Here is a 72089-nt window from a genome sequence, read left to right as displayed (position 1 = left end):
GTGCAGGCCACACCCCCTCAGTGTGATGTCACAATGGGGCAGGGCTACAATCACCGGTGATTACAGCAATGCCCGGATCAACCAGAGGATGCTCCTGGGAGCTGTAAAGGCAGCAGTGTGGCCGTCTGAAGCATCCTAAGGACGCTTCAGGCAGCACTGTTGCATAGATTCTGGCTGCAGGGTGCCATTCTAGGCAACCTGCTAGCCAGATAAGCTGAACAGTAAAAAGCTCAGAGGGCCAGTCCAAATGATTCCACAGGCCTTATACAGCCCGCGGGCCTGAGGTTCCCCATTCCTGGCCTAAAATGCGTGTCCGCTATGAAATCCCATTTTAACACATACAATCAAATATTGTTCATGATATTTGCTTGACTATACTGACTTCTATATAAGTAATTGTAGGCCTAATTCTGAGTTGGGAGTAAAGTATAGCACGTAACTGCACCTTGGCATAACCATGTTGTACTGCAGGTGGTAGAGATATAAAATGTGCAGAGAGATTAAGATTTAGGAGGGACGAGTCAAAACTGAAAGCTACATTTCACTGTAAAAAAATAAAGCTGTCCAGGATTTGGGGGCTACATGCAGAAGCAGCCAGTATTTACCTTGCATGCAAAAACAGTACATGTATTTGAACCCCTTGCAATGCAACATGGTTTATCCAGGTTCACAGTTAATTGCTCTTTTATGCTTTACTGTTACCTCAGAATAAGGCCCCAGTATAATAGCAATTATAGTTCAACATTAAAGTAAGACTACGGGGTATATTTACTAAGGTGCGGGTTTTTAGAAGTGGTTTTGTTGCCCATAGCAACCAATCAGATTCTAGCTATTACCTTCTAGAAGGTGCTAGATAAATGTTAAGTAGAATCTGATTGGTTGCTATGGGCAACAAAACCACTTCTAAAAACCCGCACCTTAGTAAATATACCCCTACAAGTGAGTTTGTTCTCTTGACATACCTGAGAATCCTTTAGTGATGCAACCAGGCAATGGGGATGTGTACAGTACATACATGTATATATAGTGTATAAGGGAATATATGACATCAGGGTATTGATTCCAACTCAATTCTCAGTAGGTAGTGACTTAAAATAATTAATCATTTGTGACTAAGATAAAAATAAAATGATGATACCAATACTATTCCCACATCTACTATACATTGTATATTTAAGTTTTGATATATTTTTAACCATTTTGAGTGAGGCGATTAGTAACATTTAGATAAGATATAAAAATCAAGGTATAACTCTCCTTAATATTCTGATAATGGATCCAGATATTGCTTTATTATTCGGTTGTGTCTTTCTCTGTGTCTAGCTGTTATAAAAATACTCAAAAGCTTGTATAAGTTTGAGAGTATACTGTGTATGCAACCCTGTTTTTATGGTAGGAGTACTGCTTAGAGCTGGTTCTTTTGTTGATATTTAATGAATGGTCAGAGGAGTTGTCAATCAAAGTTGGTAGCCAATTAGATTTCCTGTGAGGGCAGGCTTTGTTATCTTTTATTTGTGCTGGAGTAGGAGTCAGCTTCCTCTTTCCAATTTGTGATCCCTGGATTGAATAAGTACCTCGGTGTCACACTGCAGCAGTTTGTTCTACTTCTGACTTTATTTTTCAATTTGTGTCACATATCTCCTTTTTCATTCCTTAGCTTTATCTCTTTAATCTTTTCATCTCTTTCCACTTTCCTCTACATTTTAATTTACTGTTTTTTCCCATGTTTTTCATCCCCACCATTTTCCTTGTTTCTGCCCTCATCATGCCCCTTCTCTGACGCAATGCACCCTCTCCCTACCACTTGGTAGAAGCAGCTAGGTCATTTGTAAGCTGCGACTGCTTCCCCCTCCACCCACTAGGCGCGGCTGGTGTTGGTGAGCTTAACCACCTGTTCCCTCCCTGCCACAGGTAGTGCTGGGCCTCCCACGCTAGCTCCTTCCCCTTCCAGCCTACAGGCATGGCTGGCCAGGGAATCTGAGGCCGCTGCCAGCTCCCCCCCACCTGGCTATTCACTCACACTTGAGCGGCAGTATTCTGCCTTTGTCTCCGGTGTTAGGATCCACTCCTGGAGTAGCGGCCACCATTTTGGATGCTGGCAAGGCTCACACTTCCCCTAATTCACCCCCATGACTTTAGGGGAGGCAGCCAGTGCACCCAGTGCATTAGTACAGACCATTCCTGGAGGTCTTGTAATTAGTAATTTAAGCCTGCAGTCCTGCCCTGCTGCATATAGTGCACCAGGATAGAGTTTCCCCTAGTGGTTGCATGCTGCCATGGCTGGTGTTATCTGGGATTACATCCCCCCAGCTGTGACAAGTGTGCATATTAGAATGCATGCTATGGATTTATTGCCTGTGAGTTCTCCCCCACAAGCAGTTGGTTGGTCACCCTAATTCAATAATGGCTTTAGCCAGCAGACATTTCAGGCCCCATTTTCCGGTTTACCTCAGCAATTATATAACTCTCCTTTAGTCCAGACATCTGGACAATTAATACAACAAGTTTTATATTGCCCTTATGACCAGCAATTTTCTGTCACCCCTGCATTATATAACCCTTTTTCGCAGTTTGTGCAGCACACTCTTAGATAGCTGGGGCACATAAAGTAACACAACCCCCTTTGCCACAAGCCCCCCTCCAGTGCAGCCACCCATTACCCCACTGGCCAGTCAGGCCCTACAATCCACACCCCCCTCCACCTCAAAGTCTCCTTTCCACTCTGGCTGTCTTCAGCACCTGGATACTCAGTTGCTAACATGGATGTTGCTAGTTCACAGGTTCCTGTATCTCAGCTGGTTATGTCTACATTGGCAAGTGTCATTGCATAGGACAAGGCGTCGTCGTTTAAAAGTGAGGTGGGTGCACCGCGCAATAAGAGACATGTCAGGAGCAGGTCGGAAAGTATTTGCAGCTCCCAGCAGTGCCCCTTTTTCACATTCTGATGATTCTTTGGATTCATTGAGCTCAGCAGATAAGCAGCACAAGATACAATAATGCATTATTTTGTGCAGCAATTAAAAGGGAAGTGTAAGAGCCCTAAAGGAACAGGTAGTGTAGCAGGCAGCTCGATTTCAGATGCAATGGGGGATGCAGTCCATGCTCCAACCAGGGCCGCAACTAGGGGGGGGCTAGAGGTGCACGTGCACCGGGTGCCAGATTGCCGGGGGTGAAAAAAGCTGACTTGCTTTGGCTTGGGGGCTGCAAGTTCAGAAAAGGGCCAACCAAAAATGGCCGCTGCCAAAGAGGAGAAAAGTGCTTGAGGTCCTTACTGGACCTATAGCGTCTGTCTCCTCCTTGGCGGTGGCCATTTTTGGATGGCCGTTTTCAGCAGATTCCATATGGACTAGCCGTCCGCATGGACTTTGCTGAAAACGGCCATCCAAAAATGTCCGCCGCCATGGAGGAGTCAGATGCTAGAGGTACTACTGGACCTCTAGTGTCTGTTAGGCCAGCGCAATGCACACAGCGATCCCGGAAGTGCGGGGAATGCAGGCGCTTCCCGGATAAAATGCTGAAAGCTTAATCTTCTCCCGTGAAATCCTCTGGCAATGAGCATAAATCCCCTGGCAACGTGCATAAACCCCCCTGGCAAGGAGCATGAAACCCTATGGCAAAGAGCATGAAACCCCATGGCAACGAGCATGAAACCCCCTGGCAACGAGCATGAAACCCCTGGCAACGAGCATAAACCCCATGGCAACGAGCATGTAATCCCTGGCAACGAGCAAAAACCCCATTGCAGCAAGCATGAAACCCCTGGCAACAAGCATGAAACCCCATGGCAACGAGCATAAACCCCTGGCAACAAGCATGAAACCCCTGGCAACAAGCATGAAACCCCTGGTAATGAGCATAAATCCCCTGGCAATGAGCATGAAACCCCTTGCAACAAGCATGAAACCCCTGGTAATGAGCATAAATCCCCTGGCAATGAGCATGAAACATCCTGGCAATGAGCATGTAACCCCTGGTAATGAGCATAAACTCCCTGGCAATGAGCATGAAACCCCCTGGCAACAAGCATGAAACCCCATGGCAACGAGCATGGAAATGGTAATGAGCATAAAACCCCTGACAACAAGCAGGTAATTTTAAAGTAATTAGAAGCCTTACTGTGGGGCATAAAAAGGTGTCGGGCAAATATGTAAGTGGCACTTTGGTAATAGGCATTACAGTGTGTGGCATAATGGGGGAGATGTACGAAGCCCAGAAACGGAACGTGCGCTGATACCGCTTCTCCCCAATGTATGATCGGGGGTCTGGGTGGTAAATAACAGGGGCGCTGTCCGCCCCTGTCATTATCGTCGCTGCTATCTATAAGATAGCAGCGCCGACGGCAGGGCCATGTACGAACGGTCATAACGCATGACCGTTCGGCCGGCTGTAGCTGTTGTTATCGACAGCTACAGCCTGGTGCTAGCCTATCCCCACAGCAGGGACAGCGCTGTCCCTGCTGTGGCGGCTGCCGGCTCCAGGGGTCCACATGGGGATCTCGCGATACTTGCGAGATCCCGCGCATGCTCAGTGGAGCCGGCCGGGAGAGAGACACAGCGCATCAGCACTAGGCTGATGCGCTGCTGTCTATAGCGGGTAGCGCCGGAGGGGGGTGTTAACGCTCCCCCTCTCCGGCCGATGAGATGTTCATACATCTCATCGGTAGTGATTCCTGCTTCCCCTCGGTAAAGAGGCGAAGCGGAAGCGTTATAGCGGCACGTTAAGTGCCGCTATAATACTTCTACCCCAATGTGTAATAGGCATTACAGTGTGTGGAATAATGTAAGTCACTATACCAGGAACGTCTGAGTAGTGCACTGCCTTATGGAGAAGCAAGGACAAACTCCAGGTACAGGAAGAGAGGGGGCGCAAAATTGCTGCCTTGCACCGGGTGACAGATATCCTAGTTTCGGCCATGCTCCAACACAGTATTTTAAGTAGGGATGAGCGGTTCGGATTCTGTGGAATCCGTAACGCTCCGAACATCAGTGATCTGAGTACAACCGGGCCGCATCTCGGGTGTTCCCGCCTGACTCGGAGGATCCCACTGCAGGGCTGAACGTCATCCTCCTGATTTCGGATTCTGGTAAGAGTTCGGCTCTTCATAAGGTGCAGAGACTGGGACTCGGTGCCATTTCTCTCCCAATGCTTGCAGGCATGGAACAAGGAGTTCTGTTCTGCATGCATGAAGAAACAGATGCATGGATGGATCTCCATCCATGCATCTGTGTCTAATAAAAATTAATAAACCCGTGTAAAAAAATTTTTTTCAAAATGGCGTGACCACCAAAAGAGCAACCAGAGCCTGGCTGAAGTGACCCTGTGCTGGTTGTGCAAATTACAGTTGACAAATGATGTAGGGATCCTCCATACTTAAGCACAACCAGCACTGGGCTAGTCAAAACCTGCCCTGGTTGCCAAATATGGAAAACAAATTACGTAGGGGTCCCCCGTACTTTGAGCAACCAGCTCTGGGCTCTGATCCAGTCCTGGTTCTGGAAATACAAGGTGAAAAAAATGCATAGTGTCCCCCTGTATTATCCAGAACCAGCACCATACTTTTTCTAGTAGGGGGCTAATGGCACAGCCAGGAGAGCCCTTTCACCTGGCCCCCCAGCCAAAGCATTAACCCTGACTGCTAGTCAGCCCAGGCCAGGGATCCCTGGGGAGCTAGGGACCCCCCAATAAACTGGTCCCCCTCTCCAGGGCACTTCTGGCGTAGGTTGATAGCCCGGGGATTTCCCCGCCACCCCTGGGCGGTGGGTGGTGGGTTGATAATGTAAGTGTAGTGTAAAAAAAGAAGAGTATAAACACTGTCTTTACAGTAGAATTGCAAGTCCCAGCAAGCCTCCCCCACATGCTGGTACTTGGAGAACCCTTCAAGCATCTGTCTGCTATCCTGCATGATCTAAAGATCGGCAAATCTTTAGATCATGCATGACAGATCTTGTGACACATCGTGTGGCTTTGCTGTAGATCAAGGGAAATTGCTCACAATATCACATCATGAGGATATCGCTTAGTGTGCAGGCAACTTCACAAGTGGCTGTGCTTGCAAGGTGACTATGTATAGGGGGCACACTGCTGCACTATACTCTGCTGATCAAAGTGTCGAGACTCACAAGTGGCTGTGTGTATAAAAAAAAGTTTAAGAAAGTAAAAAAAACTTTCAAGAAAGTAAAAGTTGAAAAAAAAAAAACGTATTATTTGGTGCTGTACCCCACTGTGTATACAAGCACCATGACTCAATTGAGCAATAGCCCTCTGTGTGTATAAGCACTGTGACTCCTTGGGGAATAGCCCTCTGTGTATATAAGCACCGTGGCTCCTTGGGCAATAGCCATTTGTGTATACAAGCACCGTGACTCCTTGAGCCGTAGCCCTCTGTGTATATAAGCACCGTGACTCCTTGAGCAATAGCCCTCTGTGTGTATAAGCACTGTGACTCAATTGAGCAATAGCCATCTGTGTGTATAAGCATCTTGACTCCTTGGGCCGTAGCCCTCTGCATATATAAGCACCGTGACTCCTTGAGCAATAGCCCTCTGTGTGTATAAGCACCATGACTCCTTGGGCAATAGCCCTCTGTGTATATAAGCACCGTGGCTCCTTGGGCAATAGCCATTTGTGTATACAAGCACCTTGACTCCTTGGGCCATAGCCCTCTGCGTATATGAGCACCGTGACTCCTTGAGCAATAGCCCTCTGTGTGTATAAGCACCGTGACTCCTTGGGCAATAGCCCTCTGTGTATATAAGCACCATGGCTCCTTGGGCAATAGCCATTTGTGTATACAAGCACCGTGACTCCTTGGGCCGTAGCCCTCTGTGTATATAAGCACCGTGACTCCTTGAGCAATAGCCCTCTGTGTGTATAAGCACTGTGACTCAATTGAGCAATAGCCATCTGTGTGTATAAGCACCATGACTCCTTGGGAAATAGCCATCTGTGTGTATAAGCACCGTGGCTCCTTGGGCAATAGCCATTTGTGTATACAAGCACCGTGACTCCTTGGGCCATAGCCCTCTGTGTATACAAGCACCATGACTCCTTGGGCCTTAGCCCTCTATGTGTCCATAACACAAGTACTGTGACTCAGTAGTGAGTGGCAGTGAGTGGCAATGTTTCATAGATGTGCTTTAAACTGCGATGTCTGTCGCTTAGTAATCAGCCAGCTCACTGCAGCCTTTGGCCAATAATGGTGAAAACAATATTGTGAGGTGTGAGGTGGTCTAAATTGACTGTAAATGACTGGAAATTAATGTTATTGGGGTTAATAATACTCTAGGAACAAAAAAAGCCCAAATTATGTGATTTTAGCTTTTTTTGTAAATTTAAAAAAAAAATCCGAATCCAGAACCAGTCACGGCAGGTTTGGCAAATACAAATCCAGACGATGAATCGGAACCAAATCCAAACCCAAATCCAGCAAAAATGGTCCGACGCACATCCATAATTTTAAAAGGGGTTATGTCTAAGGATAAGGAGCGGATTCAGAAAGGTCATTATGTTGACATGTTTTCAATCACACATGGGGCTAAGAAAGCTTGGATTTAAGTAAGTCTGGAGGGCCAGCCGTGGAAGAGAATCAATGTTTTTATTTAAATAGGCTTTTTGGAATGTATATATTTGCGGCTTGTTATGTAGAGATGTGGCCAGTTGAATTTTTGAATGCTCTAAAGTATTTGCCTCTAGTTCACAGTATGTACTTGTCTTCTAGGCCATAATGTTTGGCATCAGTATGAGCTGAGCAGCACACACAGCACCAGTCAGCAGCTGCTCTCAAGGCAAGGCAACGCCCAAACTGCCTGGCCTGGGCGGAGCTGCTGCTGCTTGCGCATCAACCAGTCAGCAGTCATCTCTCACACTCAGAGAGACTCTGTCTGACTGGTCTGAAGCCGGCAGATAAAGTAAAATTGGGACGGTGGTAAGTACTCATCACCGGGGGGGGGTTAGATCGGAATACAGTGCGCCAGCGGCCAGCTAATAATATAAAAATATCACAAATGTACCAACTGGCCACGGCTGCAGGGGAGTGGGTTGGCGGGCCCCTACAAGCTTTGGGCCCTTGGGAAACTGCCCAACAAGCCCAATGGAAGAGACGGCCCTGGTTCAGGTGCATATTTACCAATTTTGATATTCATCACATATCCACCAGTGCCACTCGTTTGGTGTTTCCATGCAGTTTTATTCACATCTATCACTTAGCCACCTACAGTTATTTTTAAATGGCTGCTTTAGTGTTTCCTTTTTAAATGTAACACCTCTTGAATCATTTGGAGTCTGATGGAGGCTTTTCCATAAACATAATTAAACTCCATCACAAGCTGTAATGTTTTCGGTTTATTGTTAATCGCTGCAGTATTTGAATTCTAATGTAGCACCAATGAGCAAAAACTACTCATTAGTTTTGAAGGTATTTGGTGACATCTAGTTTCTTGTTTTTCAGGCTGCCACCTGTTAGGGAGCAAAAGTGTGGGTTTAATTATTGTGTTAGGTTTAGCAATGTACCACTGGATATTTTTCCAAGCAATCAATCATCTCATAATCCTAATAATTTAACAAAAACCAAAATCTAATTTTGTTCTGTCTCTCACTAGCTCATGGGCACTACTTAATATGCACACTCTGGTATCCACAATGTTGGTTTCTGCACATCAAGAGCAAGCCATATTTCTGTCAACCCTTCTTGGTGACCCTTATCTTCAGAGGATGGGTGCAGGACTCAATCCTCTCATCAGCACAGAAACCCTGATGGAGCTTACTCCCTGAGTCTGGGAATTGGGGTTCCCAAATTGCTACTGTCTTTGTTTCACCAAAGGGCTTAAGGGTAATAGATAGAGATTAAAAATAATTGTGTCCCCAAGGTAACCCATTAGTAAATAATCCTTCTATTCTGAGCTCCAGTACTTCTGGGTTGCGGTGACCGACTGCTAAAGAACAATGGATGCAAATGACAATGTAAATGTGATTCTGCACACAGTAGATTTGTGTATATATGTTAATGCCTTGGCTGATGCCTTTTGCACTGAGATGTCCACCTCTGGTGACTCTCATCCACCGCTTACGTGTAAAAGCAAGAACATTGGAGGCATCAGTTGTACATTGAACTTCTGAGTAAGTCTATGTGGCCTCTACAGCTGCCAATAAATTCACAAAGGCTCATTAGAGCATGCTCAGAAAATGGTCCTACAAAATAGGCATATTAAAACCAGGCGCTGAGAGGGAGTATAATCGGCTCACCACTAAGAGCAGCTTTGTATTGGTACCAAGCCCACAGAGAAAACAACAAATCACAGCACTGATAGGTTGAAATTTAAAGGCTCAACCAATCCTTAACAAAATTGTACAGTTTTGACTGGTCTCATTGTTTGCGACCATGTCTAGTAACATACAGCCTGATGTGGTCACAAATGATGTGCAGGGCAAGTAGTTAATTCAGTATCAGGAGGGTTATTATAAAGGATTAAATGCAATTGCTCCAGAGGCAATATATACCAACAGCTGGCCCAAGAATGAGGACACATATTATTTCATGTGGATATGAATCTGGTTTGGTAGAAAAAGCAGCATGTGATGTACAGTAGATAATATAGATAGGAAGACAAGATACAGTACCACTGGCCAATAGGGCATTGAATAACTTTGAATGGGCCTTCATAACAGGATTCAATACACAATATAAATTATTAGAAAAATATGGATACTTAGAAAGAACCCTATTATAGGGAAAGCAATTCTGGATAAGCAAGTATGTCTTTATAGGATAATGCCCAATTTGAGCAACAGCATGGTTAGAAGTGCTCTTCCTAGGCCCATACCCATTACTCGTATCAAATAGGGGTTTTCATCAGTGTGGATCTTGCATTGGTTGCACAGAAATCAAAGGAGGAGGAAGCCCCAAAATAAGTGAGTAGTCCATTAATAAGAATCATGTCATAAAAGAATTTATTGCCGGCAGACGTGATGCCAGCTGTCGATATACTGCCACCTGAATACCGGCGCCCACATACTGCTGACGCTGATATCCAAAAGGAGATCAGGATACCACTGGAATACCGAAAATCTAGGAGAGGTAAGTATGTCTGTTTCCCCGGGGAAGGGGGGGTTAGGTTTAGGTACCCCTGGGGGGGAAATAGCGTTACACCCCCCTGGGAGGGTTAGGGTATAGGGCTAGCCACCCTTGGGGGGGAGGTTAGGGTTAGGCACCTCCCTGGGAGGGTTTGGTTTAGGGTGTGAGAAGGGGGGGTTAGGGATAGGCACCCCCAAGGAGGTTAGGGTCAGGCACCAATGGGGTAGGTTTAAGGGGGGGCAGGGGAGGAATAATATACTTACCAGCTTCAATTGAGATCTTCACTAGTCAGGTTTCTGGGGTCGGATTTGAACTGGCGGCTGTTCATACCAAACCCTTTATGAAATGCAACATAAAAAATGTGATATATATACTGTGTATATATATATATATATATATATAATATATATATTTATATACTTTTATATTGTCAAACTTTCAGACCATTAAAGGTTCACATAGGCAAGCACCTATATAACATTAAAAAGGGTCTGGACTCTCATGCCCTTTAGTCACTTCAAATAACAACCTCATTGTTCAATCTTGTACATCAAAAAAAAATTGTGGTGTGAAACTGGTTAAGTATATTTGGAGACAAAGTGGTCTAAATGGTCAGTGGATCGATGACTTTAGAAGCCTCAATCCTGGAGACTTAACCTCAACTTTGAGTTAAAATGGTTTTCATAACTTTTTTAAATGTTTTATGGCACATGTAGTGATACAAATATCTTTTTATTTACTTATGGCAATGCTGAAATTTATCACCAGTTCAGGATGCTAGACAATCCATCATGCTTACCTGGCAAAGAGTCTGTACACTGGATGCACCGTAATTCTATTCTAAAAGAAAAAATCTGGCTTTCATGGTTGCCAACAAACCAAACTTATAATTATATTAGGACACTACACATTCATTTGGACATTTTGTTTTTAATCTGTACAGGATAAGTGAGTACTCATATGTATGGTTAGAGCATGAGCATATATAGGGGTCTCCGATCAGGACATTATATCTAAATCACTGGACCAGAAGTACCTGATGGTGGAGTTAATTTCAATACAAGTGGACCATTTAGATTTATTGGTTTTGGCAAGTATTTTCACATTAGGATTTTATTTATTGGATTGGAGTTAGGATGTTAGTCAGTTGTTCGATGTATAGTCAGACATTTAGTAGATTCTAACCAGGATGGCCCTGATTGTCTGACCAATGTATAAATACTAGAACAAGTTGTATACACACCCATCTTCATTTGCCTTGAAAAAGACCCCTGAGCAGGTCAAAACACCACATTGGCTTGGTACAGTATATAAAGGATTCCAGCAGGAGTGAGCTCCAGTGATCCAGCAGAGAACTTTGGACCAGGGAGGCACCCAGGACCGGTCTGGTCATTTAAGATCTATCATATGCCTGAACTTCTCATGAGCCAGTAATTGTTGAGTCTTACCTTTGCTGGGGATACCATGTATTTACAACATTTGTAATTTTTTAGAGATAGTATGTGTTTGTTTTTTTGAAGTTTTTTCATTAAACAAAGCTATACTATGTATTCTCCATTTGTGATTACATTTATATGGCTGGTGAGCATTTTCTTCTGGTATAGCGATTCATGTGGATTGAAATAAAATAAAAAAGAGATCTTTCATTGAGGAGCCCTTATTATTATTATCTTTATAAGTTTAATACCATAAGGGTATGTGTTGGAGTTTATCACACAAGGGTGATATATTTCCTACACATTCATTTCCCATGATGGAAGCATAAGAGACTATCCCTTAAGCATTGTGTAAATTACTACATTGTATGTGCACTATTTCATTTGGGGTACATACTATGGAATGAATTGAAAAATCTAAGAAGAACATAATATGAGGACAACATACGATACATTTGACATATTATCCCGGAATGTGTATTTATTGCGGTTTTATCATGCTTTAGCCCCAGTTGGGAAGGGACCAACTATCTTTGTTCATGCATTTTTTTTTAAGTGCCCCCACCCTGCCAAACAATAAAGAAACAGCCAATGCAGTTGCAGTTGATAATTTTGGTGATCCTCCAGGTCGTCTCTTTCTGTAAGAACATGGTCCAGGCATTCCCCAGGGTTTTTTCACTGTGATGCTATATTTGTCTGCCAAACTGGCAGCATCCTAAGATGATTTAGGGTCATGATCCAGGACCCACTTTTTCATATCTGGTCATAGTGAGAAAAACTGCTCTTGAATAATTATATCTTTTAGTCTGTTATAGTTTGTAACTTTCAAACCCTCAAACCATAGCTGAAAAATTGTGGATAATTGTACTGCAAGTCCAGATTAGGCATCAGAAGCACTGTGTTTTAGCTCTCTGAATTTCTGCTTGTAAACTTCAGAGGTGATGTTAAATTGCTGCAGCAGAGCCATTTTGATTGCTGCATAATCTCCAAGTCAGGGGCAAGGCCTGCATATGCTTCCAAAGCTTTCTCTCTCAGTGCAGGGTTTAAATAGTTAACCCACTGACTTTAATCTAGTACATACTGTCTGTAGGTGTTTTAAAATCCCCTGAAAAACCTATCCAGATCTTTATCTTTTTCCAGAACAGTAAAGTGCTCTGACTGGGGTTGGCTGATATTTGAGTCTCTGGCTGCAGACAAGTTGTGGATTCTAACCAACTGTAGCGGGTACCTCTGTTCCATCTGTCATTCTGTGGCCTCACATTAAACTTGGCATTCTGCAGCCTCAAGTTCTTTAGTTGCTTGGCATTCTACAACTGCTTGAAACTGCTGTATCAGCTGTAGTAGTGCCACTTTGTCTGCATCCCCCATATATTTGAGGGCAGTTTATAAGTACATGTCAAAGACAGTATACTCACTGGAACAAGTAGAGTTGTCTGAACCCTGATGGGTATTGATATTAATGTCCAGTACCAGTGGATTCTCAGAAACAGAGCAGAAAAGAAAACAAGAGGAGGGGGAAAAACTATTAGCACTTATAAGTATTGAGTTTGTACTTTGGTGAATTAAGTTGATATTCCTTTCTCAGGAATGACACACCCATAATTTGCTTCAGTTCTTCTAAAAAAAATTATTATCCTACACATGCCTCCAGTTCATCAGGATTGCCGGTTTCCAGAATCATCAATATGAAACTACTGTCAGTTATTTTGGTCAAGTCAGCACTTAGTTGAGCCTTGTATGATGTAGGTATGATACAAAGTTAAACAAAGAAACCTCCTGGTCTGTTACAATGATTACACTTCACACAATATCTATCCCACTCATGATCAATATTTCATTATCTGCCACCACTATGAGTTGTTTCAAGATTTACTCACTCCACTAGAAGCCCTTCAGTTCTCCCTACAAATGACAGTTACAACCCAATTATTATTATTCAAACAATAATCTATAACACATATGTGACATGTACAGCTGATCCCAAGGCTATGAATCTGATAAGAATCAACAGAGACCAAGCTAATTAAAAGAAAGTTTAATTTGAGAAATTTACTCACAATGCTTAAACAGATATACAAAAAATGTGGAATACAAATGACATAATATTATGCAAAAATATTTTCTATCAAATAAAAGAAAGAAAAGGAGAAAAACAGATCATTTACATACACTATGAATAATAAATCTGCCCTGAGGAGTTCACAACAGTTGAGGTGAAACCTCCATGTGCCATGAACTCCTTAGATTGTACCAAGAATTGAGTCTCTTGCTGTATTTTATTCTGCAAATGGGCTATGAATGCCCCCTATGTCTAAATACCTGAATTTACATTTTAATGTAAATTACATCAGCCATCTCTTTACACACACATTCTTTTGTCCTAGAATCAGATTGCTACAGGCCAAGTGGTTAGGGGCTATCCAGTATTTCAAGGGACTGTTATAAATGTCCACATAACTCCCAGCACAGGAAGTTTGGCCATAGATATCATAGAAGCAGATAGTTTATTTTACCTACTGAGTTCAATAAGAACATCTGAACACATGGCCTTTAGTAGAATGAAATGAATCCCAAATAAAAACAATGCCTTTAAATGCTATGGCACATGTTTAATAATTATCAGGTCCAATAATTATAATTTTTATTTACTGCTATTGACAGCAATAAGATATTTAGTACTGCTGGCATGTACTTTTGTACACTTGAATGGATGATGCTGAAAGGAGCCCTTCCCTGTAATCTGTAAAAGTAAAGAGATAAATGTAAAAAATTACTTTTTCAGGGATCAAGTAATGGGTTAAAAATGTACAGCTGTTCCTTAACAACTTAAAAGATGCACTACCAGATGACTACTGAAGACTGGAAGGAGGTCTTATGGACTGATAAATCAAAATTGTAAATCTTTTGTTAAATTTGAAGAGTTTTTGTATGCGATTCAGTAGGAGAAAGGATGGCTTCTCAGTCTGAAGTCTTTATTTACTAAATGGCAGTTTGCAAAATGCACCATAAATTGACATTAAAAGTATAAAAGTATTGCCAGAAATAAACTCAAAGTTCTAAGGGGCTGATATATATATATATATATATATATTTATATATTCTATATATATATATATATATATATATAATCCATCAGTAAAAAACTAAATAGCTGCAGTGATCCAACATGAGCTTGTGGACACTCACTATACAAACCAAAATTACAGATCCTATAATGCAACTGTGTTAATAAACTGAAGTTGGTGTTAGAATGACAGAAATAACTTCAATCAGAGCATGAATATACATATTTTTTTACAAACATTTAATAACAAATAATATAAAAAATATGCAAATATTATATAAAATCACCAAATAGGCCTAAATGCTCACATTTTTGCAATATTATCACAATCTTTGTATGCATGTCATAAAATGCAAAAATAATTAGGCTGCACTACACACTGTTAAATCATTATAATATACCTCCCAGCTTGTGGGTCCAAATGAAGATTACTAGAGTAATACAGTAATATAGATGGTAACAGTTTTTCCACACACTTACACTGGTGAGTCACGTTTACCAGTGGAAGTCCGGCACATAACAGAGTAATTCCTCTAGGTAAGTAATATGTATCCAAAAATCAATGAGTCAGACATTCATTTAGCAAATGCTGAACATCCAGAAAATTGTTCCTTTGTGGTTTAGAGCAGTTTCCTGCACTCAGTATGTATATCAATATACCACAGAAACTGCTGTTGTGCAAACCTTTGGAGGTGCCAGTGTAACACTGAGCCAGCTTACTGGGAAACAGATCACTAGAATTATTGTTGTATCTTCAAAGCATGCAAGCAGTCAAATGAACCACATGGAGCTACTGGTAGTAAACATAGCTGCAGATGGCCAGACAGTATGCAATTGATACTGAACATAGAAATTTTAGCATGCCAATGGAAAGTCCTGTGCAGACAAATGGTTGTAGGCAAAAGTTTGAGTAGTGAACAGCAGGGGTCCTCTGATGCATTTTGCTCCTAATTTGGGGGTTTTATAAAAAAAATAATATGGTATATTAAAATGTATATGTTATAAAAAAGGACTTTTTCAGGGATCAAGTAATGGGTTAAAAACTTACACCTATTCATTATCATTGAAAAAGAGGCTCACCTGGGCCATGAAGCACTATCAGATGACTACTGAAGACTGCAAAGAAATCTTATTGACTGATAAATAAAAATGTTAAATCTCTGGTTCATCATTCAAGGTTTTTGTACACCATTGAGTAGGCGAAAGGATGGTTTCTCAGTCTGAAGTGTTTATTTACTAAGCAGCAGTTTGTAAAATGCCCCATAACTTGCTCTTAAAATTGCCCTTTTAAATTTCAGGGTTGAACACACTGGGAAATGGCAGCTAGTAGTAAATAAACCCCTGTGACACCAACTGTCAAACACGAGGAGGAAGAATGATGGTCTGTGGCTCTTTTACTGGATGGATCCCGATTGGTGCCTTGCACAGAGTGACTGACATCCTGAACCCATAGTGTTACCACAGCATTGTTCAGCTCCATGCAATACTATTTGGTGTATGAACAATATAATGTATGAAAACACAATCTGGTGCTCCAAAATTTGAGTAATGTCAGCTGCCCAACCTGAAACCAAAGTCTTACCCAAAGAACACAATCTTAATAATATATGATCTGGTTCAAATAATGGTGCTTAAATTCACATTTATAATCACTTAACTTAAGGAATAAATGTAATCATAGAGTAATACTTCCCTTTATTTTGTAGTTTTTGTTCATACAAACATCAAAGTGTCCTTTTTGCACAAGGATTATTCAATATATGAAAAGAAATTAAAGGGAGAAAATATCCCAAACTTTGTGTAATAAAATTTATAACAAGATTTTATTTAACAACTAATACAGCATAAAATCACATTCCATATGGTAATAGAATGGAGGCTTTTACCAGAAGTAAGTTCAATAGATGCATATAGATATAGATATTTCAAGCTATGGCTCTTCCTCAAGGCTGTGTGAGGTGGAGTTCCCTGGAGTCCCTTTTTATAGAATGGTGGACATTTAGTTCCTGGGTCATGGATTTGAAAAAACCCTTACATATAAAACTTGATCTATTCTATATAGAAAAAACTCCTACATTAACATGATTTATATACATATTAATGATAATAAAAATATATGTATACTAAAAGAAATGACTTAATATATAAACCAGAAGTACTAGTTCCTATTGACATAGTGGTAATCAATCTCACATAACATAACTAAAACAAATCCCTTAAGGTTGCCCATAGTCGACTATACATGGGTTCTATCTCAAAGTATATACGAAGTCCATAGAAATTAGTTTTAGAATCCAAAATCACTATCACCACGATATATCTGGTCGGTGGAACGCATGCGGGTCCCTACTTCCAGTCTGTGGAACGCAAAACCGGAAGTGACATCGTGCTGTGTCTAATACACATAACAGACTCTATATATAAAAGACTCTATGGGCAATATTCAATTAGAGGCGAAAAGGCAGTAGATAATTTATCGCCGATTACGTCATTTTTGCCTATTTTAATTATCCCCGTTTTCAATTACAAAGACTTTTTGCCGGTGCGAAAAGTCTTTCTAAAAAAATGGGGATAAGTTTTCACCACACAATAGGTGGCAAAAAAAAGTGCAGAATTGAGGTTTAGGGGTGCTGAAAAAAATAGCCTGCACCCCTGGGAATGGCCCCTAAAAGTAATGTGTGTCAGAAAAAATGTAAATTAAAAATCAGGACACCCCAAAATCTTAACTGAAATTTGGGGTAAAAAAAAAATGGGGAACAAAGTTTTAAACTAGCGCAATTAATTCAGGGGAGGTTCCCAAGTATGCGGCAGGTGTTTTAAAGAATGCGGGTGGTAGCGGCAGGTGCATTTTTGAAGAAGTTTCAAAATGCACTTTAGGAACTTAAAAATATGCTTGCACCCATTTTCATGTACCCCAAATTTGATGGGCATGGTTTTTTCCCCCTCAAATAACCTAAGTACTATTCTTGACCCCTTCTTCACAGGCACAAAAAAGCACCTGCAGCGGCTATTTAAAAACCCTACTTACCTTCCGCATGCTAAAACGGAGGTACCCATAGTGATCCCCCATGTCAGGACATCATTAGTGGGGTCCCTGGATGATTTCCTGAAAACTCCCCTATGTTTCCCGATACCTTTCCGCAGGGTCCCGATTTCGCCCTCTCCAAATTGAATGCGGGGATAAAGCGGGTACACGTCCGATACTTCATCCCTGCAAAACCTCCGATGTGGAGCGAAAAGTCCATAAAAACCTTTCTGATAGGGGTTCCAAAAAGCCAGTATTTGAGACACTGTAGAAATTGCATTAAGACCAATGAATGTGAAAAACAAATATCTATCATGGAACAAAGATTTGCGGATAAAGGATACAACAAAGAAAATTTAAAAAACGTAAAAGATGAAGTGATGAAATGGAAAGAAACAAATTAATTGAATGTAACGAGAAAAAAGAAATAAATGGGGGGAAAAACGAGTTCCAGTTTTCATTCATCACAGATTATATGGGACAATATAAACAACTGGAGCATATAATTAATAAACACTGGCACCTCCTTCAAAAAGATACTTTATTAAGTAAACTACTCCCAAGAAAACTGAAATTCATATGCAGGAGAGCAGCAAACCTAAAGGATAAATTAAGAGTGCACTACCGGAAACGGCAAGACATCCAATAAGATCAAAGGGTTTCTATAGGTGCAGTAACTGCCAGGCCTGTATAGAAGTAAAAAACCCAACACAAAATATGAATACAACAAGAGATACAAATTAAGACAGCTCACCATGTGCAATACAACCAATGTTGTTTACATAATTGAGTGTAGTTGCAACCTAATTTACATTGGATGAACCAGTAGAGCACTTAAGACTCGTTTAAGTGAACATCTATGTAATATAAAAAAGGGATTACGCACACACTTACTTTCAAACCATTTTAAAGACAAACAAAATTGCTCAACAAAAGAAATAATAAAGTTCATGGCCATACAGAACATACGGAGCAATTGGCGAGATAAAAATGAGGAAATCAATCTCACCAAGGCCGAAATTAAATGGATACTCAGACTAAAATCCCTCCCATTCAAGTGGACTTAATATGGACTTTGAATTCAAATGGTTCCTTTATATATAGAGCCTTTTATGTGTATTAGATTCTTATTTAAAGTCATATATATATATATATATATATTTCCTCTATGAGACTTTCTTTCATGTTATATATCATGAACTTTCAAACTTAATATTTTTTTTAAAAGGTACATAAAAAAATACAATTCAATTTATAGATTTTTACTTTTATATATAGTGGATGTTTTAAATACACTGGCTTATATATATATATATATATATATGTATATATATGTATATATATATATATAGTGTTGGTATTTTTAACCTTATATTTATTATTGGTATTGATGTATTCCATTTCTCATAATAATGTTTTCATATTTCATTTATTGCCATCTAATTTTAACAATGTGGTTCTTAACTATATGTTTTATTCATTATGAGGAAAAAGTCCCCAAAAGAAAATATGGCTGACATCAGATTTACAAACAAGTAAAGCAACCATAAGAAAACCAGCAGCACGATGTCACTTCCGGTTTTGCGTTCCACAGACCGGAAGTAGGGCTTTGCATGCATCCCACCGACAGGAAGTAGTGCAGAGATTTCGATTTTGGATTCAAAAACTATTTCTATGGACTTTGTACAGTACATACTTGGAGATGGAACCCATGTGCAGTCGACTATGGGCAACCTTAAGGGATATGTTTTAGTTACGTTATAAGAGATTGATTGCCACTATTACAATCGGAACTAGTACTTCTGGTTTATATATTAAGTCATTTCTTTTAGTATACATATATTTTTATTATCATTAATATGTATATTAATCATGTTGATATAGGAGTATTTTCTGCATAGAATAAATCAAGTTTTATATGTCAGAGTTTTTTCAAATCCATGACCCAGGAACTAAATATCCACCATGCTATAAAAAGGGACTCCAGGGAACTCCACCTCACATAGCCTTCAGGAAGAGCCATAGCTTGAAACATGTTGAAGTGCAGCATACTAGGTGAGAATAGAAGCCTGTTCCAGGAGTCTGTGAGACTGGATGCTGATTTGGAGAGGTTTCGGAGCCTTTGAATCCACTGGAATATCTTTATGCATCTATTGAACTTACTTCTGGTAAAAGCCTCCATTCTATACCCATATGAAATGTGATTTTATGCTGTATTAGTTGTTACATAAAATCTTGTTATAAATTTTTTTACACAAAGTTTGGGATATTTTCTCCCTTATGTTTCTTTTCATATATCGAATAATCCTTGTGCAAAAAGGACACTTTGATGTTCGTATGAATAAAAACTACAAAACAAAAACAAGTATTACTCTATGATTACATTTCTTCCTTAAGTTAAGTAATTATAAATGTGAATTTAAGTGCCATTATTTGAACCAGATTATATATTACTATTTTGTCTATGCCTAGATAGAAAGGGGTTCATCCTACAGTAAGAAAATTACTCAGTTTTGAAATGAACTGGAGGTTTGTTCGATCTTGAAGGAAAAGAACAAGATGGTTGGAATCATAGAGTGGCCAGCACAATCTCCAGAATTAAACCCCATTAAGCTATTCTGGGATGAACTGGACTGAAGGGCGAAAGCAAGTGCAACCAAGGCCATAGAGAGCAGGCCTGGGCCTGGGTAATGTAGGTAACATGGCCTAATCATTGAGGCATGGTCATATACCCTACAAAAACTATGGAAAAAAACAGTGTTAGTGATGCCATATGATGTACAGGGGGGCTCATTCAGAGGCACATCTATGGGGGAGAAGCGATCAGTGTGATTGCTGTCCCCTTGCACATCATGCAGTCAGCAGCCTCCCTGGGCCCCCTGCAACCCAGCACAAACCAGCATGTGCTGGGCTGGGTAGAGAGGCTTCTGCCACTGAAAGGTAAGAAGGGGGCTTTTTGGATCTTGGCCCATGTCAGACCCCTAGAACAAGCCTGGGTTATTAGTATTCACCTCCTCTCCTCGCCCCTGAGTGCAATACAATTGTGGGAACTTCTGCAACAATGTTGGGGAGAACTGCCCAAACAATATTTGATTTCCATTCTGTCACTGTCGACATTGTGAATGTTGACATTCAGACCACATTGACTTTCTGGTGTCAGCAATCTGAATGTCAACATAAACCAATATTCAACTAAAGTGATAGGGCTCATTTAGTAATATCATTTATAATATATTTGTCAACTGCAAGTTAGATTTGTGAAGGCATACTGTATGCCTATGTATTTGTAAATTTGTATAAAATACAACATATTTGTGATATTTGGACAAAGCAAAGAGTAGCAAACTCCCATCTTGTTAATGTATAAAAAGCCATTATTGATGCATTTCATGCTTTTCTTTCATTCAGAGACCAATGTCCCTCTGTTAATGATTTTATAGCTTTTGTAACATCTTTGTTTCTCAAGCTGTACACTAATGGGTTTAACATTGGAACCAGGACAAGATAGAGCATAGAAACCCATTCATTTTGCTTACTAGATTGTTCAGACTCTGTTTTCATATAGGAACCCATACTCGTCCCATAAAGCAGCAAAACAGTGATGAGATGTGAGGAGCAGCTGGAGAAGGTCTTCAGTCTTCCCGCTGAGGTCCGAATCTTCATGATGCTGGATATAATGAATGCATAGGAGATGACTATAAGTAACAATGGAGATATCCCAATAACAAAACCTTCAACAAAAATTATTCTAAAAATATGTGTGGTGTCCGTGCATGATAGAGTCAGCATTGATTCCACCTCACAAAAGAAATGGTATATGTCATGAGATTTGCAGAATGGCAAGTTAGAAGTTATTAAAGAGAATATCAATCCATTTGAGGCTGCAGCAATCCAACAAGTACAAGCCAAGAGACTGCATGTCCTCCTGCTCATTATTATGTTATAATGCAAAGGCTTACAGATGGCCACAAAGCGGTCATATGCCATAGAGGTAAGCAGAAAAAATTCTGTATCAATACAGAATGTAAATATAAATATTTGTGTGATACATCCTGAGAATGATATTCTGGTGTCACCTGTGATTAATATAGCCAGGAGTTTTGGCTGAATGTTAGAGACATACACCATATCTTGGACTGACAGGTTACACAAGAAGAAGTACATAGGAGTATGCAGGTGCTGTACCAAGCACACCAGCAGAGTAATAGTCACATTCCCCATCATGGAAAACAGATATGTTATTGAAATGCCAATCAAAACTAATAACTTTACATTCTTATAGCCGGAAAAGGGCATTATGTAGAATTCCCCATGCAGAGTGCTGTTATTTACATTTTCTTGCATCCTATATTTTTGAATAAACCAAAACATATCTTTTATTTACTGTATAGTTGCTGAATGTAGTGCAATACTTTATAATGTAATGCATACAGTCTACTAGTTTACATTTATTACATTATTTACTCCTCATTTATGAATCCTACATAATTTTGCAAATTAAATAGTTTATTCTGAACATATAAATATCATTAATAGTTCAATATATATTTTGAAGCAAGAAATGCTGAGAATGAGATTTACCAAGTAGGAAGATATTCTGTGTGCTACAGACATGAAATGATGACAGACAAGGCATTTTGCTTATAAAACATCAGTGCCTCCTCAATTAGAGTACTATGAATCCCCAGCTAAACACTTACTTTCAATTAGAATTCTTATATACTGCTTCATAATACTCACTTACTACAACTATATATACTGTATCTTACCATTAACATGAACCCCTTTTTAATTAATAATAAAAATGATAATAATAATAATAATAATAATAATTTGTCATAAAAGTAAGATTTGCATGACTGTGAGTGTGTTCTCATACCTGTGAATCATTTGCTGTGTTAACCTATGCCATTAATATCTGTAAATATATATAAGAAAATGTATGCATCCTCTGGGTATTGATTGCAAATTAATTCTCTAATGGAAGTGCTTCTTCTCAAGTGGTTTCAAAATAATTAGGCAATTGTGATCAAAATTAACATAAAACAATGTCACATATACTATACTATTTATTATATTCCTTTATCCATTTTACTTAAGATAGTATTTTAATTTTCAATGAGAGAATATCATGAAAAAAATTATGATATAAATCTCTCAAAATTGAACAGATTTCAGATTTTGGTAATTCAGTAAAGTTTAGTTTACACTGAAACATTGAAAAAAAAATTCTATATGTTCAAGATATCATGAGTTGTTTGTAAAGAGCCGTTTTGGAAAAATATTTTTCCATGTACTTGAAATGTTGAAGAAATAAGCAAGAAAAAAAATTGTAAATGTTACCTTGCAAATTTTTGGATTTGATGGAGGTTTAGGATGGTGCACTTAGTTATATTTACTAAAGTGCGGGTTTTAAGTAGCGGAGATGTTGCCTATAGCAACCAATCAGATTCTACTTAACATTTTTGTAGCACCTTCTAGAAGATAATTGCTAGAATCTGATTGGATGCTATGGGCAACATCTCCAATTCTTAAAACATGCACCTTAGTATATATATAAGTGTATCAAAATTGTAAACTTAGCAAAGAGAAAAAACATGAGATACAGATAATGAAGCACTCAGAACCTCAAAAAATATAATTAAAATGTAACTTTTATTATAACAGCATAAAATGTAGCTTGTCACAGCACGCATAAGAGACCCCAGAACCAGACTTCGCCAATTACCTTTTCGGGCGCTGTCCCGCTGCACTCTGCGGCTCCCTCACTGTGCTGTGGTGGCTCTCCCCTCTCCTGCAGGTCTTGGTAGTCTCACCTCCCCACGCTGGCGCCTGTGGTCTCTCAGCTGTAGCAGGGCCGGCGTTCCACATGATTAGGCTGCCGCTCTCTGGTTCATGGGCGCAGCCATGTTAGACTTGATCACGTGACTCTGCCTCCACCAATGGAACAGCTTCTTCACAATCCTCTACCAATCAGCTTCCTGCAGCCTCTATAAAGGGATACCTGCTGCAGTAACAAGTTGCCAGTGCAACAGGACTCATAGCTTTTGTCAGTGAGCTTCCTTACTGTGCTTCTCAAGAATGTATTTGCTACTCATCTGTAGCTGTTTCTATTTGTATCCAGCCATTCTCCAATATACCCTTGGAGTCCAGTTACCCTCCGGTCTTGCCCAGAGATCCAGCCATCCTCCATAAACCTTGGAGTCCAGTTACCCCCCGGTCCTGCCTGGAGACCCAGCCGTCATCCATACATCTTGGAGTCCAGTTACCCTCCGCTCCTAACCGGTATCCAGCTGTCCTCCAATTTATACCCTCGGAGTCCAGTTACTCTCTGGTTCTAACCAGAATACAGCTATTCTTCAACGTCTACTCATAGGCTCCTTCTATCTGTTTGTTCCTTCATGTGCAGGAACTTCATCAAACCCAGTCTTCTCTATAGAGCATCCGAGTCTAACAAAACTGATTCAAAACCCAACCCGGGAGCAAAGAATACTCATGTTAATAGACAGATATCTTAGTATTGAGGCGGGAAAAACTTGTGTAAAGTACCCAACCAATACAGTAAATTTTGTTCAATAATAAGAAGTACATATGATGGAGAATCAGAAAGAGAACTGTTCCTCATTGTACATGTTGCTAGTGACACCTGATCACAAACAGTGATAATCAGCAGGAATGATCAATATTCAGTCAGTCCAGGGCCATTTCCCTGTTCCCATCAGCTCTCCGGTCAAGTCATGCTGCAGACTCACGCGGTGTGGTGACGAATTTTGACTTTTCCTTCAATTTTGATGGAAAGACCATAGTATAGTGCAAATTTAAAAAAATGGAGATGATGTTTTATGAAGAGGAATTTAGCTCTGTCTTTTTGGACATCCATAGCAAAGTCAGGTAATACAGAGATTTTAACCCCATTGTGTTCCAGTGGGCCTTTAACGCAAGCCATCCTAAGCACAGTGTCTTGGTCCTGGTAATGAAGAAATTTGGTGATATATGTGAACGGTAGAATACCAGGTGGCAGGGGTTGGGTAGAAATGCGATGAGCCCTCTCCACAGCAAACTGGGTAGTAAATGAGTTTTTGCCATATGTGTTATCCAGCCACTTTTCAAGACCCAGCCCGGGAACCCTTCGTCTGTGACATAACTATTGGAGTGGTTCACTCACATGGAGATTAGATAATTTATATAATACATTTATTTGGTTGCAGCAAAATATTTAAATACAATAGAGATGAGTCCAACAAAGTGTAAATATAATAAATTCAATTGAGTTGTAATAGGGAAAAGAAATGCATGGGCTATAGCTATAAAAGGAATTAATAGGTAACTGTTTCAGTAGTAATATATTACAGTGATGTTGAGTTGCAGTTGTTTCCTCTATATAATCTGAACTGTAGCTGATGTAATGTTGGATACTGTGTATCCTAGATAAAAACTGTATCCAAAACCTAAATACTGGTATACAAAGTGTAAATTAATGTCTTAAAGAACAGTGATGAAATATAAAAGCCTCAGATTGTGGCATTTTCTGGCATCTCTCTTGCTTGTTCCTGGCCTAACCTGGCTCCCAGTCACATGACACCACCAAAGCTGAATGCTAGTGTCACCCTTGCTGCTGACCCCTGTATACAGCTGATTCCATAAGACTATGGGGGAGACTTTGCTGAACACCTGCTAGTTACCACTCTTACCTGGCTCTGTGTCCTGTCTTTTGCTGGGTGAAGTTACCATCAGGTCTACAGTTACTGTTTGTTGATACCACCAAAGCACTGCCCGGTGCCATTACAGCCTCTTCCTGGTCTGTGAGCAGCTCTGTTCCGGTTGCAGCTGTGGAGCTAGACACCACCTTTCCTCTACTCCATGAGTAAATATCTGGGTTTACTTTGTCTTGCTGGTGGGGTCTGTGACTGTTGCTGCCCCTATCATATCCATTTTGCATATTACAATCTGTTCCCTGCTTTATATCCCAACAACTGCGCCCACCTTGGGGAAATCAGGACACGCTGCTGCTGCGGCTAAGTTAGCTCATCACTCCAGTACGCCATGAGAGCGGTGACTCACAGGGTGCAATCGTGATGGTGACTCCAGCTCCTCCACCTGCATCTGAGTCAGTATCACTACCAGAAGTTACAGGTGCTAGAAGCAGTTACCTCCTGTGAGAACAAATTGGCAGATAAAACTGAGCAGGTATAATCTGATATATCCTTCCTTCAGCGGGTTCACAAAGGGTTGGCAAGGTGGAAACTCATCTCTCTACCCTGAAAGATTCTCAGATTCTGTTACAAGCTCAAGTAACCCCCTTAACATCCTAATTGTCTACTCTGCAGAATGTGTCGGAACAATGTGCGGATTGTCAGTCTCCTGGAATTTAAAGGAGGGGTCTTCACCTAAAACAATTCTTGAAAAGTGGCTGGTTAACACATATGGAAAAAACTCTTTTACTACCCAGTTTACTGTGGAGAGGGCTCATCGCATTTCTACCCATCCCCTGCCATTTGGCATTCTACCGTTCACATATATCACCAAATTTCTTCATTACCAGAACCGAGATACTTTGCTTAGGATGGCTTGAGTTAAAGGACCACTGGAAAACAATGGGGTTAAAATCTCTGTATTACCTGACTTTGCTATGGATGTCCAAAAAGACAGAGCTAAATTCCTCTCCATAAAACATCATCTCCATGATTTAACTTAGCAGTATACAATGATCTTTCCATCAAAATGAAAGGAAGAGTCAAAATTCTTCACCACACCGCGTGAGGCTGCAGCATGACTTGACCGGAGAGCTGATGGGAACAGGCAAATGGCCCTGGAGTGACTGAATATTGATCGTTCCTGCTAATTATCACTGTTTGTGATCAGGTGTCACTAGCAACATGTACAAAGAGGAACAATTCTCTTTCTGATTCTCCATTATATGTACTTCTTATTATTAAACAAAATTTACTGTATTGGTTGGGTACTTTACACAAGTTTTTCCCTCCTCAATACTACGATATATGTCTACTAACATATGTATTCTTTAGTATTGTATTACAATTTTTTGTAACTGATGATATTTTGGTTGCAATATGGGCGGAGAATTTAGTTGCTTTGGTGGCATTTTCTTTCTATTGTCCCTTTAACCTATTAGGTTTGTGTAGTTGTATCCTGTGGGTTTAAGTTTGTGTTATGGGTCTAAGTATGACAAAGTTTACAGGGTATACAAGGTGGGGGTGGGCATGGGAGGTTTGTTAAGCTTTTCCTTTTCTTTATTTTAATATTTTTCTTATGCCACACTGCTTATATGGTAAATTCAACTGTGCTTTATAATTACATGTGTTACTATGGTGAATATTTTAACCTGGAATGTCCGAGGGGTTAATGATAGCCTGAAGTGCTTTATTTTCCTTAAAATGATCAAGAAATATGGCCCTGGCATTTCTTGTTTAATGGAAATTAATTTGGTTAGGAGTAAGGTTTTTGCCATTAAGCGACCATGGTGTATTATGTCTCGAACACATAATCAGCCAGAGGTGTCTCCATTCTTATTAATAAATCGGCCCTGTTTTTTTATGCAGTCCAAACTGACTCTTATGGTGTTACAGTATGTGTTTCTGGAATCTGTTATTACTCAGGGTACAAGCATTGGCTATAAGCCATTGGCCTGTATTACACGTGCTCACCCTGATATTATTGGACTATATTTGTGTAATAGAATAGACAAAGTAGCCTTATATGCAGATGATCTTTTATTTATTTTAATCAAATTATGTGTCAGCTATGCCTGTGGCTCTTCAGGTAATTGAGCAGTTTGGTAATTTTTCTGTTTTTAGGATTAACTGGGACAAATCATCTATCATTCCTCTTAGGAGTTTATCCGACTATTCCCCTTATTACTCTCCCTTTATATTGGGTTAATCAATTCAAGTATTTAGATACTGTAATTAGATAACTAATTCCCCAAAAGAATACATAGCCCTGGATATTGATTTGCATGCTTAAGATTTAACATTTGCTTCTGGTGCAGGCTCCCCCTCATCGTTACTGGCAGAATTAATTTAATTAAAATGATGGTGCACCCAAAATTTCTGTATGTCTTGCAGCATTCTCAAGTATTTATCCCAGATACATTGTTCAGGCAATTGAACAGTCTTTTGTCATCATTGGTCTGGGTGAATCTTCAATCCCATATTCAATTAGCTAACCAGATTAAGGTCTATGGAAGGTTTGGCCCTTCCTAACTTCAGATTTTATTATTATGCGCACAAATGGCACATTTAAAATTATGGCTTCAAGAGGAGTCCCAGATGTCCTACATGTTTTGTTGGTCTCTCAGGTTTTTCCTTACTTTAAGCAGGCTCTGCTTGCAGGTAGGCTTACACGAAATTACCATCCCCTATTGATGGAAGCTAATAAATATGGAAATTGATATTTATTATTTAGCAGTTTACGGGATTGGATCCAGACACATCTCTGTGCAGCTGCTACTGTATTGTGTATTCAAAATAGATTAATTGTGCTAGAGAATGTGATAAAAGAATGTATGTAAAAGCTGCTCAGTTAAAAGGGTAAATTATATAAAACAAGGATAATGAGTGCTTATAAATGTGTGTTGGAAATAAGAAGTATATAAAATATATAAAATAAAAACAAAATAATTAAAGACACATAAAAATTAAACAAAAATATATATATATATATATATTTTTTAAATAAAAACACAACTTGACATATATTTTAAAAACAAATGTTTATAGTCTTTTGCTGGTATTTAGGTAGGTGCTGCAACAATAATGTCTGTTAGGAAGATATAGGGCCTGATTCAGACCCGTTCGCTATTTGCGGTCGTTCGTTCAAAAACAAGGGGTGGCTATTCAAATGATCCGTTCGCAAATTGCAGTCTGTTCACACCTCTAAGTCTGAACGAGCGAGCAAAACATACGCTCGTTTATTTGTTAAAAACGCCCCCTGGCCGCTCGCACCATACGTCATGTCCGCTATTTATTAGATTAATCGAGTACATCGACCAGCGTATGAACTGCTCGCTATTCTTGTGGTTGGTTTTTTCAACCAGTATTTTGCGAGCAGTTCTGAGTTATAAAAAACCAAGTGACGTGGTCAATGACGCTGCTGGATTAATTATGCACTCCCTTAAAACGCCCGTTTTGACCTTAAAGCACGCCTGCGTTCGGATCTCCACTCCCCATTTTCAAGCACCTTCCCCTGTTACCACCCACATACGCCTCATTTTGTCACTCAAAATAGCAGGCATTCGCTATATTGCGAGCACATGAATTTCGGCCGCACTGACTGGTTCGCGCATGCGTATAACGATCCGTACGCATGCGCAGATGTGCGAACATCGCTCGGAACGAGCGTACTGCCGCTAGCGAGTGGCTCTGAATGAGGACCATAGTTCAGAGTTCACCCTAACTGTCCCTACCTTGTCCTTACTTGCCCAGAGCACTAGTAGTGTCCTTTCGATCTTCCTGTTTCCCACCTTGGAGTCGGCGTGGCAGGCTGCGGAGGCCGTTGCTGATGTCAGATGTCCGTGATGTGATTCATGGCTAACTGCCGATTCTGCCGGCTGGTTACTCCAAACATTTTATATCTGCCTTGGTACTTTTTCAAGGATAAATAAGCTTTTTTCTTCTTCCTTTTATACTGGAAAAACTTTTATAAAAAAACGTAAGTAGGAATAATGGAAGTTCTAAAAAAGAGCGGCAAGCTCATGTTCCTCAGTCAGGTTACGCTAAAACAAAAAGGTAAAAAATATAAAAAGTATTAAGAAAAATAAAAGATAATACATAAAGATATATGTTTAAAATATCTGTGAAATATAAAATTATAAAAAATACATTAAGTTCAAAGTCGATGTTGAGACCTGATGGAGGTATTTTTTTTCTCTTTTCACCTGTGAAACACTATTAGGTTGATCTTATGCAACCACTATTTTGTATTACTGTTTGGTTTACTAAGCCTCTCTACTTTCAGGTGAAGCTTTTGGTGTTACTCTAGTAAATGTTTAATGAGATATTTTCTTATATTTATTTTCTTTCTTTTCTTTTTCTCTTTTTTTCTCTTTTTTACATTACAAAATTTCTAATTTACAGATTATATTCTATAATTTCTCCATTTTGGAATATGTGTATTATAGTTGTACAATGTTCTATAAAGTCTGAAGTGGGTTTTATTTGTATAGTAACGAGCCCAACAATGTAGTTGAATGTAATTTCGTACCTTGAACAGTATGTACATTGTCATTATTAGATTGTATATTTATGTTTAGTTACATTTTTTATGTTCTCTTTTTATCTGGACTGGCCAGCTCGGATCCAGATCTTAACCCTATTGAGAACCTCTGGGATGAATTGAAGCGACATGTGCATTCTAGGCCGACTTGACCTCCTTTAGTGTCACAGTTGATCACTGTACTTATGGCGGAATGGCAAAACATACCACCTGCTGCCAAGAAGGGAGTCTGCAGTAATCACTGCACATGGTGGACATACAAAGTACTGACGTCAATAAAATCTCGTTGATCTACTTGCTGTTACTGTCCAATCACTTTTGTCTACATAGTGTATATAGGAAGGACCATTTGTCCTCTGAAATTAAGCCTAACTGAACACATACTGTATGTAATATCAGTACAGAGGAAAATACCTGATTTCTAAAGGGGGTTTCTGAATGCTTGATTTAGGAATAAAGTAAATGCAATTAGACTCAAACAGACTTTTTTTGTGGTTAGATTGTTTCACAATCAGTTGGTTTAGTCCCAAAGTGTTGCTTATTCTCCCAGAATTTTATAGAGTCAGAATAAAAGTATATACTATCTATCTATGCACACGGAATGTGCTGCAGACAAAAACAGGGCACTTTGTAATGCTGGTTTAAACAAAGTCTTAGAACAAATAGGAGAATGTAGGAGTCCTATAACTGGGTTGGGTATGGGATGCCAGCAGTCAGGAGCCCGGCAGTCAGAATCCTGACACCGGCATCCCAACAGGACTAGCATGCCGACACATGTTGTTTGGTATGCTAACACTCCCCTTCTTCCTACACTCTCCCTCTTTGGTGCCTAACCCTAACCTCCCCGCAAGTGCTGAAACCTAACCTCCCCCTCCTGCACCCTAAACCTAGTGCCAAACCCTCTCTGTAGTGCCTAACCCTAAACCTAACCTAAACCCTCCACTTACCTTCGGTATCCTGGTGGTCAGGATGCTGATGTCGGTATTCTGAGAGTGGCGTCTGGATTCCGACGCTGGTAATATCAGCGCCGGCATCGTGGTTTGCCGGGATATTGACTGCATACCTTATAACTGAACTGTCTGCACAGGCAATGTTGGTCAGCTTTAGAGTTCTTGAAGCAATAACAGACTGTACCAGGTAGTAGACACAGTGAGCAGTTTCAAAAGCACTTAGTAGATGCAGCCTGAAAACACTGAGCAGGGTCAGATGCACAAATATATTGGTGTGTTTGCCATGAAAAATCAACATGCCCAACAACTGCAGTAATTTGCACTTGGATATCAGCAGCATTGTAAAGTGTATGTGCTCTGCTGACAGACCCACTGACAGTCCACATAAATTTGATAACTGATAAATACAGTACTGATGCTCACCATCAGACAGACAGACCACTTATCTGACAGTGTATGGCAAGCATAATGTATGTTTTCAGCATATCAAATATAATTGGTCTGTCTGATGGGGAATTTTAACTGACAGTGTATGGCCACCATAACAAATAAAAGTATAGCGCTTTTGTTCATAATTTTAAGTGTTTTGATCACAACAAATAATTTTAATAATAATAATTATGACATTTATGACATTAATATTGCCAAGCAGATGGTATCATGTGTAATAAGGATAAAGCCATGCATGGGCATATTGCTTTCCTTTTTATAAACTGTGCTTAGTGTTATCCTGGCTGCTGTCAATCGAGGCTATATAAGGCCTAATTGGGTGTGGCACAATAGCCAGTTCCTTTCGATATGTTACTCTCTGTATCTGGGAGGTGAGTGTATTTTGGCAGCAATTTAAAGACTAAGCGATAGTGTCAAAGAGGATTAGGGACATGTGACATTGACAGCACTGATCATGTGATAGCTGACTGGAGGGGAGAGTCAGTGAATGAGCATATTGAGGTGTGCAGACTGTTGCTTTGGAATTGGTGAGATCAGGCAGATTGGAATGGACATAATTGGGATCCCAGATGTCAAAAGAGGCAGTGTTGATGGAGATGACACTTGAGGGCGGGATAGCCCCCAGTAAGTGTAAAAAGAAAGTTCTTATCTCTGGAGCCATACAGAAACTCAGCCTCTTACAATGATGGCTAACCTATTGTACTTTTAAAATAAGAACACAAAACTTTTTATTGTAATGATTGAGTTCCTACAAATTGGTACCTTGTTAACTTAATAAGTAGTATTAAGGCCATCATTCAATTATTTTCTAATTTCTTAATAACTTAATAATAAAGACAAAACAAATCTGGGCGCTACCTAATATAAAATATATATATATATGACACAATCACATTAAAAGTTAACTAATCAATAATGCTGCTCACCAAAAAGTACCTCTGAAGTACTCTCAATCTAAAGCAGTAAGTTAAATATATAAGTGGAATAACGACTTATTCCACTTAATGGGTGTCCATTAATGCTAGTGATCCAGAACACAGGTGCATAAATCCCAAAAATATTTAATACCATTTAAAAAAGAAGACAGCAATATACATCTTCAATAATCCAAACATACACATATACAGCATAACAATATAATTGTGGGATTGTAATTTGTAATAATAAGCGGGACTTTCTGAGGACCGTGTAGCACCTAACACTATATGTGCGGGCCGGGGATTATACCAAATGTTACGGCTGTGAACTCCTGACTGCTGTGGGGAGTATGGGGAGTAGCGTGTGACTGTGGCTGCTTGTTCAGTTCTGCTCTCTTACAACACAGCAGCGGCAGCAGGGCCATCTCTTCCATTGGGCTTGTTGGGCAGTTGCCCAAGGGCCCAAAGCTTGTAGGGGCCCACCAACCCGCCCCCCTGCTGCCATGGCCAGTTGGTAAATTTGTGATATTTTTATCTTCAACCTTTGGCTTCAGACCAGTCAGAGAGAGTCTCTCTGCATGTGTGGGAGGTCTGATGGGCATGCAGGAGGGTTCAATTTGATTGACCATTTATATTTTCTTCTCGTGAATGGGTGGGTAGGGGCCCCAGTGCATTGCTTTGTCCAGGGCCCACACAGCTGTTAGGACAACCCTGCGCGACAAATGACACGGCTGTGACTGCCTGACCCTTAAGGCTGATTGGGTTGCCTGATCTATTTTAAGAAACCACTATTATTTATTCCTGCTGGGCTTACTCATTATACAGTGGAAAGCCTTAATATCCAGTGTGACAAGCCGAATCAGCGTCACATCCTTTCACAAAAAGGTAAGATCACTGGGTATTACATCTGCGCTTCCCTGGGATTTAGCATTTCAGCTACTATCTATAGACTCTCGTAAAAAGGCACAACTTTAGCTATTAACACAACAGGATCCTTCCTTACATAATTGAAGGAACTGTATTAATTTCAATTATTTTATGAGGGTTTCAGATTTGGAGACCATATATTGTTATTAATTATATTGCTATGCTGTATATGTGTATGTTTGGATTATTGAAGATGTATATTGCTGTCTTCTTTTTTCAATGGTATTAAGATATATTTGTGATTTATGCACCTGTGTTGTGGATCACTAGCATTAATGCGCACATATTAATTGGAATAATTACTTATTCCACTTAATGGGTGCACATTAATTCTAGTGATCCAGATATATTTAATCTTAATAATAATAATGGAAATTAAATTCAACTTACACATATATGTGGAAAAGTATTCTTTTGTCTAAATCGTTATTATTCCCTTTGGACTGATGTTTGCTGTATTGGTCTTGTATTGTAAGTTTTACTGCTGGCATAGTATTAAATAAGAGCTATAAAAGGGCCTGTACTGAATCAGACACAGCGGTGATGTTGGACAATGCCGATCAATCTTTTTCATATGTACATGCATCTAAGGCCCTCATTCAGAGCCGCTCGCTATTTGCGGTCGTTCGTTCTAAAACAAGGGGTGGCTATTCAAATGAACTGTTCGCTAATTGCGGTCTGTTCACGCCTCTAAGTCTGAACGTGCGAGCAAAACTTGCGTTTGTAATTTGGAAAAATACGCCCCCTTGCCGCTCGCACCATACGTCATGTCCGCTATTTATTAGATTAATCGAGTACATCGAACAGCGTATGAAATGCTCGCTATTCTTGTGGCTGGTTTTTTCAACCGCTATTTTGCGAGCAGTTCGGAGTAAAAAAAAACCAAGTGACGTGGTCAATGACGCTGCTGTATTAATTATGCACTCCCTTAAAACGCCCGTTTTGACCTTTAAGCACGCCTGCGATCTAATTCCACACCCCCGTTTTCAAACACCTTCCCCTGTTACCACCCACATACGCCTCCTTCTGTCACTCAAAATAGCAGGTATTCGCTATATAGCGAACAAACGATTTTCGGCCGCACAGACTGGTTCACGCATGCGTATTAAAATCTGTATGCATGCGCAGATGTGCGAACATCGGTCAGAACGAACGAGCAGCCGCTTACGAGCGGCTCTGAATCAGGGCCTAAGTCGCAATATGCATCCTGATTTTGTACCTACAGAGTTGCAGTACAGAATTGGATGCACAGTATCAGAGATGTAAGCGGTGTACCAGGATGGTGACTGGGAGGTAAAAGGGGGTGTGGTCAAAAATAGGCACAGAGATGTTGCATCTTATGGGGATGTGGAAGCTGTGTGTCGATGAAAGCTGGTCTGTGGCAAACACAGGATTTTGAAAGGGGGGGATAGCAAATAATTTGTTACAGAACTAATGACAAAAAAAGTCTAACCAGAATAATGCTGGGCATACACTGCCAGATAAAATGTCTGTCAGACCGACAGACATTTTATCTGGCTGCCTGCCAGCCGCAGATGTCGCCGGCATACACTGTGAGAGAAATCTCACAGTGTATAGCCCGACATCCGCGCTCCGCCCCCGGGGGAGGAGACATTTCCCTGTTCCTTCCGTAGGAAATGTCTGTCTGTCGGCCGCGCTGGGCATACACTGCCCGATGCGGCCGAACGTTTCCCGGGTAAATATCGCATCGGACAGGCATCCTGGACAATCCAGCATGCCCGACCGAGCAATATTTAACCCACGGTCGCCCGCATACACGCTGCAATTATCTCGGCGATCCGCCGATATCGGGCGGATCGTCCCGATAATTGCAGAGTGTATGGCCAGCATAAGCCTGCAACATATACTTTATTGTGCACTTCAAGTGTTTTTATATAAATAACAATAAATAATATTGTTAATAATATTAATAAAACAAAGTATCTGGGCGTAAATCTTGCTTATGCACAATGTGTAACAGTATGTACAGACAAAATTTACACTACCAGTGCAATTTTAACATTTGAACTAAATGTAAAGTAATCTAACGGTACTTTAAATGTCAGTTTGTCACAGTTCCATTCTATGGTTATGGAGGCCATTGACTACCACCATTATCTACCCGTGTCACTTCCAGCCTCCTGCCACCTATCTTTACAGCATTGTGCCACATGTTTCTCCACTGCTGCGTGTCACTCCAAACTCTTGCTATCTGTGTCACATGTGTTTCTCCTGCCACCCCTCCTCGTGTCCCAGCCCCCTGTCCCTACCAGCCTCCTGTATTCCGTGCAGCCTCCTGTGTCCCTTGCAGCCTCTTGTGTCCCCCCTGCCTCCTGTGCCCCCCTGCAGCCTCCTGTGTCCCCCCTGTAGCCTCTTGTGTCCCCCCATGCCTCCTGTGTCCCCCCTGCCTCCTGTGTCCCTTGCAGTCTTTTGTGTTCCCCCTGCCTCCTGTGTCCCTTGCAGCCTCCTGTGTCCCCCCTGCCTCCTGTGTCCCCCCTGCCTCCTGTGTCCCTTGCAGCCTCCGGTACCCTCCTGCCACCTGTATCCATTCTAGCCTATTTTTAGCAGCCTACCTGCTCCTCTACCTTGACATCAGGGTCAGGGTTTAGACATTACTTACCCTTTCAGCATCCTCCTGCTCTGGCGCTGACAGCTCCTCCAGCCTCGGCGAGGTCTTCTGAGACACATGCAGGAAATAGTCAAATGCGTGGAGTGTGGAGTGTGTGCAGTGGAACGTCATCACGTTATGTCGCGCATGGGAGGCAGAGGTCGGGATGGGTTGGGTGCTGCTGCTAGACTTCCTCCCGTCCTGGCTGGGAAGGCGGAACGGCCGCCGTACTGTTGGTCACATTAGCTGCAGTCTCTGACTGCTGTGGCCGGGTAAGGTGGGCCGGAGCTGGCGGAACACAGTTCCGCCCCGTTCCAGCCCACTTTAACTTCTGATCAGCTGCAAAAGATCGGTCGCCAGGGGGGTTTCAAGGTACTCGGAAACCCCCCCTGCGTGCGCGTGTGAGCATACAAAGATGAGGAATCACTCACATAGGAGTCCGTACTCAGATGGGGCAACTGCACCGGCCATAGGGTTGATGCAAGTTTTGATTTACAACCGATACCAATCGGTATTTCAGAATTTACGGATGCTAATTATGGGCATCTCAGTCCTTGCACCTACAGACAAATGTATGGCAATCATTAAAAAAATGATGATTTAAACTGATGAAAGATATGTGTCTGTCAAATAAAAAAACTAAATATTCATGAAAAGGGGTTTTTATTAGAAATGACTTATATTCATAGAAATCCACAACATTTGCATAATCTTAAAAAAAAAAAAAAGGAAACAAAAGCAAAACAAGCTTCATGGATTTTATTACATATAGATGTGTCCTCATATACCGAGTGTCATTATGTCATATGGTGCAACATGCCCGGCATGATTGAGAGGCTGCTCTACGGGTAACGGAGAGGCTATCCTACCAAATACTGCATCTCAGTAGCATTGTAGCTGCATACAAAGCCACTCACAGTGTACCAGAGATGCTTAGTTGTGACTTTTGTCACAGAGGATTTAGTACAATCCACGTACAAAGTCATAGATTCAGCAAGACAGAAGGTGGAGGGAGGAATAGCTGTGGTTGCTCGAATCAGAACCTTTATTACATAGATTTGAGACTTAGGGGTGTATTTACTATTCCTTGGATGAAGATAAAGTGAACGGTGATAAGGTATCAGCCAACCAGCTCCTAACTGCCATGTCACAGGCTGTGTTTGAAAAATGGCTGTTAGGAGCTGGTTGGTTGGTACTTTATCTACTTCCAAATTATCTGCATCACAGTCTATGAGGACATATCTGTCAAAATGCAGTTTCTATCATATAATGAAAGTAGTTTCCTCTTCTTTTTCAAAAAGGTATTTTCACAATTTTTTTCATGGCTTTTAATACCTCTCTGTTCCTCAAACTGTACACCAAGGGATTTAACATTGGAACCACAGCTATGTATAACAAGGAAAGAAGTTTGTCTTGTTCATTGAGATGTTCAGAATCTGTTCTCATGTAAAATCCAAGGGATGTCCCATAGAGTAATATAACAATAATTAGGTGTGAGGAACAACTAGAGAAGGTCTTAAGTCTTCCTGCCGAAGAATGAATCTTCAGGATAGTAGATATGATGAAAATGTAGGAGGTCAGTATAAATATAAAGGGAAAAACACCAATGCATAATCCTTCAATGAATATCATAGCAATGAAGTATGTAATGTCATTACATGAAAGGTTCAACACTGTTTTAAGTTCACAGAAAAAGTGATTAATTTCCTGAGACTTACAGAATGATAATTTAGATGTCAAGAATGAGAACATCAGTCCATTTAGAAAAGCAACAATCCAACAAGAGATATTCAGCAGGAAGCACAGCTTGTTGTTCATAATGAGTGAATAGTGAAGTGGTTTACAAATGGCCAGATAACGGTCATAAGCCATAGAGGTCAGAAGGAAAAACTCAGTATCAAGACAGAATATAAACATAAATATCTGTGTGATGCACCCTAGGAATGATATACTGGTGTCACCTGTTATTGTGATGGCCAGAAGCTTTGGTAGGATGGAGGAAACATAAACTATGTCCTGTAATGACAGATTGCACAGGAAGAAGTACATAGGAGTGTGTAGCTTGGGTGCCAGACATACAAGTACTGTAATAAGCATGTTTCCAAATGCCGACATTGAATACATGAATAAAACCAAGATAAAAAGAATAACTGGCTTGCCTGGATTTCTGGAAAATGCAATGATATGGAATTCTGTCTGGAAGGTGTTGTTACTGCTATTTTCATCCATGCTGTCCTTTTATTTTTTTTAAGAAAAGAGAAAATATAATACTTCATTCTGTATCTAATTTAATTGGCTTCACACAATTATCTTATAATGCAATTTTTTAGAAATACTGTTATTTTGTATTTTTCTTATTCTTATTATAGTTTTTTGAATAACAAGTGTTTTGTATACATATGTGATATACACATCCGATTTAACACTATACTACAATGTTTATATACATGCATTACATTATTATTAATATTATTATCATTATTATTATTATTATTATTATTATTATTTGTCTTTGGTTCTGGATATTTCATTACTGTAGGTTCGTAGAGCAACAAAGAGATACTGAAATTGATATTTTATTATATTATTTGTGTCGTCCTCTAAGCTACATGTTTTTTTATCAGTCAGTAATTTCTGGACTATTAACACTTGCAACTGGCTTCAATCATGCTCTGGATTGGTCATTCTCCCCTATATGATACACACCATGGAGAGATCTAAAACACTTCCTCTGATGAAACGGCCAGGAGTATATGGCCGAGAAACACGTTAGGTCAGTGGTTGGGGAACAGTGGTAAATTACCCCACATGGGGTAAAACTGAAATTCCTGGGGGTTATGGATGCAGGGCTGGAGGTGCACCTGAACCGGGTGCGCCGCTGCACCCGGCGCCAGTGACCTCCAGCTCGGCACCGCAGGGAGGCTCTAAGTCGGACACCCGCTGAGATGTTATTACCAGTGGGCACCCGGCTCCTTCCCTGCAGCACCGTGTTAGCCATCATCCCAGAGAGGAAGTAGGAACACCACTACTTTTACTAAACAATTGACCCTCCAACAGTCCTTAGCAAGGAGGATGAAGTACGACAGCAGTCATCCTGAAGCAAAATGTATAACTGAGGCCTTGGCTGCTATGTTGGTGTTAGACGTGCATCCGGTATCCGCCATTAGTGCAGTGGGATTTAGACAATTGATGGAGGTAGTGTGTCCCTGGTTCCAAATCCCTTCTAGATTCCACCTGCATCCTCAAAGCAGCAGCGACAAGCGTGCTTCTGTCTGTTAAAGGGTGGTGTAACCCTCAAAGTTCGCTCCACAAACAATAAAAAAATTATTCTTTTTTTTCTGTCTTTGTGAATTGTGTGGGATGTAGCCTCACCTGCATCCTCAAAGCAGCAGTGACAAGCGTGCATCTATCTGTTAAAGGGTGGTGTTACCCCCAAAGTGCGCTCCAACAAAATAAAATAATCTTCTTTTTTTCTGTGTTTGTGTGTGATATGTATGCGCAGTAGCTGCACCTGCATCTTCAAAGCAGCAGCGACAAGCGTGCGTCTGTCTGTTATAGGGTGGTGTAACCCTCAAAGTGCGCTCCAACAAAATAATAAATTCTTCTTTTTTTTTCTCTCTTTGTGAATTGTGTGGGCTGTAGCCGCACCTGCATCCTCAAAGCAGCAGCGACAAGCATGCATCTGTCTGTTAAAGGGTGGTGTTACCCCCAAAGTGCGCTCCAACAAAATAAAATAATCTTCTTTTTTTCTGTGTTTGTGTGTGGCATGTATGCGCAGTAGCTGCACCTGCATCTTCAAAGCAGCAGCGACAAGCATGCGTCTGTCTGTTAAAGGATTACATCGGTGACAGCATCCAAGTAGGCATGTCAGACAGTCTGTACCTGTACTGGCAGGAAAAAGAGGCAATTTGGAGGTCCCTGTACAAACTGGCTCTATTTTACCTGAGTTGCCCCCCCTCCAGTCTGTACTCCGAAAGAGTGTTTAGTGCAGCCGGGAACCTTGTCAGCGAAAGGCGTAGGAGGTTGCTTCCACAAAATGTGGAGATGATGTTCATAAAATGAATTATCAACTCTTCCAGGGAGACCAGCCTCCAGAACGTACAGAGGGACCTGTGGTTGTGGATTCCAGCGGGGACGAATTAATACTCTGTGAGGATGAGGATGTACACAACACTGAAGAGGGTGAGGAATCGGTGGATGAGGAGGATGAGGACGACATCTTGCCTCCGTAGAGCCAGTTTGTGCAGGGACAGATTAATTGCCAGCTTGTTTTGTGGGGACCGAAACGAACAGCCACAGTCGTGTGGCAGACCCTGGTGCTGAAATGTTTGGTTTGTTAAAGTGTGCATGTCCTGTTTATACAACATAAGGGTGGGTGGGAGGGCCCAAGGACAATTCCATCTTGCACCTCTTTTTTTTCCTTTGAATTATGTACTGTTTGGTGCCTAGTTTTTCAAACTGCCATCCTGTCTGCCTCTGCAGTGTCACTCCTAGATGGACCACGTGTTTGTGCTGCCCACTCATGTCGCTTAGGATAGTCATCCAGCTACCTCGGTGCAACCTTTTGGACATAAAAACACTATTGTGAGGTGTGAGGTGTTCAGAATAGACTGGAAATGAGTGGAAATTAAAGTTATTGAGGTTAATAATAGCAGAAAAACCCACAAATTCTGTGATTTTAGCTGTTTTTATGCTTTTTTTCAAAAAAATACAGATCCAAAACACAAAATCCAGAACACAAAACACGGAAGGGTGGTTTTGGCAAAACCAATCCAGATCCAAAACATGAAGAAAGATCCAGATCCAAAACCAAAACACAAAACACGAAAAGTAGCCGGTGCACACCCCTAATACAGATAGACATTTTTTATGTTACTCTTTATGCTACATTGTATGAATATTTTTGCACTGTGCACTTTCTGTACTTTTTATTGTACACTAATATAGTTGTTCTATATTAATTGTGATATATAACAATTTATCCCTATACATTTATTACTAAACCCCATATTCTTCTTTTATAATTCACCAGTTTGCACTTGAAATATTTTATTTAATTTGATAAGAACTTTGCGTGTCTTAGGGATTTCACCAAGGCTTGGCAAAATAGGAGATGCTGTGTGACATACTGTATGCTCAAGCATTAATTCATTTGGAAGTCATTGAGTGGCTCTGATGGCATTAATGGCCACAATAAGTAAAGTAAGTCATGAGGAGCCACAGTGACCACTTGTTTTACAAGTTAAAAGCACCCATTTTCTATTACTGTAGATTATAGCAGCATTGTCCAAAGGGTGAAAATAAAATATTAACATTATGTAACTTGTTTGCAATTACCCAATATTGGCCTAAATTTCTAACTTGCATTGTTACAGCCTAGCACAACCACGCATAGTTACAGCATAGCACAACCACACATAGTTTCAGCCTAGCACAGCCACACATAGTTTCAGCCTAGCACAACCACACATAATTACAGCATAGCACAACCAAGCATAGTTACAGCATAGCACAACCATGCATAGTTACAGCATAGCACAACCACACATAGTTACAGCATAGCACAACCATGCATAATTACAGCATAGCACAACCACGCATAGTTACAGCATAGCACAACCAGGCATAGTTACAGCATAGCACAACCACGCATAGGTTACAGCCTAGCACAACCACGTATAGTTACAGCCTAGCACAATCACGCATAGTTACAGCCTAGCACAACCACGCATAGTTACAGCATAGCACAACCACGCATAGCTACAGCATAGCACAACCATGCATAGTTACAGAATAGCACAACCATGCATAGTTACAGCATAGCACAACCACGCATAGTTTCAGCCTAGCACAACCATGTATAGTTACAGCCTAGCACAACCATGCATAGTTACAGCCTAGCACAACCATGCATAGTTACAGCATAGCACAACCATGCATAGTTAGAGCATAGCACAACCAAGCATAGTTACAGCATAGCACAAACACGCATAGTTACAGCACAGCACAACCAAGCATAGTTTCAGCATAGCTCAACCACACATAGTTACAGCATAGCACAACCAAGCATAGTTAGAGCATAGCACAACCAAGCATAGTTACAGCATAGCACAAACACGCATAGTTACAGCATAGCACAACCAAGCATAGTTTCAGCATAGCTCAACCACACATAGTTACAGCATAGCACAACCAAGCATAGTTACAGCATAGCACAACCATGCATAGTTACAGCCTAGCACAACCACGCATAGTTACAGCCTAGCACAACCATGCATAGTTACACCCTAGCACAACCACGCATAGTTACAGCATAGCACAACCTCGCATAGTTTCAACATAGCACAACCACACCTAGTTACAGCATAGCACAACCTCACATAGTTACAGCATAGCACAACCATGCATAGTTACAGCCTAGCACAACCACACATAGTTACAGCCTAGCACAACCATGCATAGTTACACCCTAGCACAACCACGCATAGTTACAGCATAGCACAACCACCCATAGTTACAGCATAGCACAACCAAGCATAGTTACAGCATAGCACAACCTCGCATAGTTACAGCATAGCACAACCACGCATAGTTACAGCACAGCACAACCATGCATAGTTACAGCAGAGCACAACCACGCTTAGTTACAGCACAGCAAAACCACGCATAGTTACAGCCTAGCACAACCATGCATAGTTACAGCATAGCACAACCACACATAGTTACAGCACAGGACAACCATGCATAGTTACAGCCTAGCACAACCACGCAAAGTTACAGCCTAGGACAACCATGCATAGTTACAGCATAGAACAACCATGCATAGTTACAGCCTAGCACAACCACACAGTTACAGCACAGCACAACCATGCATAGTTACAGTACAGCACAACCACGCATAGTTACAGCCTAGCACAACCACGCATAGTAACAGCCTAGCACAACCACGCATAGTTACAGCCTAGCACAACCATGCATAGTTACAGCATACATGCCTACCCTCCCGGTTTTCGCGGGAGGCTCCCGATTTTTCGGGTAACCCCCCGCACCCCCGCAAGGGTAGGCATTTCTCCCGCTTTCTGCCCACTTCCTAGCGAAGTGGGCAGAATGGGGAGAACTTCCGCGGCAATTGCAGGTCTCTGTGTAGGGGCGGAGCTTAATTACGCGATTCTGCACGAATCGCGTCATTTAGCCCTGCCCCTTATGCAAATTTACGCCAATCGCGACAATTTGACGCGATGGGGGTGGGGCCTAATGACGCAAGATGTCAGGGCCTGCCCCCATAACGACCAGATCTTTCTACTCTCCCCAAGTCTCCTGCAAAAGAGAAATATCATGTAGGCAAGTATGAGTTACAGCTTAGCACAACCGCTCATAGTTACAGCCTAGCACAACCACGCATAGTTACAGCATAGCACAACCACGCATAGTTACAGCCTAGCACAACCACGCATAGTTACAGCATAGCACAACCACTCATAGTTACAGCATAGCACAACCACGCATAGTTACAGCCTAGCACAAACACGCATAGTTACAGTCTAGCACAACCAATCATAGTTACAGCCTAGCACAACCATGCATAGTTACAGCATAGCACAACCATGCATAGTTACAGCCTAGCACAACCACGCATAGTTACAGTCTAGCACAACCATGCATAGTTACAGCCTAGCACAACCATGCATAGTTACAGCATAGCACAACCACACATAGTTACAGCACAGCACAACCATGCATAGTTACAGCACAGCACAACCACGCATAGTTACAGCCTAGCACAACCACGCATAGTTACAGCATAGCACAACCATGCATAGTTATGCACTCCCTTAAAACGCCCGTTTTGACCTTTAAGCACGCCTGCGATCTAATTCCACACCGCCGTTTTCAAACACCTTCCCCTGTTACCACCCACATACGCCTCCTTCTGTCACTCAAAATAGCAGGTATTCGTTATATAGCGTACAAACGATTTTCGGCCGCACTGACTGGTTCGCGCATGCGTATTAAAATCTGTATGCATGCGCAGATGTGCGAACATCGGTCAGAACAAATGAGCAGCCGCTTACGAGCGGCTCTGAATCAGGGCCTAAGTCGCAATATGCATCCTGATTTTGTACCTACAGAGTTGCAGTACAGAATTGGATGCACAGTATCAGAGATGTAAGCGGTGTACCAGGATGGTGACTGGGAGGTAAAAGGGGGTGTGGTCAAAAATAGGCACAGAGATGTTGCATCTTATGGGGATGTGGAAGCTGTGTGTCGATGAAAGCTGGTCTGTGGCAAACACAGGATTTTGAAAGGGGGGGTTTGCAAATAATTTGTTACAGAACTAATGACAAAAAAAGTCTAACCAGAATAATGCTGGGCATACACTGCCAGATAAAATGTCTGTCAGACCGACAGACATTTTATCTGGCTGCCTGCCAGCCGCAGATGTCGCGGGCATACACTGTGAGAGAAATCTCACAGTGTATAGCCCGACATCCGCGCTCCGCCCCCGGGGGAGGAGACATTTCCCTGTTCCTTCCGTAGGAAATGTCTGTCTGTCGGCCGCACTGGGCATACACTGCCCGATGCGGCCGACAGTTTCCCGGGTAAATATCGCATCGGACGGGCATCCTGGACAATCCAGCATGCCCGACCGAGCAATATTTAACCCACGGTCGCCCGCATACACGCTGCAATTATCGCGGCGATCCGCCGATATCGGGCGGATCGTCCCGATAATTGCAGAGTGTATGGCCAGCATAAGCCTGCAACATATACTTTATTGTGCACTTCAAGTGTTTTTATATAAATAACAATAAATAATATTGTTAATAATATTAATAAAACAAGGTATCTGGGCGTAAATCTTGCTTATGCACAATGTGTAACAGTATGTACAGACAAAATTTACACTACCAGTGCAATTTTAACATTTGAACTAAATGTAAAGTAATCTAACGGTACTTTAAATGTCAGTTTGTCACAGTTCCATTCTATGGTTATGGAGGCCATTGACTACCACCATTATCTACCCGTGTCACTTCCAGCCTCCTGCCACCTATCTTTACAGCATTGTGCCACATGTTTCTCCACTCCTGCGTGTCACTCCAAACTCTTGCTATCTGTGTCACATGTGTTTCTCCTGCCACCCCTCCTCGTGTCCCAGCCCCCTGTCCCTACCAGCCTCCTGTATTCCGTGCAGCCTCCTGTGTCCCTTGCAGCCTCTTGTGTCCCCCCTGCCTCCTGTGCCCCCCTGCAGCCTCCTGTGTCCCCCCTGTAGCCTCTTGTGTCCCCCCATGCCTCCTGTGTCCCCCCTGCCTCCTGTGTCCCTTGCAGTCTTTTGTGTTCCCCCTGCCTCCTGTGTCCCTTGCAGCCTCCTGTGTCCCCCCTGCCTCCTGTGTCCCCCCTGCCTCCTGTGTCCCTTGCAGCCTCCGGTACCCTCCTGCCACCTGTATCCATTCTAGCCTATTTTTAGCAGCCTACCTGCTCCTCTACCTTGACGTCAGGGTCAGGGTTTAGACATTACTTACCCTTTCAGCATCCTCCTGCTCTGGCGCTGACAGCTCCTCCAGCCTCGGCGAGGTCTTCTGAGACACATGCAGGAAATAGTCAAATGCGTGGAGTGTGGAGTGTGTGCAGTGGAACGTCATCACGTTATGTCGCGCATGGGAGGCAGAGGTCGGGATGGGTTGGGTGCTGCTGCTAGACTTCCTCCCGTCCTGGCTGGGAAGGCGGAACGGCCGCCGTACTGTTGGTCACATTAGCTGCAGTCTCTGACTGCTGTGGCCGGGTAAGGTGGGCCGGAGCTGGCGGAACACAGTTCCGCCCCGTTCCAGCCCACTTTAACTTCTGATCAGCTGCAAAAGATCGGTCGCCAGGGGGGTTTCAAGGTACTCGGAAACCCCCCCTGCGTGCGCGTGTGAGCATACAAAGATGAGGAATCACTCACATAGGAGTCCATACTCAGATGGGGCAACTGCACCGGCCATAGGGTTGATGCAAGTTTTGATTTACAACCGATACCAATCGGTATTTCAGAATTTACGGATGCTAATTATGGGCATCTCAGTCCTTGCACCTACAGACAAATGTATGGCAATCATTAAAAAAATGATGATTTAAACTGATGAAAGATATGTGTCTGTCAAATAAAAAAACTAAATATTCATGAAAAGGGGTTTTTATTAGAAATGACTTATATTCATAGAAATCCACAACATTTGCATAATCTTAAAAAAAAAAAAAAGGAAACAAAAGCAAAACAAGCTTCATGGATTTTATTACATATAGATGTGTCCTCATATACCGAGTGTCATTATGTCATATGGTGCAACATGCCCGGCATGATTGAGAGGCTGCTCTACGGGTAACGGAGAGGCTATCCTACCAAATACTGCATCTCAGTAGCATTGTAGCTGCATACAAAGCCACTCACAGTGTACCAGAGATGCTTAGTTGTGACTTTTGTCACAGAGGATTTAGTACAATCCACGTACAAAGTCATAGATTCAGCAAGACAGAAGGTGGAGGGAGGAATAGCTGTGGTTGCTCGAATCAGAACCTTTATTACATAGATTTGAGACTTAGGGGTGTATTTACTATTCCTTGGATGAAGATAAAGTGAACGGTGATAAGGTATCAGCCAACCAGCTCCTAACTGCCATGTCACAGGCTGTGTTTGAAAAATGGCTGTTAGGAGCTGGTTGGTTGGTACTTTATCTACTTCCAAATTATCTGCATCACAGTCTATGAGGACATATCTGTCAAAATGCAGTTTCTATCATATAATGAAAGTAGTTTCCTCTTCTTTTTCAAAAAGGTATTTTCACAATTTTTTTCATGGCTTTTAATACCTCTCTGTTCCTCAAACTGTACACCAAGGGATTTAACATTGGAACCACAGCTATGTATAACAAGGAAAGAAGTTTGTCTTGTTCATTGAGATGTTCAGAATCTGTTCTCATGTAAAATCCAAGGGATGTCCCATAGAGTAATATAACAATAATTAGGTGTGAGGAACAACTAGAGAAGGTCTTAAGTCTTCCTGCCGAAGAATGAATCTTCAGGATAGTAGATATGATGAAAATGTAGGAGGTCAGTATAAATATAAAGGGAAAAACACCAATGCATAATCCTTCAATGAATATCATAGCAATGATGTATGTAATGTCATTACATGAAAGGTTCAACACTGTTTTAAGTTCACAGAAAAAGTGATTAATTTCCTGAGACTTACAGAATGATAATTTAGATGTCAAGAATGAGAACATCAGTCCATTTAGAAAAGCAACAATCCAACAAGAGATATTCAGCAGGAAGCACAGCTTGTTGTTCATAATGAGTGAATAGTGAAGTGGTTTACAAATGGCCAGATAACGGTCATAAGCCATAGAGGTCAGAAGGAAAAACTCAGTATCAAGACAGAATATAAACATAAATATCTGTGTGATGCACCCTAGGAATGATATACTGGTGTCACCTGTTATTGTGATGGCCAGAAGCTTTGGTAGGATGGAGGAAACATAAACTATGTCCTGTAATGACAGATTGCACAGGAAGAAGTACATAGGAGTGTGTAGCTTGGGTGCCAGACATACAAGTACTGTAATAAGCATGTTTCCAAATGCCGACATTGAATACATGAATAAAACCAAGATAAAAAGAATAACTGGCTTGCCTGGATTTCTGGAAAATGCAATGATATGGAATTCTGTCTGGAAGGTGTTGTTACTGCTATTTTCATCCATGCTGTCCTTTTATTTTTTTTAAGAAAAGAGAAAATATAATACTTCATTCTGTATCTAATTTAATTGGCTTCACACAATTATCTTATAATGCAATTTTTTAGAAATACTGTTATTTTGTATTTTTCTTATTCTTATTATAGTTTTTTGAATAACAAGTGTTTTGTATACATATGTGATATACACATCCGATTTAACACTATACTACAATGTTTATATACATGCATTACATTATTATTAATATTATTATCATTATTATTATTATTATTATTATTATTATTATTTGTCTTTGGTTCTGGATATTTCATTACTGTAGGTTCGTAGAGCAACAAAGAGATACTGAAATTGATATTTTATTATATTATTTGTGTCGTCCTCTAAGCTACATGTTTTTTTATCAGTCAGTAATTTCTGGACTATTAACACTTGCAACTGGCTTCAATCATGCTCTGGATTGGTCATTCTCCCCTATATGATACACACCATGGAGAGATCTAAAACACTTCCTCTGATGAAACGGCCAGGAGTATATGGCCGAGAAACACGTTAGGTCAGTGGTTGGGGAACAGTGGTAAATTACCCCACATGGGGTAAAACTGAAATTCCTGGGGGTTATGGATGCAGGGCTGGAGGTGCACCTGAACCGGGTGTGCCGCTGCACCCGGCGCCAGTGACCTCCAGCTCGGCACCGCAGGGAGGCTCTAAGTCGGACACCCGCTGAGATGTTATTACCAGTGGGCACCCGGCTCCTTCCCTGCAGCACCGTGTTAGCCATCATCCCAGAGAGGAAGTAGGAACACCACTACTTTTACTAAACAATTGACCCTCCAACAGTCCTTAGCAAGGAGGATGAAGTACGACAGCAGTCATCCTGAAGCAAAATGTATAACTGAGGCCTTGGCTGCTATGTTGGTGTTAGACGTGCATCCGGTATCCGCCATTAGTGCAGTGGGATTTAGACAATTGATGGAGGTAGTGTGTCCCTGGTTCCAAATCTCTTCTAGATTCCACCTGCATCCTCAAAGCAGCAGCGACAAGCGTGCTTCTGTCTGTTAAAGGGTGGTGTAACCCTCAAAGTTCGCTCCACAAACAATAAAAAAATTATTCTTTTTTTTCTGTCTTTGTGAATTGTGTGGGATGTAGCCTCACCTGCATCCTCAAAGCAGCAGTGACAAGCGTGCATCTATCTGTTAAAGGGTGGTGTTACCCCCAAAGTGCGCTCCAACAAAATAAAATAATCTTCTTTTTTTCTGTGTTTGTGTGTGATATGTATGCGCAGTAGCTGCACCTGCATCTTCAAAGCAGCAGCGACAAGCGTGCGTCTGTCTGTTATAGGGTGGTGTAACCCTCAAAGTGCGCTCCAACGAAATAATAAATTCTTCTTTTTTTTTCTCTCTTTGTGAATTGTGTGGGCTGTAGCCGCACCTGCATCCTCAAAGCAGCAGCGACAAGCATGCATCTGTCTGTTAAAGGGTGGTGTTACCCCCAAAGTGCGCTCCAACAAAATAAAATAATCTTTTTTTCTGTGTTTGTGTGTGACATGTATGCGCAGTAGCTGCACCTGCATCCTCAAAGCAGCAGCGACAAGCGTGCGTCTGTCTGTTAAAGGGTGGTGTAACCCTCAAAGTGCTCTCCACAAAAAATAAAAAATTTGTCTTTTTTTTCTGTCTTTGTGAATTGTGTGGGCTGTAGCCGCACCTGCATCCTCAAAGCAGCAGCGACAAGCATGCGTCTGTCTGTTAAAGGATTACATCGGTGACAGCATCCAAGTAGGCATGTCAGACAGTCTGTACCTGTACTGGCAGGAAAAAGAGGCAATTTGGAGGTCCCTGTACAAACTGGCTCTATTTTACCTGAGTTGCCCCCCCTCCAGTCTGTACTCCGAAAGAGTGTTTAGTGCAGCCGGGAACCATGTCAGCGAAAGGCGTAGGAGGTTGCTTCCACAAAATGTGGAGATGATGTTCATAAAATGAATTATCAACTCTTCCAGGGAGACCAGCCTCCAGAACGTACAGAGGGACCTGTGGTTGTGGATTCCAGCGGGGACGAATTAATACTCTGTGAGGATGAGGATGTACACAACACTGAAGAGGGTGAGGAATCGGTGGATGAGGAGGATGAGGACGACATCTTGCCTCCGTAGAGCCAGTTTGTGCAGGGACAGATTAATTGCCAGCTTGTTTTGTGGGGACCGAAACGAACCAATCATTTCAGCCACAGTCGTGTGGCAGACCCTGGTGCTGAAATGTTTGGTTTGTTAAAGTGTGCATGTCCTGTTTATACAACATAAGGGTGGGTGGGAGGGCCCAAGGACAATTCCATCTTGCACCTCTTTTTTTTCCTTTGAATTATGTACTGTTTGGTGCCTAGTTTTTCAAACTGCCATCCTGTCTGCCTCTGCAGTGTCACTCCTAGATGGACCACGTGTTTGTGCTGCCCACTCATGTCGCTTAGGATAGTCATCCAGCTACCTCGGTGCAACCTTTTGGACATAAAAACACTATTGTGAGGTGTGAGGTGTTCAGAATAGACTGGAAATGAGTGGAAATTAAGGTTATTGAGGTTAATAATAGCATAGGAGCAGAAAAACCCACAAATTCTGTGATTTTAGCTGTTTTTATGCTTTTTTTCAAAAAAATACAGATCCAAAACACAAAACCCAGAACACAAAACACGGAAGGGTGGTTTTGGCAAAACCAATCCAGATCCAAAACACGAAGAAAGATCCAGATCCAAAACCAAAACACAAAACACGAAAAGTAGCCGGTGCACACTAATACAGATAGACATTTTTTATGTTACTCTTTATGCTACATTGTATGAATATTTTTGCACTGTGCACTTTCTGTACTTTTTATTGTACACTAATATAGTTGTTCTATATTAATTGTGATATATAACAATTTATCCCTATACATTTATTACTAAACCCCATATTCTTCTTTTATAATTCACCAGTTTGCACTTGAAATATTTTATTTAATTTGATAAGAACTTTGCGTGTCTTAGGGATTTCACCAAGGCTTGGCAAAATAGGAGATGCTGTGTGACATACTGTATGCTCAAGCATTAATTCATTTGGAAGTCATTGAGTGGCTATGATGGCATTAATGGCCACAATAAGTAAAGTAAGTCATGAGGAGCCACAGTGACCACTTGTTTTACAAGTTAAAAGCACCCATTTTCTATTACTGTAGATTATAGCAGCATTGTCCAAAGGGTGAAAATAAAATATTAACATTATGTAACTTGTTTGCAATTACCCAATATTGGCCTAAATTTCTAACTTGCATTGTTACAGCCTAGCACAACCACGCATAGTTACAGCAAAGCACAACCACACATAGTTTCAGCCTAGCACAGCCACACATAGTTTCAGCCTAGCACAACCACACATAATTACAGCATAGCACAACCAAGCATAGTTACAGCATAGCACAACCACGCATAGTTACAGCATAGCACAACCACACATAGTTTCAGCCTAGCACAACCACACATAGTTTCAGCCTAGCACAACCACACATAATTACAGCATAGCACAACCAAGCATAGTTACAGCATAGCACAACCATGCATAGTTACAGCCTAGCACAACCACACATAGTTACAGCATAGCACAACCATGCATAATTACAGTATAGCACAACCACGCATAGTTACAGCATAGCACAACCAGGCATAGTTACAGCATAGCACAACCACGCATAGGTTACAGCCTAGCACAACCACGTATAGTTACAGCCTAGCACAATCACGCATAGTTACAGCCTAGCACAACCACACATAGTTACAGCATAGCACAACCACGCATAGCTACAGCATAGCACAACCATGCATAGTTACAGAATAGCACAACCATGCATAGTTACAGCATAGCACAACCACGCATAGTTTCAGCCTAGCACAACCATGTATAGTTACAGCCTAGCACAACCACGCATAGTTACAGCCTAGCACAACCATGCATAGTTACAGCATAGCACAACCATGCATAGTTAGAGCATAGCACAACCAAGCATAGTTACAGCATAGCACAACCTCGCATAGTTTCAGCATAGCACAACCACATATAGTTACAGCATAGCACAACCAAGCATAGTTACAGCATAGCACAACCACGCATAGTTACAGCCTAGCACAACCATGCATAGTTACACCCTAGCACAACCATGCATAGTTACAGCATAGCACAACCACGCATAGTTACAGCATAGCACAACCAAGCATAGTTACAGCATAGCACAACCTCGCATTGTTTCAACATAGCACAACCACACATAGTTACAGCATAGCACAACCATGCATAGTTACAGCCTAGCACAACCACACATAGTTACAGCCTAGCACAACCATGCATAGTTACACCCTAGCACAACCACGCATAGTTACAGCATAGCACAACCACCCATAGTTACAGCATAGCACAACCAAGCATAGTTACAGCATAGCACAACCTCGCATAGTTACAGCATAGCACAACCACGCATAGTTACAGTACAGCACAACCATGCATAGTTACAGCAGAGCACAACCACGCATAGTTACAGCACAGCACAACCACGCATAGTTACAGCCTAGCACAACCATGCATAGTTACAGCATAGCACAACCACACATAGTTACAGCACAGGACAACCATGCATAGTTACAGCCTAGCACAACCACGCATAGTTACAGCCTAGGACAACCATGCATAGTTACAGCATAGAACAACCATGCATAGTTACAGCCTAGCACAACCACACAGTTACAGCACAGCACAACCATGCATAGTTACAGCACAGCACAACCACGCATAGTTACAGCCTAGCACAACCACGCATAGTAACAGCCTAGCACAACCACGCATAGTTACAGCCTAGCACAACAATGCATAGTTACAGCATAGCACAACCACACATAGTTACAGCACAGTACAACCATGCATAGTTACAGCATACATGCCTACCCTCCCGGTTTTCGCGGGAGGCTCCCGATTTTTCGGGTAACCCCCCGCACCCCCGCAAGGGTAGGCATTTCTCCCGCTTTCTGCCCACTTCCTAGCGAAGTGGGCAGAATGGGGAGAACTTCCGCGGCAATTGCGGGTCTCTGTGTAGGGGCGGGGCTTAATTACGCGATTCTGCACAAATCGCGTCATTTAGCCCCGCCCCTTATGCAAATTTACGCCAATCTCGACAATTTGCCGCGATGGGGGCGGGGCCTAATGATGCAAGATGTCAGGGCCTGCCCCCATAACGACCAGATCTTTCTACTCTCCCCAAGTCTCCCGCAAAAGAGAAATATCATGTAGGCAAGTATGAGTTACAGCCTAGCACAACCGCTCATAGTTACAGCCTAGCACAACCACGCATAGTTACAGCATAGCACAACCACGCATAGTTACAGCCTAGCACAACCACGCATAGTTACAGCCTAGCACAACCACGCATAGTTACAGCATAGCACAACCATGCATAGTTTGTTACACATTGAACAATAGTGAAGAAATAAAATAAAATAAAATAGTAAAAATAGGTTCAATATGTTGGACTTTAGCAAACAATACATTGCCTTTATAATTATATTTACAATATTTACATTTAGAGAAAATACCTAGTCTAATTGAAATGAACACTCGTCAACATATATACCGTTCAAAAGAACTTTATTAGATACAAAATTATGGCTTTCTATCAATATTGGCACAAAAAAAAAAAATCACAGTAAATTAGTCAGAATGCCAGTAATTAGGCAGGGCCATTACTCCTATAAGTGTTTATCTCAGACAGTGCCCTCTTAGGGTACCTTAATTCCCGACGCCAAAAAGGCCTCTGCTCTCCCATGTCACTTGGAACTGTAAAAGTGGTGACTGTCAGCATAAGAAAAATAGGAACAGGAAAAGGAGACCCTAGACCTCAGTGTAATAGGGAAAAGGCAATGTAGGACATGGGCTATACACCTACCTGTACAATCAACTTGTTTAATTTGCTGATCATAGAGTCCTACACTGGACTAAGGAATCCTACTAGGAAGCATCAGGCTGTCAGACTGTGTGCTGGTGAATATTGGCTTTCAGACATGTTCTAAAAAAGGATTTAAAATTGAATTCACAGTCAGGTTCTGTAGTTATTAAAATGTGTATTTATAGTCTTGGTTATCAAGGTTAGACTCATTTTTTATGTTTAACTGTATCAAAATTCTAAATTAAATTTGCATCATGAAGAAGCATCATTCAAAAAGTATGATTTAAAGTGTCTTTCACCTTCACTTTCAATACAAACTAAAATAAAACTAAAGTTTTGTTAGATGTAAGTTAATACAGAAAGAAATAAAAAGCTTATAAGTAATAGTTTACCCTTAAAAATTGTTTTTTAACCTAAAAATGTCCTCATCAATTGTAACATTTGTAATTTACATATTGCACAGCTCTTACCTTTTTAACATATATAATTATTTTCCAATTTCTTGTCTATAGACCGTATAATCCCTGCTGCCTTCTCTGGTATTGCAATGTACAAGTACTGTACTGTATGTATGATCTTTTCTGGATATTTATAATTTGCAGATTTTAAAATTGTCCACATTGTACTAATTTAATGAATCTCTAGAGATTGAATAATTAAAGAACGCTGCACATCAATTTGTAGTGGGAATTCAAGAATTATGTAATAAGCTGCAAAAGCAAATATATATTGTGGTCCAAATGTTATATAATTTATTGTAATTTAATAAAAAAAAGTTAAATAAATGTACATTGTCGAGTAACTGCAGTATTATTAATTCACAACAACGGTTGTAATATTTGGCTACACTGTACTGAATGAGAAGTTTCCAATATGACTGCCCCCTACTATGCATGCTGTGGTCAATGTAACATTTTCTATCATAGATTACATGATGCTGTATTTTTTAAGATGAGAACAGATTTTTTTTTTATTGATTGGCAGGATTGGGTTCCTTATAACTTGATAGAGTGCTCTGTTAAAGTTTCATTTAAATGTTCTAAGGCCATCACTAAATTAATATTTTTTGTGGGCTTTGGGGGCATATTCTGAGCTTCCATGGAGTGTCGAGAATTAATGATAAAACAAGCCGATAAGGAGCGTCTAGTCTTATAGAGTAAAGATGATCATCAAAAGAATGCTAATCGTCAGCTTACATACAATTAGTTTATGCACAAATCAGATGGTGGGGCACATGCGCAGTACCCGTTATGCGCATGTGCAGAACAGGTCTTGCGCGATTGCATGCAGTGCCCCCTAAACTGTAGTCTGATTGACAGACTGCAGCCATTTCGGGGTGGGGAAGGAGCGGAGACTGGGTTTTGCGCGACTGCATGCTGAACAGGTCCTGTGCGATTGCATGCAGTGCCCCCTAAGCCGTAGTCTGATTGACAGACTGTAGCCATTTGGGGGTCGGGGTGGGAAAGGGGCAGAGACTGGGTCCATTCCACAAAAGGGAGGCATATTGCCTCTGGTTTATGGGAGTGCCGAGGCCATAGCCTGTATCTTCAGATGGTTACACAGATGCGCAATATTCACGCAAGTGATCCGATGGCTGTGTGTTCGGGAACAGCTGCGGATCACAGAAAAATGCAGGAGGCATCTAATTACACAAGACATCCTACTGCTTTTGCATATTAGAGCTCCTTTTACTCACTATTTGCCACAATACCGGGACTTACTGTAGTCATTCATACCCAGTCCAGCGGTGCTTCATCAAGGTGGACCATTCTGTTCCAGTGCACTGTCACTGCTTTCCTAAGGGTCATGGGGACAGCCATGTTGGTTCTGATCAGCTGAGTGCCAGTATCCAGTCACCACCTCTCTGATGTGGTCACATGACTGCTTCCTCTTATTCTCTGCAAGAGCGCCGTATTTAAAGCTGCACCTGCCATTAGCACATCGTTTGAACAAGATATGACTTTAGCCTCAAAGTTCACTGAAAAAAATATGATGTCATCCAATTGTAGAAGAGAGGAGCTTTGTTTAATAATTTTCCTTATTTGGTAGATACATTAATTGCACTGTGTTATGAATCACACGTATCTTTCATTTGTTTCATTCATAGCTTTTTAAAGTTTTTTGTTGTTGTAAAATAAAGTTTCTATCTATTTTGCTAACTTCTGTTAATGCTGTATCCAACATATGATGAGGACATCCCTGTTCTGGAAATGCTTGATAAAGAGTCTGTTATTTTCCCTCCTGTGCCTGTTCTGTTTATTTGTACATGCAGGCAACTGCCTGTTTAAATCTCATATTTCTGAAGCAAATATTCTATTTTATCATTAAATAACATCAGGTTATAATTAATATATATGAACTTGAAAAGTGTTAACCAGAATTTATATACCTTTAAATCATTTGGAAATTTTCATTTGAATAAGTACATTGCACACAAGATGCAGTAAAGCAAAAATGTATTTATATAATCACAGTATTTAAACTTCACACTACTAGTTAAAATACAATATAAACGATACAAAGATGATTAGAGGGAGAGAGAGAGAGACGAAGAGATAGAGAGAGAGAGAAAGTGTATGGGAATGTGGATGCGTGGGGTTGGAATGGCACATGTGCTTTTGTCCAAACTTCATGGCACAAGGATAACCTCCATTTTGAAAACTCCCACATTACACTCCATTTTGAAAACTCACATGGCTATGTTCTGTAATAGCAATATAATGCATCCAGTAAATCACATATCTATCCACACATCTCCTCAATACTATCTCATAAATATGCAAACTGGATATTGGCCCTCATTCAGAGCCGTACGCTCTGAGCAGAGCGCACGCTCTGAATGAGGGCCGGGCTCCATGAAAATGGAGCGCCCTCCTGGACGCTCGTATAGCTGTGGGTCACCACCCACAGGCTATACGAGCGTGCATTGTGATGGCCGCGATGGTCGTGACCATCGCGACCATCGAAATTGCGTGCCGGAGCCTGCGGTTGAGGTTTTCAACCGCAAGCTCCGGAGTGATTTTGGCTCTATCAGAGCCAAAATCACTCCCACTGACATCACTAGTGATGTCAGTGGGCCGGCTTTTGACGGGAGGCGTTCCCGTGGGAACGCCCCCGTCAGGGAGGCACGCCCCCGGCACGCCCACCAAAGGGGGCGTGCTGTCAATCAACATTGACAGCACGCCCCCTTTGATCGGACACAACGAGCGAAGGACTTTCCTTAGATAAAATACTGTCATAGATAAAATACTGAACAGTATAATGTAAAATTGTGTTTTGTGGGTCCCCATGACTGTCTCACCCATCTAGGGCAGAGGGAAAATTATAGATACAACATCAAGTTATAATGTAGTCATTGTACTGTATATACAATAATCACATATTAAAGTCCTGAAATAGTCAAATGTATTCAGATACCAGCAGTGTTATAATACCCAAAATTAAGTTGTTCTGCAAGGCATAATTCTGAACAATGGGCCTGATTCAGAGCCGTTCGCTATTTGTGGTCGCTCGTTTAAAAACAAGGGGTGGCTATTCAAATGATCCGTACGCACATTGCAGTCTGTTCACACCTCTAAGTCTGAACGAGCGAGCAAAACATACGCTCGTTTATTTGTTAAAAACGCCCCCTGGCCGCTCGCATCCTACGTCATGTCCGCTATTTATTAGATTAATCGAGTACATCGACCAGCGTATGAACTGCTCGCTATTCTTGTGGTTGGTGTTTGCTACCACAAATTTGCGAGCAGTTCTGGCTATAAAATAACCCAGTGACGTGGTCAATGACGCTGCTGTTTTAAATATGCACACCCATAAAACGCCCGTTTTGACCTTTAAGCACGCCTGCGTTCGGATCTCCACTCCCCATTTTCAAGCACCTTCCCCTGTTACCACCCACATACGCCTCATTCTGTCACTCAAAATAGCAGGCCCTCGCTATTTTGCGTACCAACGATTTTCGGCCGCACTGACTGGTTCGCGCATGCGTACTAAAAACCGTACGCATGCGCAGATGTGCAAACATCGCTCGGAACGAGCGTACTGCCGCTAACGAGCGGCTCTGAATGAGGGCCAATATCTGTATATAATGCATGTAAATGATACATTCATGCAGTGCATGTAAATATAAATGGATTGAGACAATATCAAAATTTACATGGCAGGAGAGTCAAAAAGTAAGCAGTCTGGGGAAGAAAATATGTTGCATTAATCAAACATCATAACACTACCTTTGGTAGTTTATATACTGAAGTCCAAGGAATAAAGAGACCAACTTATTAGTGTGTAACACAACAGGAGTGTAATCATGGCATTATTCATATACATCTATCAGTTTGTACAATCAGGTGCCAGCAGCCAGCTGAGTATTGTATAATATGCAGACAGCTCTGCTAGTGATTATATGGTGGGAGTCGAGAGGGAGAAAAAAAACAATAATGTACAATAGTGTCCCTCTGACATCTCTTACTTTCAACACTGTGCAAAGGACTAAGCAGTGATCATCAGCAGCATGGAAGGGCTGTCACACGATGCTGCCCTGGAGGAAAATCCCCCCTCTGCTGGTCATATGTGTTAGCCAGTGAGGTCTCTATTACTGTGCATTGCAGGGGATCTGCATTTGACCAAATGTAATACCAGGTAATAAGAATTACCTGAAAGGTAAGAATGACATTAAGTTGGGATAAGTATCCTGTAGTAAATATTATCATTAAGTCCCCCAGGGCTTTTGTGGGTTGTGTGTTTCTGATGGGTGATTCTTCAATGCCAACAGTACCAGTGACAGGGGTATGGCTTAAAATGGTGTTTAAGAAGGGGAACAAGGGGTAAGTGTGTGTGTGGGGGGGAGGGGGTATTTGGGACAGCAGTAGCTGCTGATGAGGGATAGAGAATCAGAGGGTCTCCCCAGCTGTGGTGGCACTACAAGTCCCAGCACATGTAGCTGACAAGATTCAAAATGCTGGGACTTGATATCACTGCTAGAGAAACACAGGTATCATTTTGGTTATTTAGGAGACCACAGAATTTTGGATCCCCAGTTTGCTAACCTCTTGGTGTGCAGCCACTGTAATCGGCAGAGATGCCGCTGCACTGGAGGGCCTGTCAGTGGCAAGGAACACTTGTTATAAATTACAGATCTGTGCTACCTCCCTGTCGGCTGCCAATTGTTTCAGGCAGGGAAGGGGAGCAAAAGTCACCATGCCGGGCCATCTTGGAGACAGTGGCAGAGTAGGTGGGAGACAGACAGTCCGGATCAGCCCTTGGCTGATTTGTGTGACCACAGCAGTAAGTTGATTGGTGCTTGGGGAGGGGCCAGGCACCAGGAAAACATATCTCTCGGGCCAGCTATTGATGATAAGCTAGAGCTGCCCCAGCTCACATCATGGTGCCAGGCTTAATAGAAGATCAGCCCCCTGAGCCCTGGCTTGGACGCAGCTGGCTGCCGAGCACAGAGACCCGACTGCTGCCTTGGACAGTAAAGTGTGTGGAAGAGATGACAGGTCCGGGGTGAGGGAGGTAGGAGCCGGCTTACCTGTAGCGTATACCATCTATGTCCCCCGCCGGGCAGGCACTGGCAGTTAAGATTGTGGGCATGGCTAGTTTCTTAGGTGGGAGGGGCCATCCACCAGAAAGCAGCTTATGTTATGGATTGGGACTGGCTACTAAACAAGTGACGTGACGGCCCCAATCTGCACTGGCCGGAACAAACGGCCCAATGAGCCAACGGCCCACCGGGAATATACCCGTAAAAGTCTATGGCCAATCCACCCCTGTATGTGGGGGTCACCCTTATCCCATTCAAAGCTGTTAGTAATTGATCTTCCATGATATAACACTGATACCAGCCTATGATTACATCCATGATACTATACACACTTATTTAGATACTATAACATTGTATAATACATATGAGCTGATTACTCTGTCCTCTATTATGTCCAACTATGCCTGCTCCATCAAATATATCTAGTAAGCACCATATTATAGCTAAACTACCAGTATACAACACATATACCAAACCTATCTCTCGCAGGCAGTGCTATTGTTCAAACACATGGGAAGGGGGAGGGGGAGCAGAGAAGCACATGGTTCCAGGTCCCATCATTCTAGATGTAATTCCACTACAAACTTGTTACATACAATCTACCATATGTTAACATAAACTTGCTACAAATAATCTATATAAGCTAACTACAATACAAAAATTGTTACACAATATCATTAACCATCACCATGTAAGCCACAACCATATTTTTAACCAACGCTATGTCCTTAGTAAGGCACAATTCTAGGTAAGTCCTACAAGTTATATACTGTAGTGCAACTTTGGTTCATTTTTGGGGCATGGGTCCCCCTGGATTGCTTTGGTTGATCTGTTTCAGGGCACCACATTATTACACATTTTTCTTTTATAACACATTTTAACCCTTCACTGTTTGTTTATTATACATGTATTTCACTTTTTTATTTTCATTCTTTATATGCAGCTGTGGCTGCTCTTAACTATCTCTTTTACACTGCACTTTCCTTACTATGGCAGTGCCCTGGGGCAGCTTAGCTGGGCCAGTTTTGGGGGGGTTCTGTGCTCTGGATTTGAACCCTAGTATGTTAGTGACCTACCCTAAAGAGGTTACCTGGATTTGGTGGGTAGACCCATAACCTTGGTCATGATTATGCTAAAAACCTGTATTGATTGCAACATTTTATTGCATTTATATATTATCAATAATTTGGAGTTGTGCACCTGAGATTTGTCTGCTTCTGCGCCTGCAATTAGTCTCATCAGGTAGCATCTCCCATTATATATATATTCAGGTTGTGCAGTCCAGGAATCTTTCCCATAAGTTTCTATATTATCAGATACTTAGCATGGATGAAGAAGATCTCTCCAGGCCTCCTGGGGACTGAAGCTGCATCCTACTGGCCTTCTGAGACATCTGCTCTCCCCTGTGTCCCCTGAGAGTGTTCCTGTGTCTGCCTGTGTTCTAAATCATGAGCCCAGTGTGAACGCGTGAAATGCTATTTTGCCAGCCTTTACCTCACCTGTGGGGTCTTGCCTATATAAGGGCATTTCAAACCTTATTGTGTTATGTAGGGCCTCAGGCAGGAAGTGGTCTAGATCTGTGAACTGCTAAGGCTCTAACCAGGTCTGTTGATATGTAAATGACCCTCATAAACTGGTTTCTGAGCCCTGACTCTGGAATAAGTAATTAATATTATCTATATTGGTTCTAGCTGTATAAGGAATTAATTACATCCCCTTTCACAGTCCACACACAACCTCACACATTGTCTTTCTCTCACATCCTCATGACATTTGGCCGACTTTCCGGTGTGAATGGATCATGCAGCCCACCAAGAAACTGTGCATTGTGGCTGGACCAAAATGCAATATAATGATACTGAATTAGAACCTCTATATACCCCTGCCTATACCTTCTAATATCCTACCTATAAACCTCTAAGGATGATGCTAATTTGCGTACGCAGTCATACAGTAAATAAAGACTTCTGACTTAGAATCTGTGGTTCCAAAGCACAAAGTATTATTCAAGTAAAAGTACAGCAGTTACATGCTTTTGATCCAAAAACAATTCAGCGCAAAGGAATTATACAGACCCAAGTACAGTATACATACGCAGCGCTTCTGGTCCAGATGTAGGCATCAGCAAGAAACCCCTCGTCAATCAGCATTCAGCAGAAGACTAAGACCCAGCACACATATTTATACCCCCCAGAAATAGACAACACAATAGAGAAGTTTGTTGCTGATGCCATTGGTCCTCAAGGGGGATGCATCTGTTACAGAGCATTTAACAGGCTGATAGACACTACCCAGCCTCCAACAACTGGGGGTCTCTGGTTTCCCGCCTCATGCTACATCGTAACAGTTGCTCATATAATATACATTTTGTTGCTTGAAGTCTCTGCGGTCCATAAGTTGAGAATGCATGATACGATCCGATAATACCGGAATTCTGTTGAAAGAGTACGCATCAGTACAATACCAAACATGGCTTACTTATCATGTATAAAACCTTAATTACCAAATAATCTTTATTTCACAGCATTCATACTAACTGAACAAACTTAAATCTTATACCTTAAAGCTTATTAAAACTTTTATGTGAATACGTAATGTATAAGTATGCGGGGTGTGATGTAAAGGTGCTAGTTAACTTGGGGCAGATGCGTGTGCATGAAGCTAATAAACAGCATTTTCATACAAGGTCTTATGCATTCACTAATATGCGACCAGTTAACAGCGCAATTGTGCGTATTAATGTGTGTATGAGAAATGATGAAAGATGCAATCGCATGATGCTAATAGTAATATTGCCATATGTACTTAATTGTGAGTTTATCTAAAATAGCACTTGGGCGGCCATTCACAAAATGGCATCTTGCAATCTCATTTCTAAGATGGCGTCTTGCGGCCAGTCGCAAGATGGCGTCGCTGCGAATCAATTTTAAACTGATCTTGTCTCAGCCAATTATCCAGCTTCAACTAATATATAGCACCTATCCTTGTGTATCAATGCCTATTTCCCTATAGATTGTAAGCTTGCGAGCAGGGTCTTCCTACCTATATATCTGTCTGTTATTACCCAGTTTTGTTCTATTAATGCTTACAATTGTAAAGCGCAATGGAATATGCTGCGCTATATAAGAAACTGTTAATAAATAAATAATAAAAATAAATATTAATTTATATATATATTGATTTTAATACATACACTGTTACAGAGTCATACTGCAGATTGTCTCTCAGAGGAATCTATATAACTACAATTTTATTTTAGCCTGAGAAATTGTTCCTTTAGTACTGTAGGTTTTTCCATGATCTTAAAGGGTTACTTTTGTAACTGAGATTTTTATTTTGGTCAACTGTCTTAATAAATGTTTCTGTAGTTAAACCATCTTCTCCTATTGATAGAGCAATATCTCAAAAAATTATTTTGTGCAAATCATATGTGCTAGTAAATTTAAGACTAAAATTATTGTGATTTAAACTCAGTGAACGAAATAACAATCTCTGTTCCAAATAATAAACAAATAGTCAATGTAACATTCATATAGAACCTGGTTCACCTAGAATGACTAATTTCAGATGTGGAACTCTTCAAACCTGCCTATGTACAGGTTTGCATGTGCTAACTTTCTATAGCTCCAGTGACAAGGGAAAGTTTTTGTTGCTATACTTTACAGTATAGATCGCTGCAAATACTCACCTCTGAATAGCTCATATTTCCATCAACACACATGACACACACAGAACACTTATCCCACATGTAAACACCCAGTGCTGCCCACTCATTTGCAAGAGGAGATTGGACAGATCAGTTTGATTCTGGTATCCCTATGATTGCTATAGGTTGCATATACAGACCCCCGACAGTATACACAGCAGTGTAGGACTGGGGCATGAAGGACCCACCAAGGGAATGCAGTGATAGGGGCCCATATTTAGGGGTGTGGCCAGCCATAACCATTAGAGAGTGCATGGTTGTGGCTCCTTTAAAACAATATAATCATAGTAAATACTGCTAGTGCATGCATGATAATGTATCAGATTAATAACTACAATGGACTGTAGAAAATACACCATAGTCCTGTGCAGTATAATGTAGCATATGTATAATATAATGCATAATATATAATTCAAGTGCACAGTCTGGAACCTGTTTCCTTGAAGATGGCGTGGGCCCCCAGGCAGTGGGGCCCACCAGGGGTTTCACCTGTACACCTGTGGGCCAGTCGGACCCTGATGCACAGTCTGCTAAAAACTGCAAAATCCGTATGCATGCAGAAATATGTGCAACACTGAATCAGGTCCAAAGTGTTTATAGATGTCTAAGTTTGAATGGCTACATTAGGCTTCGATATAAGGTGACAGCATTCAATCTCAGTTTCACTAATGACTCTTAGAACTTTATTCTAGTTTATTGATTAAATGAAACCAGTCATATGATGCGGTGGTATTAGGTCCTTGAATGAAAAGTGGTAACAAATTATGTTGCTGTTTAATCATGATTAGAAATGAGTGGTTCAGATCCAGAAGGATTTGACAAAAACCTTGTTTCAGGTGACCCGGGTGAATTTAGCAGGGACTTGGTACCTGCTACTAAAAGTGGATCTCAAAATGAGGCAAAAAGTAATTCTCACAGACATCTCAGAACTTGCATATTTAAGACTGCATATAAATGTCTCTCTCCTGGTCTCAGGTGCATTTTACACTAACAATCAGTGCTCAAAGTGTGCCGGTATGCAACGGTATGGCATACCAGCACTTCAAGCAATAAAAATATATTTTTTTCTCTTGCTGCTATGGCAAAGGGCTGAGCGGGACAGCCACATATCTCCGCGTGCTAGGACAGCCCCTTAAGCAGCCAGCCGCAGTGTGTGTTTATGCATCTGGCTCAGTGAAAATGTCAGACTGTCTATCAATGTCCCGCTGGCCACCCGTCTGCCCTCGTTTGCCGTGAGCCATCCCCCGCTGGAAGGTGAAGGTATCTGGAGTCCAGCATTTTAGCTTGTGTACTGTCCTTTTGAATCCCCTCTGCCTATCAGCGTTTGCTATCTAACCGCCCGCCATCTGCGGGTGGCGGGAGCCATCCTCTGGTGAAAGGTCTCTGCAGCTTTGATGCTGCAGAGAGACCAGCATTGAGGCATGTGTGCCTCCAAGACTAATGTTAGATAAAAAAAGATAAAACTAAGTTCATTCAGCTGTGCTTTTTGTTTCTCCTCCTCCCCCTTTGCCATAACACAGGCTTCTGCTTGGCATTAGAGTGTACTCTGGCAGCCCAAATGCAGGGGCATATGTAACCCTTGGCCAGGATGGCACTCGCTATGGGGGGCACCACCCGGCGGTGCCACCTATGACCAGGGGATAGTAATTAGGGCCACTACTTAATACTGTGGTGTTTGGTCTGGGACCTGGCAGCTGCTAGTGCTTGCCGGAAGTCTGGTGCCAGGGGCATAGTGAGGGTGTAGGCACTGGTAGCAGGGTAAGGGTAGTGTAGCAGTGCAGGGCGCTGCGGACCACACACACTGACTGTGTGACAGATCACCTAACTCCTTGGATAATCATAATTGGCTGATAGTCCAAGGAGCAGGCAGCCCCGCCCCACCTATCCAGGCCCACCTCCTGTCCACAGCAGCATCATCAACACAGCAGGCAGCTGGCATCTGCTGTGTGGACTGCTGTCTCTTCTGGATACACGGCTCCCTGCACTGGCTTATCTTGATAATGATCACTGGCAGTGGGCTGTCACTGACAGGGGAGCCAGCAAGCAGCACTGGAGCTCCTTTCCAGCATTACTAAGGTACTTCAAGTAACTACTGCTGGAGGGCATCTGATCTTGGGGAGCATAAAATGTGGGATCAATGTAGAGGGGGGAAGCACATAATATAGTGTGGGATGTGGCAGGGAAACAAGGGAGCATACAGTGGTATAAGGGAAAGGGAGCAGAGTGTGGGATGGGAGAAGGGGAGCAGAGTGTAGGCTGTGGGAGGGGTGAGTTTGGGGGGGTTAGGATACTCACCAACATGCATTGGGATGTTGACCATCTGTATCCCGAAGCTGGCATTTTCACCGTCTGGATTCTAACCATGGGATCCTGTACCCAACCCGTTAGCAGGACCAATTCTGTGTTAGCAAGCACTAGAGAATCAGTCTACTGTGTTTTTTAGTGAGTGTGCCCTCTTTTCCCCATGGGCAACCACACTAAAAGCAGATTTAAAGCCTTGTCTTGATTCTTTCCTAAATGTAACTGTTTAATAAATCATAGATCCAGGAGGAACACTTCTGTATTAGCAAGTGGTAGAGCTGCAGGGTACAGTGGTAATTTTATGACTGTGGCTATTTTCCTTTGAGCAACAACCCTTCAAAGTGTTATATAATATTTGTTTTGTACTAATTTCTACTGTGAATTTATATTGTGTGAAGCTCAGAATCACATTTTTTTAAATAAAGCAGTATAAATACAGTGTGTTGTGGTTTACTGACAATACAGGACCCCCCTCCCCTCCCCTGCCCCATTTTTAATATCACAATCGATTTTTTTGCCTTTATTATTTCACACATATCCCCCTTATCTTATAAACTTTAAATCTATTTTAGTGTGAAGTGTTAATAACAATTTAAGTTATTTTATAATGTTATATGTGCACTATATCAGAAGAACTCTGCTGTTCTTCTTTTTTCTATAATTATAAAATTAAAAACTCTAAATATAAAGCTATAACCCTACATTTCTGAAGTACGTTGGACATATAGATCAAATTCTTTATATGCTTTGTCCAGACCCACCTATTTACAGCATCATGAAATTGGAACAATAGATTTTGGAAACAATGTTTGATTTCAAGTTTAAGTCAAATGTAATGTCTTTCCTTCCAACTGACACAGATCAGTTGCAAACAGTTAAGTGGGAGGTCATATTGATCACCCCATACTTACACTATATCCACGCAGGTGCAAATGATGTACATAAAAAAGGTTCTCCTGATGTATACCGTATGTACTTTGCTGTACTTTGCTGAATACACACATTAGCAATGAAGTGTAAGGGCTGAATTCAATTAGTGGTGATTACTTTTTTTTTGGCGTGTTAAATTAGAGAGAATATTGCCAATTAATTGCATTTAACGCGTATATATACACACTCCCGATTAACGTGCAATTTAATTCAAAAAGGCTTATTGCGGCATTCACCTGTTACTTCTTGCTGGTAATACGAACGTTAAGTGTGGGTGAAAATAGGGAAATCAGCATGTACCCTCAAAAAAATGCTAACTCATATTGGATAACAGTATAGATGTCTGTAAGTGGGCAAATGGCTATTGCATACATTTTTCAAAAACAGTGAAAATTTATAGAAAGTAAGTGTTTTTATGCAAAATAAATGGTCTAGATAATTTTGGGGTGCATAAAAATGCCTGAAAGTAGATATTTGTGTCAATTAAAGCCACTTTCAAAAATTTGTTAAATACACCTGGAACTCTCACTTGCAAGCTTAAAAACTTTTGTCCCATTCATACAACATTTTGCAGAATTTCACCCCAAAAAAGGATGTAATTATTGGCCAAATTAAGCTGATTAAAAACTTCTGCCTAATTAATCATTAGAGAGTGTGTCCAAGTGGTTTTGAACCAAGGGCCTGATTCACTACAGATCGCAATGCTGCATGCGCAGTTCAACTGCGATAGCAAGGCCCTCCACTGTCATCACAATGCAAACTTAGCACTACACAAGGACACTCACTTTACCATACGCACCAGTAGCGCACGCAGGGGGGGTTTCTAAGTACCCAGAAACCCCCCCTGATGGGCTGAGGTTTTTTCTTTGAGACGGAGACAGCTCTGTCTCCATCTCTACAGTGATGCTGCAGTCATGATCGGATCACTCAGACAGAGAGCTCTGCTCAGATCAGAGCTCCCACAAGTTTGTGTGGTAGCTGAGGGGAACTGCGGGCACTCAGCAGCGGTGAATACTCAACTACACTGAGCTCTGTAGTGGCTTCAGAGGGAGCCCGCAAAGTGAAGATGATCCTGCCTGCGAGTACAAAGTAGTTTGGTGCTAGGATCAGCATCTGCGGGCCCCCGTCAGTGTCAGTCACTGTGACTACTGACTAGCGGCAGCTGCAGAGTTTGGACCCCCTTCTCATAGTAGAGAAAAGTAGAGCTTCTCTGCCCGACCTGTCCAATGTCCACATACTTAGCTGCTCACCCTGTGAGGTGTTTGCAGACTAGGAGGATGGAAGTTTCCTCTCCCCGTCCCTCCCTGAGTAAGTCCCTGCCCCTCCTGCTCTGCCTGGTATGTCCTCCCCAGCAAACAGTGTCATCTCCCTGCCCCTTTCCAGTCCCCACCATGAGTCCCCGCCCCTGTCTGCTCTGCAAGGATTGTTCTTCTCCCTTGCAGACAGCTTCCGGTGTGTGAGGGAAGACAGACAGAGCTTGCTACAGTGCTGCAAACACAGGTAAGTACCAAAGGATGGCAATGTATTCATGCTATGGGGGGTTAAGAGGTGTAAATTATCAGGGGGGGAGTTGTAATCCTATTATTTGGTAAGGGAGGTAGGTTGGGGGGATGTAGTAATGTATTGCGGAGGTTTAATATTTTTTTTTGGGGGGGGTTATGTGGGTTGTAGTACCGTATCAGGGTTTGTGCAGCAATATGTTCTGAGGTGTGGTATATTTATATTACAGGTTGTATACTATGTTGTATTGGGATATATTAAATGTATATAGCATATATACTGTATATATACACACAGTATATGTGTGTATGTATATATATACAATATATATATATATATATATATATATATTGGGGGGAGTGTAGTGCATACACATGGGAGCTAATCTATATCTGGAACTCCCCCATTACAAATCCTGCATTTGCCCCTGTGCACATTCATTTCATAATACTTAGGATAATAGCGAAACCATCTGTACAATCGAGTACCATTGGACCCATACGCACACTTGCACAAGCCCTGACCTTGCTCAGAAATTGCTAACAGCCATGCACGAGTATGGCTATGCAGTGGATAATTTATGCACGCTAATGAAACGGCGTTGAGACGCACTGGCATGCCTGGGTTCGCCCGACCACCCCCGTCCCCACCCACAAATGACCCTTCCTGTCAATCACTCTGCGATGGGTCTGCGTAGCCTCTACGATCACAGTCCCTATAGCAGTGGCTGGTTCGCGCACGAGCACTGCAATGCCTATGCATACGCAGTATGCAACAATCGTCTGACTGCGTACGCTATTGCAGTTGTGATCCATGCTAAATCAGGCTCAGAGTTGGGGCTAGCACCAAGAAATTGCATCCATCAGACGCCTTCTCCTGCAAATGCTCCTTATCAGGTGCTGTCTAAAACACAGAAATTAGAGTTTTATTTGATACCAAATGGACATTTGAGGGATTGAGGCAATGGTTACAGTGTGCCCCTTATCAGATACCATTTCTCACTAATCACAAAAGTTTATAGTAGATTGTAAAAGCAAAAGGATTTTTTTAGCCAGCAATGTGTCTTCTGTTTGCAATAAATGTGTCTTCTTCTTCAGGCCTGGCACCACCAAATCAAAACACACTCTGTCCGGACGTTGTGATATTGAGCATATAAATTATCAAGATTCATTGCATTTAATTTCAGATAAGTTATAAATTTACTTAGTTCAGATCTATCCTCGAAAAACTAAACTTCCTGGACATAAGGGTTTAGGTAAAATGGTAAGGTTATTTAAAATACATATTTAGTAACTTAGGGGGTGATGTATCAAAGATTAGAGAGAGAAAAAATGGAGAGAAATAAAGTACCAGCCAACCAGCTCCTATCATTTTTAAAACACATCCTGTAAAGTGACAGTTAGGAGCTGATTGTTTGGTACTTTATCTCTCTCCAAGCTTTGATACATATCCTCCCTAATCTTTAAGTCAATTTACGTCTACTTACAGTAAGTATTCACAATCTCTCTGATCATAATCGTCATTCACAATGTCAAAAGCCAAAGGTCGAAATGTTTAATGTCAACATTGACAGAATGTCAACATTTGCATTAGGCTTAGCGTTAACATTATGGTTACCATTAGGGTTAGGGTAGTGTTTCTGTCTGGGTTAGGGATTACCATTAGTTAGGGCTAAAATTACAGAAAAAAGACAGGGTCGACGTCTCAAAATGTCAACATGATATTAGTGTCAACATTGTGAATGTCAACATGGTAAATGTTGACATAATGAACATGTATAATGTCAACAGTACAACCGTGTTGACATTAAAATGTCAACTCAATGAATTTTGACATTGTGAATGTCTGCAAAATATATCACACCCCTTACTTACATATCAGGCTATCCACAGTAATCATTTCCTGAAAATGTACCTCTTCCAGCAAGCTCACCTAATTCCTCATATAAATATAACAAAGAAGTGGGAAATTATATTATTAATTAGTCACTCAAGAGAAGATCACCAAGATAACGTTGTTTTGAAAATAGTTCCTTACAGCAACTTTTACTGACAATTTAAAAACAAGAACAATAAATAAAAGAAAATTATTAAAAAGTTAAGGCAACCTGAATTTAGTAATTGTATCAATCATCCCATGGTAAACAGGCTAATATTGCAGTAATATACATTTTCAAATCCATCAGGACCTGCAGTGGTTTCTATTCACAAAAGACATTGCTTACTAAAGGTAATCTTCTTAATATTACCCAACAGTTTCTAAAGCCCTATCCCACTTTTATCCTGCTGAATAACCACAGCAAACCTGCCGCTATCCTGCTGTCATTTGTATAATGTATAATAAAGTAAAAAACTGTAAACAAAGTTTTATTTACAATGTATGGGGATCCCCACGATTTCATAACCAGCCCTGGGTTATTTGGCCTAGACTGGTAGTGAAAAATAGAGGGGGAAAATGGCATATGATCACCCTATTTTTCACCAACCAGCACTATTTCGAAAAAGACAGGGTTGGTGGCACTATAGCTTGGAAACTTGCAGTGTGGGGTCCCCACTGCCATAATGTCAACAAGCCCTAGGCTGCTCTGCCCAGGACTGGAATCCATAGAGAAGTGGGGAACCAAACAATTGGGTCCTGCTTCTTGACAGGCCCAGGCCTCTTCTCTGCACTGGAGCTTTGGGAGCATAGATAATACTGTTAAGTAATAATATAAATATTGTTATTTACAGGTGAACTACTAGACCCAGCAAGTCTTCCAGGGCATGATGGCACTTGTAGAACCACAAGTACCAGCATGCTGGAGCATCAAAGGCCACCTGACACCTGTAGTCTTCCTGTAAAAAATATATTAAAATAAATGACAAACACCATTTTTTAATTTTTGTAATTAAATACACCCCTTGTTCACTACTTTATTTCTCACAAATAGAGGAAATCAGATTTTCTTCAGTCCAAAGTATTGTAGCATCCTGGGCTCTTGACCAATTTTAAAAAATGAGAGGTCACTTATGGAGACTTTTTATTGGAATGAATGGGACCATGTGCAGCTCCATTCAATCCTGCTGGAAAAGTGACTCAAAATCGCTGGGATTTTCAATCTGCTTTGTAAATTTACCCCCAATGTTAAAGAATTGTATATGATAATTTGCCTATGTAATGTTAAGGCATTTTCTAGTAACTGGGTAGGCTTACATGTACAATATGTTGTCCAATCAGATACTGTAATAATTTGGCACACAAAAGGTATACCATTATATATGTTAGTTAACTCTAAAGTACTTAGTGAGTGGTAGATACAATTGATACAATCAACCAGAGGTATACTATAGTATGTACTAAGTACTAAGTCAACCAAACAAAGTTTTGTGTTCTGTTTTCATATTATCTTATTTACAAAATGCTTCATACAATAGTGATAATGCCTAATGTGAGCTCTTGCATCAGATCCTAGGACCAGGGGCATTAGGAACCTTAAGTCTTGATGGGTAAATGCTAATTATAATGGTCAAATGAAAAATAAAAAAAAGGCATCGTACTCTCATCCATGTGCTACAAAGTTTATTGTCTAGAAACTATTAAGTATAAGTGGTATATTTATTAAGTGGAAGCATATTAAAGCTTCAGATGGACTAAAGCAATAATCCACTTCAAGATCAAAGCTGTAAGTGAGATCTCCGGTAGACAGGGCTGGCTGCAGAGAAACCGTAGTAATGATATACTCCAAAGTCGAAGGTTAGATGCAGGTAGTACAATGATAAACACTTCACTGTCAAGGTTGTTTACAGAAAAGCTACAGTATTTAATGAATACACTCCTAAATCAGGGGCTGGATACAGGCAGTATAACATTAAAGCACTCTGGGGTCAGGGCTGGCAGCAAGCAAACCATAGTCAGAAAACTGGTCAAGGTTAGCATATAGAACATAGAATTAACAATATATAGGACAAGGTCAGCAACAATTGGTAGATCACAGGAACTTAGGTCACTATAACGAAGCAGGAACTGTCACTCACGAACTGGCCATAAATCTAAATATTCTTGCCGGAATCAATAGGCTGAGCTCTGTCATCGAGCTGGGGAGAGAAAGGTATTCTGAATAAGAGGAGCAGGATTATTGAGACAACTGGTGCTGTTTCCCGAAAAAATGGATGTCAGCATACAATGTGTTTATGTCTGTTACCAAGCATTGGAAAGGCCCATTGTAATTTATAACACCACCTACCTCTTTGTCTGTCAATAGCCAGGTTTGTATTAATAATGTTTTGTTTCCAACTGTAAATTGCAATTAAATATGCTGGAGCTATAGAAAAAATGCTAATAATAATAACAGGAATGTCAAGATCTTTAATAATCCATCTGCAGCCTTTGCCAAACTAAAGTCGCAAGGAGAATGTCTAATGTACAATGCAATCAACAGCACAGTCTTTCACTATTCTGTCTCGAGCAGAAGGTTTATAAGAAAAACAAACACAAAATACCAGGTTAAAAAAGTCATAAAATATTGTTCAGCTCCATTTTAAGACATTTTCCTTTAGTATAATCTCATATTATAATATATTGTTGAAAACATTTATTGTTTTTACTTCTTACATTGTTTTGCTTTTTTTGTCTCTTTCTGGACCAATTCTGAGCATGGTCTGGCATGTCCTGCAATTTAATGATACAGATATGACAGAATCTATTTACCTTCATTTTCTTTACATTTAAATGCTTGGAAAGCTCAATATACTGTAACTACCAAAAAAGT

General features: G+C 41.2%; 2 protein-coding genes across 2 annotated transcripts; both read right to left on the bottom strand.

Moving 5' to 3' along the window:
• Positions 1-36973: 36973 nt before the first annotated feature.
• LOC148509340 (olfactory receptor 5V1-like) lies at positions 36974-37909 on the bottom strand. Its single transcript, XM_088443464.1, has one exon. It carries the CDS (start codon positions 37907-37909, stop codon positions 36974-36976), a length of 936 nt encoding a protein of 311 aa, XP_088299590.1.
• An 8576-nt stretch (positions 37910-46485) lies between these two features.
• Positions 46486-47421, bottom strand: LOC148509339 (olfactory receptor 5V1-like). The gene has a single exon (XM_088443463.1). It carries the CDS (start codon positions 47419-47421, stop codon positions 46486-46488), a length of 936 nt encoding a protein of 311 aa, XP_088299589.1.
• Positions 47422-72089: the final 24668 nt, after the last annotated feature.

This window comes from Taudactylus pleione, unplaced genomic scaffold (genome assembly GCF_031769625.1).
Source record: "Taudactylus pleione unplaced genomic scaffold, aTauple2 ptg000329l, whole genome shotgun sequence".
NCBI lineage: Eukaryota > Metazoa > Chordata > Amphibia > Anura > Myobatrachidae > Taudactylus > Taudactylus pleione.
Note: the sequence above shows the minus strand (reverse complement) of the source record. Positions and strands in the feature narration are given on the sequence as shown.

Coding starts and splice junctions, on each gene's coding strand:
- LOC148509340 (XM_088443464.1), bottom strand. CDS start 37,909: ATGGATGAAAATAGCAGTAACAACACCTTCCAGACAGAATTCCATATC.
- LOC148509339 (XM_088443463.1), bottom strand. CDS start 47,421: ATGGATGAAAATAGCAGTAACAACACCTTCCAGACAGAATTCCATATC.